Source organism: Talpa europaea, assembly GCF_964194135.1.
Source record: "Talpa europaea genome assembly, chromosome: 4".
In the NCBI taxonomy this organism is placed as follows: domain Eukaryota; kingdom Metazoa; phylum Chordata; class Mammalia; order Eulipotyphla; family Talpidae; genus Talpa; species Talpa europaea.
Window position 1 is genome coordinate 48,345,093 of NC_140070.1, and position 61,410 is coordinate 48,406,502.

At 38.1% G+C, this 61,410-nt stretch overlaps 1 protein-coding gene across 2 annotated transcripts; it reads left to right on the forward strand.

The window, feature by feature from the left end:
• Nucleotides 1-12,552: 12,552 nt before the first annotated feature.
• On the forward strand, nt 12,553-48,834 carry NCK1 (NCK adaptor protein 1; the record flags this gene model as incomplete). 2 transcript variants are annotated; one of them, XM_084232194.1, is made up of 3 exons in its annotated part: nt 12,553-12,778; nt 43,985-44,697; nt 48,640-48,834. In XM_084232194.1, the coding sequence occupies 3 exons, from the start codon at nt 12,553-12,555 to the stop codon at nt 48,832-48,834; spliced, it is 1,134 nt and encodes a 377-aa protein (XP_084088320.1). The 2 variants fall into 2 exon arrangements, with proteins under 2 accessions (XP_084088320.1, XP_084088321.1); XM_084232195.1 differs by lacking the exon at nt 12,553-12,778 and adding an exon at nt 15,643-15,676.
• Between the last annotated feature and the right edge of the window lie 12,576 nt (nt 48,835-61,410).

Below are 61,410 nucleotides of genomic sequence, written 5' to 3' on the forward strand. Positions count from 1 at the left end.
AGTGTTATTACAGCTTAGTCCTGAGTTTAATTCCCAGCCAGGGAGCTAACCCATATATGGTGAGGCGGATCTCTCTTGTCTCACCTGCTGCCCCATAGCACTGTACTGCGGTAGGTCTGCCTTTTCTGCTCTCCACTCTGTCTCTGGTGAATCCTCTCACCACGCCCCCCCCACCTCTGGCCTACACCCCAGTTCTTCTGTGCAAAGATAAATAAATATATCTTTAAAAAAACTCTTTGCTTTCATTGGTTTTCCCTGTTTCATAGATACTGTCTTCCTTTTCTTGTGTTACTTCGTTTTTGCTGAAGCATAACTGAGTAAGGGTACATTGGAATTAAATTTTGTTGAGTATGCATGTCTGCAAATCACTTTATTCTTGCATACCTTTTGGTAATTTTGTTACAGGGCAGGGAGAGGGGCTCCCCATACCCTGCAAACCTGCCTACTCTAAATAGGTTCTGCCATCTATCGCATCAACACAAAACATATGAGACTTTAATGAAAAGGAACTTTAATACAATTAGGAAAAAAGACAGGAAAGGCAAAGAATGTAATTTCTAAATCAAGCACCCAAAGTTACCTCGTCCCCAATCCGAGTGGGATTGGCCCAGAGCAAGGCCTGAAAGCCTGACACAAGCCTAAACCACCTTTCAGTGGGGACCCACAGAAAAGGGTCAGAAACAACCGGACAAGTTTGGGAGGAAAAGAGCAAAATCAAAATCAAGACAAAAACTGCCATTGTTACCCTCCCGATGGGTCTCTCACCCGCATCTGTTTCACCCAGTCCACGTGCCTCCTCCAGGTCTCCTGGCTCTCCATCCTTCTGCAGCTTCTTCTCTTTAGTGCCACCCTCCTTTGGGTGGGGCAGGGAACCTGGAACTTCCGCCTTTCCTGGGGACCACGCTGTTACAGTTTGACTGTAATATGGGAGTTACTGTTTAATGGGTATAGAGTTTCAATTTTACAAAGGTGAAAATTGTTCTAAAGATTATTCTAATGTTGTGAATGTACTTAAGTGCCATCAGCTTAACACTTAAAAAACGTTCAGTTGATAAATTTTGTTTATGCATAATTTATCTCAGGCTGCCATAATAAAGTATCTCAGACTGAGTGGCTTAACAGTGAATATGTGTTGTCTCAAAATTCCAGAGGCGAAAGTCTGAGATCAAGTTGGTCTGATAGGTTTCTTCTGAGGTTTCTTTCCGTAGCTTGTTATTTTGTCATTTGGTCTTTCCCCCTAAGAGTTTGTATACTTAATTGGCTGTTCTTAAAATGATAGGAGTCTTAATAGATTAGGCCATTACCCTAAGAACCTCATTTTATCTTAATTATCTCTTTAAAGTCCATTTTTCCAAATAAAGCCACATTCTGAGGTAATGGAGGTTAGGACTGCAGTCAGAGCATAAAGTGAAGGGGGTAAAGAGGAGGGCTGAAGGGATTTATGAATGGCAGTGAGGGAAATAAACCCATAATGTGTTTTTTTAACCACAGTTAAAAAGCATGTGTATATAATATGATTAAAGTATCAACCCACTCATGTTTAATTACTATAATACAGTAGGAGCTAGAACATTTGATTGTAGTAATATAGCTTTATAATCTTTATTATACTTTTTCATAGTTTGTAGTTCATACCATAATTGCTCCTAACTTAGCAGTATTTCAAGATTATTATATTGGTTTTACTTTAACAGTATCATAATGGCTTCTTTCGATTATATAAAATATATTCTTTAGATTGTAGTATGGCAATTCTTAATGTTATCTTGGATCAGCTTATTCTAATTCAGAGAGAGAATATAGAAAATTTTGTGATGCCCGACAGTGGATCCTACAGGGAATGCTGAGTGTGTGTGTGTGGTGGGGAGGGGGGGTCATTAATTTAATTAATTGCTTAACAAATAGGATTATAGTTATGATTTTTTTCCTACGGCAGTATTTTTGCTTGATATGCCTTTCTTTATTCTCATGTCTTATTAGGTCAGTGTTTTCCTAGTCTATATTAACTACTTAATACACATTTGTTGAATGAAAAGGTAAATGAGTTTTGGTATGCATTAGACATGCCTTGTTATTTTTACCTTCTCATATCTATGTTTTCAAAGTGGTATTTCCAAAAGTGGATAGGATAAGATTCATTTGACCTGTACCTTAAAAAAAAAAACACCTTGATTTAAGTACCTTTATTTCAGGCTAACCTGTAATTTTTAATTCCCCAGTGGTCGGATTCATATTCACTAGTTCTCTGTAGATTAACTATTTTAATATCATATTTCTTTTATTACTTTCATTTCCACAAATGAGATTGAATTTGTCTCTCCTTGTTTGAACTCTCAATGTTCTGAGATGAGTTCATTTTTCTATATGCTACTGAACTTCAGGTGCTTTTCTGCAGACTCATTCACTACTGTCTCAAAGCTTATTCCTACAGTTATATTGTACATAATGTGGTGCTGTTATAGAGCAACCCCGATATTAAACGGGTTCTTGGCTGTGGGTCCTCACCCGCGCGCTTTAAAGGGACTTATGAATACTGTACTACACACACACACAAAAGGTTAATAAAAGGTTTATTTACAAGAGAAAAGGAAATAAGGAAAATGTACAACTCAGGGAGAAAATAGGGAAATAAAGTCTTTAATGCGTCCTACCCGATCCCAGGACCTGGAAACCCAAAGTCACTCTCAGAGCTGGCGGAGAGCCAAAATGGGGGCCCCAAAGCCCACGTGTCTGCCTTTTATATCCACCTGGCTGCTTAACCCCACCCTCAGGTCCCAGCCACCTTCCCTTTGGTGGTGATGGGATTTGGAGTTTCCAGTGTCTTTGGCTTTGACCTGGGGTGGGGGTGGAGTCCACAAAGCCTATATGGAATTAGCTTTGGGACATCCTTTTCCCCCTAACAGTGCCACAGTGGATAGCCAATATATTTCCTCAAATTCAATTGTTCCTTTACACATATAGGCACCTTGTAATGATCTCCAAGCAAATAATTATGACAACTTTCTATTTTAAAATGCTTAGCATACAGTTTCTACAATAAAAATTTCGGTTTTGAAAAAAAAAAAGATTAAGTAACGATTAAACTTTGCAAGATAGTAGGGTTTAAAAAATAGAAAAAAATTATCTTGTGAATTGCCCTTTTTTTTTTTTTTTTACACTTATAGCATATTCAAGTTAGTTGTTTGAGGATTTCCCCCCTTCATTGTTTACTGAGCGATCTGTAACCCAGCCAAACTTCCGGAGTTAGTCACTTGGGTATTGTCTCTCTGCTGATTTTTATCAGAAACAGGAAATTGTTAAGTTATGTGTTAAAGTACAGCAGATTCTAAAATTGCATTTGTATTAGCTTGAAAGATTTCAGAATTTTTTTCTGTCACTAGCTGATTTCTTTTTTCCTCATACTTTAACAACTGACTTGTGAAAAACCAGTCATATTTATCTTGACTTGTATACATAGCAAACAGGGCCATTCGCTTGTCATAAACATTTTGATTGAGAAATGATTTGAGAAACTTAGTGTCATAAATATATAGGTATACATAATGAATTTGTAGAAGTGGGTTGGGCATGGTTTTAGGTATTTGGCCTGCTGTTATCCCAATATTTAAAGTTCTTTAAAATTTCTTGAATTGAACCTTTTAGGGACTATATGAGACCAAAACTGTTTTCATCATTGTAGGATGTTAATTTGTTTTCAATCTGTAACTTTCAGGGGCTACCTGAAACGCATGAAATGATATTTTACAAGACTTCAACATTTGAAAGATCTGTAAAACTCAGTAATATATATTGTGTGATGATCCAGAATCTTACATGAGTAAAAACAGGTCCACTTAAAGTGTTAAGACCAGTGAATGTTTTCTGTTGTATATTTATTTCATTTTACATACAGTAAGATCCACATTATTGGATGTGAATGAAATTTGACATATTAAATTATGGGATTACTACCACGATCTGTGTACACAGCATTTGCTTCAAATTCCCTTTGTAGTTACACACCCCCAACACCATTAACCTGTGAAAACTACTGATCTGTTCTCTATTCCTATACTTTTGACTTTTCCAGAATGTCCTATGTAACCTTTTGACTCTGGTTCATTTGAGATCACTGAATCATATGGTAAGTTTATGTTTAACTTTATAAGAAGCTGTCAAGTTGTTACATATATTTTGCATTCCTGAAAGCATTGTATGAGTTCTTGTTGCTGTTGGCCTGGCTAGCACCTAGTTCTGTCTCTTTCCCGCTCTTCCTCCCTCCCTCCCTTTTCTCCTTCCCTTCTCTTTATAAGCCATTTAATAGCTGTGATGACTAATGAGCTTGAGAATCTTTTCATGTGCTTATATGCCATCCAAGTATCTTTGGTAAAGTATCTTTTCAGATATTTTGTCCATTTTAAAATATTGTTTAAATATTAAATATTTTTGCCCCATGGCCTTGTTGGGCATAGCCTCAGGCATTGCTCCCCAGGCTGGAATCACTAACCAGTGAGTCTACCATCCTGGTCCCCACAACTTTGGATTCGAGACTCTTCTAGCCTCTAAACCTAAGCCTATTCGTCTAAGCCTCTAAACCTAAGCCTATTCGTCTAAACCTAAGCCTATTCTTTTGAAACTGTGGTGTCGACCTTAATTTTCTCTATATTGCCTTATTGCGGGGGTTGGGGAGGGTCCTTCTTCCCTTGTCTTACGATCTTTTGTTCTAAACTGAGTAACTATGGTTCTAGCCTGTAAAATCTAGAGCCAGCCATTTTCCTTCATTCCTTCTTGTCTCCTTCCAGCTTAAATTACTGTTTCCTGATGGGTGGCTGATTAAGTCCTAGGTTCATACCTATATTAATTTCCCTTAACCCACATTCTTAGTGTTTTGTTGTGAACATGCTTTCTCAATTTTTGCATTATGGATAGGATGAAAATTTTCTGGTATTTAAGTTTCTGCTTCCCTTTTGATGAATGCTTCCAACTTTAGGTGATTTCTCTTTTGTGTATTTTACTATAAGCATCCAAGAGAAACCAAGCCTCATTATCAACACTTTGCTTAGAAATGTCATTAGCCAAATACCAGTTTCATCCTTAGTACTAGAACTTGAACATAATTCAGCCATACTTTCTGCCATTTTATAACACGGATCACGTTTCCTGATGCTTCTAATAACATGTTCCTCATTTTATCTTTACCATCTATTTCAGTGGCCTTTTATCATCTATATTTCAACCTACATTCTGTTCATGACCACCAATTCTCTCAGAAAATAAAAACCTTTTTCAGCTCTCCTATTCACAACAATGTAGACTTTATAGCACACACTTCCAGACTCTTCCATCTTCTGCCTCATTCCCTAGTTCAAAAACCGCCTCCACATTTTTGGTTATTTGTTACAGTGGCACCCTTAGTTCTTATTACCAAACTTTCATCTTAGTGTGTTTAGGCTGCTAGAACAAAATGCTATGGGCTGGGTAACTTGTAAACAGCAGCAGTTTTTTTTTTGGTATTTTTTTTTTGGCTGTATCTTTTGATGAATGGACCTTTTTCTTATTATCTCAGGTCTTTATACCTGTTAATTTTCCTTATTCTGAATTCTGCTTTTGTAACAGGGAACCTCCCCCTTTCCTGGGGACACTTTGTCAGATTCTATTATTGATAGTATAGGGTTTCAGCTTTCTTTCAATTAGTGTAATTCTTTTCATCTATGTATCATTTAAAATGCAAAACTAATTATTTAGGAGACTCCACTTGTCAAGTTTTGTGTAATAACATAAAAGAATATCTATAATAATCTGAAGAGACATAAAGTACTTTTCCTTTTTTCAAATACTTACATGTGGGAGACAAAACTTTTTTCAACCAAAACAGTATATACAGTAAGTCTTCCCCAAATTTTGTCACTGGGTTCTTGGAAATTGCAAATTTAAGGGAAATGCCATATAAAGAAACCAATTTTAACATAGACTGGTTGATATAAACAGACTTAAATTCCTATTGTATATTTCTGGTTACAAATACATTATCAGACGTCTAAATAAAATTCCAGAACACTTCTAATATTGAAAAATCATATGTTAATTAATCCATTTATTTTTCCCTACCCTCCTCTTATTCCAGGTCAGGGTCCTAGGTGACTGGAGTTTATCTTGACAGCTCAGGGCACGAGGCATTAGGAACCAACTTGAACAAGATGTCCTGCATTTGCGGGGCACAGTCACAAATACACTCACTTAGACTGTGAAAATTGAGACATGCCAGTTAACTTAATGTGCACATCTTTGGGATGTAGGAAGAAACTGAAATACCTGGAGAAAATCCATAGAAATGGGGAGAATGTGCAAACCCTACACAGATAGTCACCCTTGCCAGGAATTTTTTTTAAATTACTATAATGAAATAGCAAAATGATGTTATTCAAGAACTGTGTTTTAATAAAGTGAATGCAGAAACAGATAAGGAATCCATCTATTTTCTGTTAAGTAAGACATTAAAAAGATGTGCTAAAATGTCACTCTTTTCATTAATGTTTTTGTTTGGAAAATATTGTTTTCATTACAATACATTAAAACATTTAATTGAATTAAAAATATGCCAACATTCCCCTGCCTTTAATTCTGAATTATCGGTAAATTAAATATATTCATTTAACTGACGAAAGCTCTTTGGGTCTTTTAAGTATTTAAAGGGATTTTGAGACCAAATAGTTTGAGAATCATTGATTTAGTAGGTAATTGTTTTGTTTTCCATGCATTATTAGCAATATACACACCTTTTCTGGATATTCTGTTTATTTGCTTGTTTGAGTTATAGATTATTTAGAGCTTTTTGAAACTTCAGTATAAAGATTCATAGATCTTTATCTCCACCTAAGATCAGGTATATATTTTGTGAAAACAAATACAAAGTAACCATCACAAGACTTAAATACAGAATTATATACAAGCAGAGGGGACAGGGGAGAGGGAGGGAAGAAAGTCAGAAGAAATGTTGACTTTGTGAGGAGACAAAACTACCAAGTTGAGGCAACTGGAACCTTTTCTGTTCTTTAAGAGGCAGCCTGGTAATCAAAAGTAGGTGAAGTCTGGAGAGGTAAAAAAGATTGCATTTGACTCCTTATTCCACTACTTATTTCCCAAGGTTCAAAAGCCATTCAACTAATTTGTATCTTTCATACATTGTAAAATAAGAATAGTAAACATTGTTGGCAATTCCTATCTTTTGTGAGAGTATGAAACCTCTGACCTTAAGCCTCTAGGTGTTCTCCAACTTAATCTGTTGTCCCTTTCCAGTATAATAAAATATGGTATAATTTTATGAAGATCTTTAGAATGGTAAATTCCATATTATTCTTAGAACATGCTGAAATGACGGAGTTCTTTAATTCCAGCTTGGTCCTATTCTTGTGATAACCAGATCAGAAAAGATAAGGAGTATGTGCAGCGTGTGTGTTTAGGTCCAGTTTAGGAATGAGATCAGATGTTGAAAAACAAATTGAAATCAGGAAATAAGCCCAGAAATAAAGGAAAGGTAGGATGTGAGTATGGTATAAATTGGAAGTGATGTCAATTCCAAGGTCCATGATGTTAAATGTAATCAGAGCAGGACAGGCAGTGGGAATCAAAATAGGTTGAATATTTATTTATACAAGCACTGGGTACAGTCAGAAGCGCGGGAGGGTGAGAGAAGTCACCAGAACCAGAGCGGTTTGCAGAGCAGGCAGAAGGACCGAAGTGCACTGCTGAGGGGAGCAGCGGGCGGCAGGAGAGGTCTGCGTGCCATGTGGGACCCTTCTCTGGTGGCCGGGGAGCAGCAGGGGATCGAACCAGTGCTGCAGAGGCTGCGGGCAGCTTCGCAACCCAGTGCTCAACTGCTGCGCCACTGGGGAGGCCCTAACAACTCTTGATATCAGGAATTGCACACTGGTTGGTAAGACTCCTGGATTCAATTACTGGGTACAAGGACAGAGACAAAAGGACAGGAATACAATTTCTGAAAACAAGAACCCTGAAATGCAAATATCGTAAGTGCAGTTGGAAACATGGTGTGAATGATTTCATAGGCGATAATAGAGTATTAATTGAAAATCTTTACAACCAAGCCTCCAGAATGTGTAGTGGAGTCACTTCATATTTAATTTTATATAACTTAAACTATACTTGAATGAAATGACTTTTAAAGTAGTGGAAATGTCTCTACCCATATTTCTACTCTGACTGCTCCAGAGTAAGCATGTGATGGAATACATTACTTTGTTTTCTCAGTTGGCCTCATTTGCTGTTCCTTTTGTAGTATAAGCCTGTCATATTGTTAGGGGGAAAAGGATGTCCCAAAGTTAATTCCATACAGGCTTTGTGGACTGCACCCCCACCCCAGGTCAAAGCCAAAGACACTGGAAACTCCAAATCCCATCACCACCAAAGGGAAGGTAGCTGAGACCTGAGGGTGGGGTTAAGCAGCCAGGTGGATATAAAAGGCAGACACGTGGGCTTTGGGGGGGGGTCCCCCATTTTGGCTCTCCGCCAGCTCGCAGCATCCGGCCAGCTCTGAGAGTGACTTTTGGGTTTCTAGGTCGGCGGATCGGGTAGGACGCATTAAAGACTTTATTTCCCTATTTTCTCCCTGAGTTGTACATTTTCCTTATTTCCTTTTCCCTTGTAAATAAACCTTTTATTAACCTTTTGTGTGTGCCTGTAGTGGAGTATTCATAAGTCCCTTTTAAGCACGCGGGTGAGGACCCACAGCCAGGAACCCGTTCAATATCGGGGCTGCTCTATAACAATTTCATTGTGTTTCTTTGTTTAGAGATGCATAATTTTCCCTGTATATTCTAAATTCAGGTTAGTTCTTTTGTCCTGATACTTAAGAAAGAAATGGCCATCAAATGAAAATTATGTTAATAGGTTTTTTGCTTTTATGTGCCAGGTTTAATTCTAGTTGTGATTCTACTACAACGCAGATTTCGTTTCATTTCTTTTTTCCCTTATACATTCCCCATGTTTCCTCATTTTGTGTTCTGGATGCCTGTTTCTTTCAGCTAGCCAGCTGGTTTTCTTTCTTTTTCTAGTAAATTAAAAAGATAAGTAACATGTACCTATTGTAAAATATTCAAGCCATCAATATCTATTTCTATATATATCTTTATATAGCTATATCTATATATCTTTTCTACTATATCTTTGTATAGCTTTATATCTGTCTGGAGAAGGAGAGTGAATATCTTACCAGTCTTACCACTCAGGTAAGTGAAGCTACCACTGTTCATAGTTTGATATATATCCTCCTAGAACTTTAATGCATATACAAACATGCAATAGGAATTTTTCTTTTTCTTTTTCTTTTTTTTCATAAAAGAACTAGGGTGTAGGCCAGAGGTGTGGGGTGGGGAATGAGAGGTTTCACCAGAGACAGAATGGGGAGCAGAATAGGTGGATTTACTGAAATACACCATTAAGCGAAGCAGTGGGCGAGACAGGAGAGGTCTGCTGTGTGGTGTGGGTTAGCTCCCTGGCCAGGGATCAAACTCAGGCCATAGAGGTGATAGCGCTGAGACTTAATCTGTAGGCCACCAGGGAGGCCCTGTAATAGGAATTTTTTCAATCATAATGTTATAAAATTGCATATTTTTCCTTAATTTTTTTGGACACTTTATAAATGCCAGTACTTACAACTTAGACATTCTTGATGTACATTTCATTCATAATTTTTTCACAATTAGCAGTGCTACAACAAACATGTCTTTGGGTACTTGAATAGTTTTTGTGATGTATGCAGATTGCTGTTTCAAAGAAAGGTGTATTTACTATTTTGACCACTGTTGCCAAGTTCTTAGAAATTTTTCCACCAAAAAAATACAATAACTGAATTAAAAAGACAAATGACAAAAAATTGCAATTTGTATCATAAATCGCAGATAATTTCCTAGTATATGAAGATTAAAGAAAATAAGGTTTAGACAGTGCACATAGTGTGTCCCCACCCCTTGTGTGTGCTTTTTTTGTTGTGAGGACATGAAAATTAGAATTTCTTATTTACAGATGCTTTTTCATATATATTCATAAAGAAATAATAGAAAGATAAACCAAAAAAAAAAAAAAAAGGTTATCTTGTGAGAGAGAAAAGGTGAATGTGGAAGCAGACATAGCTGAATGTAGTTTCTTTGATAGTTTTACTTTTAGAACCTTCTAAATGTTTTATGTAATTGTGAAAAAAATCAAGTGTGATAAAGTAAAAAGTGACCTTTTAGGAAATTAAAACAAATGGATTTAACTGTTGTGCAAGCATGCACAGGGCAGGTTCTCTATCGATTAGGGCAGATGGATAAAGGAGAGTCCTGGATCCCTCACTGGGTTTGTCAGGCTTTAATGCTCTTTTTGTGCCAGTTATTGTGGGGCAAGAATGCAGACAAGGAAGGCAGGGAGGTTGGGGAGCGGGGAGAACAGGGCGGGAGACTGGCAGGCCTTCCAGCCCCTGGTGAATCTGTATGTTTTATCTCTTTGGGCTCTCTCTGCTGTTCTCTCATGAACTCTTCCTCTCACAGCCGTCGCTTATCCTCTTGTAGCCTTCTCCACTGCAGCAGTTTTTGTGCGACCCCCTCCTTTTATAGCCTCTGCCTCTACCTCCACTTAGCATGCCCATACCATACTCAGGTGTGCACACTTAGCATGGCCATACCGTACTCCCAGTATCCACAGTCAAGCATGTGTACCCTGAGCCCACGCTCTCAAGGGCCTCCTGCATTAGCATAATCAAAGCTGCAGGTGATAGCCATAGAGGCCAGATGCATAAAAGCCTGACCAGTCTTCATTTACCCTGCAGCTGTATATTCAGTTGTCAAAACCATACAGAAGCTTATATTCTGCCTTTCCTACAGATTTGTCAGAGAGTTAATGAGACACATAGTTCTTTCTAGGTAATCCGTTTCTAAAAACAAATAGAGCTCACAAATCATCATGTTGGAAATAGTTGATCCAGCAGGCATTGATCATCACTGGCAGATAAAATTATTAAGTGGTTTCTCTGGAGAACTTAATGAGACATTTTTATACTACTAAATTCATCATTTACTCTTAATATCACAGAAAATGGGACAACCAGATCTACCAACTGTTCTTGCAACATTAACAAAAGAACAAAAATCGTTGCTAAGGTGAGGGTCAGGAGGTTTGGGAAAGAAAAGGTGAAACCTGTAGCTATAATAACTACCACTTTGCAGGAGATGAGAGCCATAAAGGGACACCATGGGGATGCAAATCAATCAACTCCATATCTGGGATGTACCAGATTCTTCACATAAATGGCATGGAAAGAGAACTATGTTATATACATTAGGGAGTCTTCAGACATTAAACAAAGTGTGAAGTACAGACTTAGTTTGGATCCTTGTTCAAGCCAACTGTAAAAAATTAAAAAAAAACACTCAGCAAAAATTGAACATTAGTGGTAGATGAAATAAAAGAATTGCTGCAGGTGTTCATTAAAGAAGCGCTTACATTTTTAAAAGTATAAGACTATCAGTTTATTAGTCTGTTTCTTTGTTTGATCATAATAGGGATAATAATGCCTTCCCAAAGAGGTACACATTCTAATTTCCAGATTGATGATTATGTTTCCTTACATAGTTAAAGAGACTTTTGCAGGTGTAGTTAGGATTTTGAGATAAGGAATCTCGAATTATTTTTATGGGCCCTGGCAAGAGGGAGACAGGTTAACCTTAGGAAAGGAGATGTGGTTGGTCATCAAACCCAAGGTCAGAGTGACAACATGGTCCAAGGGATGTCAGGAGCTTCGAGAAGCTAGTACCTAGTGCTGTCCATTTGTTCTAGTAACATTTGTTAATTACGGTATATTTTTCCCCATTGAATTACTTTTTTGTACTTTTGTCAAAATTCAATTTGGTAAATTTGTGTGGGCCTGTTTATGGGTTCCTAGTCTCTTCATCATTGATACACATTTCTAGTTATTTGCCACAATTACGCAGTCTTACTGTAGGTACATAATAATGTTTTCCCCTACTTTATTCTAACTTAAGAAATTGTTTTAACTATTCTAGTTATTTTGCCTTTCCATATGAATTATAGAATAATATTGTCTATATATAAAAATCCATTTTGCTGGAATTTAAATAAGAATTACATAACCTGTGTCAAATCTTCCATTGCATAAATGTTTATTTAGATCTTTTGATTTATTTCATTTGCATTATATAGTTTTCAACAACTTGTCCTCTTCATGTCTTGTACCTCTTTCACCTTTTCCAATTTATTTTGGAGCTGTGTAGTTTAACTTATTGAATAAATCCTACTGTGATAAAACTTTATCATTGTGTAGTGAACTTCTTTATTACAAGTAATGGTTTTGCTTTAATGTCCTTTGTGTAATATTAAGATAGGTGTAATAGTCTTGTTTTGAATATTATTTGCCGTGTGTTTTTTCATATTTTTACTTTGAACCTTACAGTTGTTTTAGGTTTTTAGGTATATCTCTTTGAAAAGCATGTAGACTAATACTGCTTAAATTTCATAAAAATTATTTTCTATGTCATCATTATAGTACTGAAGCTGCTGAAGATGGCAGAGGAAGTGGTGGTAGTAGCCAAATTTGATTATGTGGCCCAACAAGAACAAGAGCTGGACATCAAGAAGAATGAGAGATTATGGCTTCTGGATGATTCTAAGTCCTGGTGGCGAGTTCGAAATTCCATGAATAAAACAGGTTTTGTGCCATCTAACTATGTGGAAAGGAAAAACAGTGCTCGGAAAGCATCCATTGTAAAAAACCTAAAGGATACCTTAGGTAAGTTGTTTATGTATTAAAAAAAAAGTTGTCTTTTTTTTTTTTTTTTTATAGAGGCATGTTTTCTTTGTTTGTTTGTTTGTTTGTTTGTTTTTTGTTTATACATGCACTGGGTACAGTCAGAAGCGCGGGAGGGTGAGAGAATTCACCAGAGCGGGGAGCAGAACAGGCAGAAGGACCGAAGTACGCTGCTGAGGGGAGCAGCGGGCGGCAGGAGAGGTCTGCGCGCCATGCGGGACCCTCCTCCGGTGGCCGGGAAGCAGCCGGGGATCGAACCGGCGCCGCAGAGGCCGCGGGCAGCTTCGCAACCCAGCGCTCAACCGCTGCGCCACCGGGGAGGCCCTTTGTTTTTTGTTTTTAGTGGATGCTAAAGCATGCTTCTTTTTTAAGAATTTTGACAGCAGTTGGCAGAATTGACTAGGAAAGGCCAGGACTGGATTTTAGCCAGGCAAGGTAAGTTTGCACGTGTTCATAGCACATGTTCAAGTAAGGAGACCAGATAAGGTCATAAGTATTAGTGGCTAGTTTCTGTAAATCTAACTAGTGGATTTGGCTGGAGTTCAAAGGTCAAACCAGAGTATTACTAGAGATCAGAACTAATCTTTTTTACAGGGCTTCCTTGAGCAGTGAGTGCCCTTTGGAGTTTAAATTTATGAACTAATTTTGCATCTAATTGAGATAGGGATAAGTGAGTGATAAGCAGAATTGTCTTGCATTTAGGCAGTTTTTCATGTCACACTGCTGCATTTTAACATCTAGTGGTATATATTTTGAATTTTCCTTTAAAAAACAAACTATTTTATTATATTTGATAAAAATTTTGTGAGCCTCCCCGGTGGCACAGCGGTTGAGCGCTGGGTTGTGAAGCTGCCCTCTGCCTCTGCAGCACCGGTTTGATCCCCGGCCACTGGTTGAGGGTCCCACATGGCGCCCATACCTCTCCTGCTGTGCGCTGTTCCCCTCAGCGGTGTACTTCAGTCCTTCTACCTGTTCTGTTCCCCGCTCTGGCTCTGGTGAATTCTCTCACCTTCCTGTACCCGGTGCTTGTATAAATAAATAAATCTTTAAAAATAAATAAATAATTTGAATTGTGCCTCATACTGTATATTGACATCTATATTGACATACTATATATTGTTTCTCTTTTTTCCCCATTCTTTCTCTGAATGTAAAATATGTTTATTTTTATTGACCCTGTATTAGGACCAGAGATAGTGGATCCCACTTCATGGGGCCTGGCTTAGCTTATAGGAAGGAAATGTGCACAGATGACGACTGGCCTTTTTTTCTTTCTTTCTTTCTTTCTTTTTTTTTTTTTTTTAATTAAACTCTTCTAGTCGGCTGACAGGAAGGAATTGGGAGGGACCAAATTTAATTTTTGGTATTCAAGCAAAGTATGTTGCTGTTGCTCAATGGTTTTTGTATGTATGTTAGAGGAGAAAGAGAAAGTTAAATTTTCTCCTTGCATAATTTGGGAGCAGAGTGTAGAATGACTGACAAATGAATATTTTCAAGTAACTGCTGTATATTAGTTTTTATTATTCAACAGTATTGTTATTCTAAATAGTGTCTCATTTATAACAATAGAAGATGAATCTTTATGATTTTAACCATTGTAAAATAACAAAAACTAAAATATGGTATAATAACAAAGAAATAAATTATCAGAATATTGGTTTCTAAACTAAAAACATTTCCAGTATTATAAAGGTAATTTGATAAAAAGTTATTGATTTGAATATTTTCATCATGACATTTAACTGCTTTTCCTAAGGTTACCTTTTTTGAGATCTTAAGGTTTTACAAAAGGCTATTTTTAGTTTTTAAATGAAAAATTACTGAGAAAGAGATTTTCCTTGAATAGCTAAAGAGATAAGACTTAGAACTGGGAATACTTGTTAATTTTGTACATACTGGACATTTATTTAAAGCATGTTGATTAGAGATACTGGGGAAACTTAAGGTAACTTTCATAAGGAAAATCTCATGGTGATGAGGCAGAGACTGGATCAAGGCCACCTAGGTAGAGTTTTTTGTTTTTTTTTTTTTCCTTTTAAAAACAATATTGGTATCCTGGAAATAGAGCAAATATGACAGTAATTAACAAAAGATAGCAAAAATACTAATATAGAGCAGCAAAGCAAAAAACAAACCCATTTTATATAATTCTGCATATAAATTTTTAAAAGCCCAGTTAGATTCAATTATTATTTGTTAATAATCCAGGGAAACCTTCCATACTATTTTCTGTTATTGATACAGTTTTAGCAAGGCATTGTATCTGTTCAAAAAGTCCGTTAATTTTCTTATATTACAGTTATTGTCTCTTAAATTCCAGGGTACTTGGAAAAGGTCTGTTTTAAATTAGTGATCTGTAGTTAACCTGTATTAGATGTAAATTCAGCTTTTGCATAAAAAGCCTTCTTTCTGACCTTTTGGTAATTAGATATGCCATATAATTAATAGACTTATTTCACAGTCACTTTGCTAGTGGAGAAATTGTTTAAAAGTGAAGAAAAAAAGGCAGAAGCAAAGTGAAGAATGAATACATGTATGTATTTTTTTAACTATTTATAAAATACATATGCTTTAAAGCTTTTTCCAAAGTAAGTCTGAATAAGGTCATATTTTTGACCTTCAAGGTATACTTGTTTTACAGGTTCTCTTATAATTCAGTTCAGGGGCAAAAAGTTTTGGAAAGAGAGAAGCCTCAGAAAAAGTTTCTATTGCCTGGCTGTGAGCCAAGTCACATGGATAGGGTGTGGGGAGTTTCAGTGTTGCAGAACAGACCAGGAAGCTCACTGAGAATTATCCTGAGCTGTGTGAACAAACTGACAAAAGAAAACTCGGGATTTCTATTCAAAATGGATTGGTTAAACGCCTTTAAAGATTTTTTCAGTAAGTTAACCTATTAATTAAATCCAGCTTTCTTAGTTTTTGATTAGATTTTTTTCACTTTTGTGAATTTAAAGGAAAATTATATGGAGGAAACTTTCTGGGTGTGCATAGTCCAGTGCTTTATGTTGTTTTTGAAACAACATATATTATTAGTTGAATATTAGTTTGACTTGATAAATGAAATAGTTTTAAGATGCTTTAGTATCAGTATTTAAAAAACAAATAAGAAAAGGATCTAGATGGTTTTAGTTCTAATTCAGTAATTTTCAACTTAGCTAATTCTTTTGAAGTGAATAAAATAAATTGTAAACATTAAAAACTTTAGGGGAAGAAAAGGGTTAGATGAGGAAATTCCTTTATCCTCAACATTTGCGTTAACACAATGTTGTTTTAGTACTTTTCAGTTGTATTTTCAGGGAACCTCGCAGAAGATTAGGTTTAGTAAAAGCACTAGTAAAAGAATGTTTTTATTTAATCAATGTTGAATTGTTAGAAGTGGCTGTTTTGGTAAATGTGAGATTTGATATGGGATCTGAGAGCATTTCTTTACAAAGAAAATGAAAACATTGCAAGGAAAGAGCAAGTTCTTGGGATTGTTTTTTGAGTTCAAATCTTAGAACAATAATTTAACATATAAGAAATTAACCTCTGTATCTGCAGATGGTCTTTTTATGGGCTCATGATAAGTGAACTTAGTTTTATCTCTTTTAACATTTGTATAATGTTTCTAGAAAAATGAACATAGGAATTGTTGTAGATGTCTGTAATGCATAAGGAGCCTAAAGAAACAAAGAGTAACCTGTTGTGAGATTTCAGACAAGGAGGCAATATGGAATAGGAGCAAGCACTTTTTTGAAAAAGAATGCCATAATTATGATATTAAGACTGTTGCTTCTTTAGTTAACTTTGTTGGGGAATAACTAAATTCATTTAATAAGTTTAAATTTATTGAAGTTTTTTGGGGGGAGTTATTAAATTCTTAGTCTTTTTGTTTTTACTTTAAAGATCTTATTTATTCATTCATTAATCAACACTTTTATTGAGAGCCTCCTCTGAGCCTGGCAAAACTCATAGAATGAAAAACTAGATATTCTCACAGAATTTACATTCTGGTAGGGAGGTAGGTGATGGTTGTTATTATTATTATTAATCCAGTGGATTTCATAATCTAGGTTTGGTTATAGTGATGTTGACTGTGAATCAACTAGAAATGATTCAAAAAGTATATACTTTGTTATTGATAGAGGTTTGATAGAGTCAGCTCAATGGTAAAAAATATTTCCAATTGAATCTTTAAAAGCTTATCATTAATTTTATTTTTTTTTTTTAGAGGCATGTTTATTTATTTATTTGTTTGTTTGTTTGTTTATACAAGCACTGGGTACAGTCAGAAGCGCGGGAGGGTGAGAGAATTCACCAGAGCCAGAGCGGGGAGCAGAGCAGGCAGAAGGACCGAAGTACACTGCTGAGGGGAGCAGCGGGTGGCAGGAGAGGTCTGCACACCATGTGGGACCCTCCTCCGGTGGCCGGGGAGCAGCCGGGGATCGAACCGGCGCCGCAGAGGCCGCGGGCAGCTTTGCAACCCAGCGCTCAACCGCTGCGCCACTGGGGAGGCCCTTATCATTAATTTTAAATAGGAAGTCAAGATGTGAGATTTGTAACCATTCTATTCTTTTGCCCACTACCTGCAGTAACCCAAAACCTACTTTGCTCTGCAACTTGTCAGAATAGAGACAGGTTATTCTCCCACCTATTACCTGAATGGATTTAAAAAGTAGAGTAAAGTAATTTTGCTAATGTGGTAGCCAGAATGCTCTTGACAACAAAAAGGGCGCAATGTCTTAGATATGACAGAATAATCAGAAACAACTTATCTGATTACATGTTGATGAAAGGAATAGATAAAAGCACAAAAATTTAAATAAAAACTTAGAATGGAGAGCACCATATATTTGTATTTAAAATTCCTTAAGTCTGCTCCCACTTACAAGCCTTGTAGCTAAGGGTATATAAATAAACTTTCTTGATTTCCTATTATTTGTACAAAGTTAGGCAAGAATAGATGATGCTGGAAAGTCCCCACTAACTCTAAAAGTCTTGTAGTCCTGGTAAACAACTGATCAGTCAGCCTTACATGTGTCATAAGAGATCAGGGGAAAAAGCCGTAAGGAAGAATGATGTGAAGAAGTAGAACATAAAAACAGCATTATAGTTCATTAAAGAAATAGATGAATCAGTAATAACTTTCTTTGGCCTCATTCTTTTTACTATTTACTTGGTGACTTGAGGGAAAATGACATGCTTAAAATAAAGATAATAGTTCTGTAAGAATTACTAACTAGGTTCAAAAATATATTTGGAAGTTAAAAAGGAAGAAAAAGATGAATAGGAACAATGTAAAATTTCTACATTCAGTTTTTAAAAGGAATTTGAAACATTGCTGAGCTACTCTGGCAGCAGTTTACATGAGTAAAATACTTATTTAGTAAGAACTGCTGAGATAGGGCCTCCCTGGGGGCACAAGTGGTTAAGACGCAACCTGTGAAGCTATTGTCAGCCTCTGCAGCGTGAGTTCAATCCCTGGGCAGGGAGCTACCCACCATGGCGCAGCAGACCTCTCCTGACTCACCTGCTGCTCCCCTCAGCAGTGTATTTCTGTTCCCCATTCTATCTCTGGCGAATCCTCTCACCCCCGTCCCACACACACCTCTGGCCTGTACCCCAGTTCTTATATGCATAAATAAATAAATCTTTACAAAAAAACTGCTGAGATAATGTGGGAGCTAAAAAAAAATCTCAGTACAGTTTATGATGGCATTGATTCACATCTATGAGTACATTGTCTTCCTTAGGTGTTTGCTGGACAAGTAAACATGATTTAGTTCATTCACTTGTGATTAGGAATACTTTAACAGTGGTATTGAGGAACTTGGATCCTTCCAAATACTGGCATCCATTATATCAAGGATTTGGAAGCCAGGTTACATAAAGAATAGTTACAGGTTAAAAAAAATTTTTAAATAAAAAAAATAGTTTAGACAGGTAAAAGATTTTCTTTAGGAAGAGGAAAACCATCACATGAATATGGAATATTCACAAAACCTAACCAGATTCTGAAAAACTTTTGAGGAGTTAATAATAAAATGTTCTGGTTTAGAGACAGTGTTAGAAGAGGAAAGTAAGGCTGGTGGATAGGAATGAGGGGAAGATTGGAAGCTATTCTGGCATGCTGTTTTTTCCTTCTATAAAGGGTTAAGTAATTTTTTTTTTAAAGGTAAATGCCAGAAGCTCTGGGAGGTAGGAAAGTAATTTAGTACTTGCTATGTACTATGCATTGTGCAGAGTATTTTACATACAAACTTTTAAAAATCATATACAACACTTAGTGAAGTAGGGCACTTAGCATACACCACCACTTCATAACCAATGAAACTGGAATTTGGAGAGTAAATAACTTGACCAAGAACAAATTAATCAGTATGTAAGAGGACTAAAATGGAAATCTAGGGACACTTTTTAAAACTTTTCCTAGTAGACTCATTATGATTAAAGAACAGAGGGACTTCCTGGTGGCACAGGGATTAAAGACAGTGCTAGCAGGCTATCCACAGCCACTGCAGCACAGTTCAATCCCGGCCGGCCAGGGAGCAACCCCCATGGTGTAGCAGGCCTTTTATGCCTTGCCCGCTGCTCCCGTTAGCGGTGTATTTCAGTACATTGCCTTTTCTGCTTCCCACTCTCTCTGGTGAATCCTCTCACCCCTGCACCTCCTTACCAGTTCTTGTATACATAAATAAATAAATCTTTAAAAAAATAAAAAAGAGTAGAGACAGGATTAGAGTCAGGAACGCAATGGGTTTAGAGAGGTTTGATTCAAAAGCAACTGAGATTAGGGGGATGTGGTAAATATAACTGAATTTGAGAGAAGAGTTTTGAAAAGCTAAAATACATTGGTCTGAGGGAGTCTACTTGTGGAGTGATTGATCAATAATTGTTGCTGATTTAACATAATTGAAAAACTTAAGATATACTAATACTTTATATTTTAATACTTTTGTAAAATAATTTTGCATCTACTCTCTTTTTGATAATAGATCATTAGCAGGACCATGTTCTAGTAAAAATAAGGCAACAAACATGACCTTCCTAAGATTGGGATTTTTGATAAATAGTGATGGAAAACATAATAAGGGCCAGACACTGGGGATAGAGAAGTGATTAAAAGTATGTTTGCTCTCAAGGAAGCAGATATTGGCATATTTTATGGTAAAACTATTTACAAAGAATAGTTTTGGAGACTCAACCTCTGTGGTGAGGGAAATAAAAACAAAGTAAAACTATTTACAAAGGGATAGTTCTCCCAGGAACTCTGGGAGAGAGAGGAGGAAATCTTCAATGATTGAATGAATCTTGAGGAATGAGGATCATGAGTGTTTAAGGCAGAAAAGCATGTACAGAGGATCAGAACTGCAAAGAGCATGCCTTTTTTTTTTCTTTTTGGTGAGAATCTGTGTGTAACATTAGAGCAGGTATGGGATTGTGACTCATTACAAGACAGATCATAGAGGGTTTTGTATAGATGAATATTCTTTTTTTTAATGTGATAAAATATTTTTAAAATTTTAAAAAATTTATTCATTTATATATATTTTACATCATTTGTTCATTTTTAAACAATGTTCACCTGTGCACCATCACCCAGTCCCCTGTGGTTCTCCCTCCTTCCCTCTCTCCCTCCCTTAGATCCCTCTCCCTCACCCTCCCCTGCAGGATGTCTCTGGTTTAAAATTGTCTGTTTTTGTTGTGTTGGGTTGTGTTTTGTATTGTTTTTTTTTTCCCCCTGACATCTTTTATTTGGTTCCTCTATATTCCTGCTATAAGTGAAACCATCCGATATTTTTCTTTTTCCTTTTGACTATTTCACTGAACGTAATTCCTTCCAGCTCCATCCATGATGCTGCGAATGGCATGAGTTTATCTTTTTGGTTGTGGAGTGATATTCCATGTGTCTATATACCACATCTTGATTCAGTCATCTCTTTTTGGGCATTTGGGTTGTTGCCAGGTTCTACCTATTATAAATAGTGCTGCAGTAAACATAGGGGTACAGGTGTTCTTTTGAATCAGTGTTTTTGTGTCAAGATTTTTTCCCAGTCAGTGGGGTATCTCTGTGTTTTGGTTAATGTCTCTTTTGCTGTACAGAAGCTTTTCAGTTTGATGTAATCCCAGGTGTTTATCTTTTCCTTCACTTTCTTTGCTTTGGGTGATGGGTCTTTAAAGATATTACTGAGATGGGGCCTCCCGTGGTGGCACAGTGGTTGAGCACTGGGCTACAAAGCTGCCTGCAGCCTCTGCAGCACTGGTTCGATCCCTGGCCTCCGGCGAGGGTCCCACATGGCGCGACAGACCTCTCCTGCCGCGCCTGCTGCTCCCCTCAGCTGTGTATTTCGTCATTCTTCCTGTTCTGTTCCCCCACTCTGGCTCTGGTGAATTCTCTCACCTTCCCATGCTTCTGACTATACCCAGTGCTTGCATAAATAAATAAATAAATAAATAAATAAATAAATAAATAAATAAATAAATAATGTTACTGAGTTGTATGTCTTGTAGTGTTTCACCTATATTTTCTTCCATATATTTTAAGGTTTCAGGGCTTATGTTTAGATCTTTTACCCATTTTGAGTTGATTTTTGTGCATGGTGAGAGGTAGTGATCTAGTTTCATTCTTTGTGTGTGGCGGTCCAGTTTTCCCAGCACCATTTATTGAACAAACTGTCCTTGTTCCATTGTATATTCTTTGCTGTCCATATATATGTGGCTTTATTTCTGGGCTTTCTATTCCGTTCCATTGGGCTGTGTGTCTGTTTTTGTTCCAATACTGTACTGTTTTAATTATTATGGCTTTGTAGTGTAGTTTGAAGTTTGGAAGTCTAATACTTCCATTCTCTTTTGTTTTCTTCAGTAGGGCTTTGGCTATTTGCAGTTCTTTGTGGTTCCATATAAATTTCATCAGTATTTGTTTCATTTCTTTGAAGAATGTCATTGAGGTTTTTTTGAATAGTGGTGAATCTGTAAATTGCTTTTGGTAGGATAGCCATTTTAATAATGTTAATTCTTCCAGTCCTTGAGTAGGGGATGTCTTTCCATTTCTTTCCATTTCTGTATGAGAAGACGAATAGTCTTAGCTCGTGTGCTTTCCCTGAAATATTTCTGGTCTGTCCAAAAATTCTTCATTCTTGCATAGTATTTTTTTGAGAATTAAAAAAAAATCACATTAGAACTAGTCTTTCTTTCAAGGTCTATTTTCGTGTTTATATTTGCTTATATCAGTATTCCCTTTTACGAACTTATATTGAGCATCTGGTATGTATAGTTCTTAAACAGTATGCAAAAGATCACCTCTCTGGAAGCTTATGCTCTGTTACATAGGCATAAAAGAAAAATGCAAGAAAAGCTATAATACAAATAAGCTCAGAATACAAGGTGTTACAGGGTACTTAAAAAATGAGACCATTGTGGGGTGAAGTTGGGAAATGAAGGAGGTTGAGAAGCATGAAGTGGGAAAATGATGAAAATAATAAATGACACTTCTTGAATGGGTCTTTTTTATGAGAAGCAGAACTTTTAATAAGGCTTTGAGAAGGAACTAACAAACCAGGTGAAATAAGTTACAAATATGAAAACAGTCCCCTTTTTTGAGTCCTTTTTTGGGATGGGGGGAGTTCAGAAATCCCCTCCCTAATCTTTCACATCCCATTCTCTTTCCCTCCTCCCTCTTAACCTCAGAGCCTTTACAGCTTTTATTACTGTCCCTTAGTTTCACTTTTTACTTTGTCAAATCATTTGCTATGTAAATGTCCAAATTTGTGATTCTGAATTGCTTTACTACATATATCATATGTGAATATTTTCTCCCATACTGTAGAATGACTTTTTAATCTTATGTCAGTCCTTTCCTGTAAGTCACCCTTCCTACCCCCCATGTAAAAACTTTTTAACTTCAGGTAATCCTAATTGTTTATTTTTGTTTTTATTTCCCTTGCCATAGGGGTTGAATCTCCAAAACATCTTTATTGTTGATGTTGTGGAATATATCCATGTTTTCATGCATATATTTTATTCTTGCAGTTTTTAAATCTAAATTTTTAATCCATTTGGAATTTGTTTTTTGTGGGTAGAGAATAGAATAGAGAATGATCAACTTCATTCTTTTCTGTGTGGCCTTCCAGTTTTCCTAGCACCAGGTATTGAAGAGACGCTCCAGTCCCCATTGTGTGTAGTGTCTGTGTTATCTTAGATTAGGTATTAATTTGTACAATGATATATTTCCTGATTTTCAATTCTATTACATAGATCCATGTGTCTGTTTTTATGCCATTATCACACTGTTTTTAATGCTGTTGCTTTGTAGTAAATTCTGAAGTCAGTTAGCAATAAAACCCCCATTTCTCTCTTTTTTTTTTTTTCAGGATTGCTTTATTCGAGGCATTTTGTGATTCCATATAAATTTCATTATGTTTGTTCAGTTTCTTTGAAAAATATTGCTGGGATTTTGATGGGGATTGCATGAAACATATATTGATTTAGGATAATCATTTTGATTCTTTCCATCCATGAGCATGGAGTGTCTGTCCGTCTCCTTATGTCACTATTAAGTCCTTTAGTAATGTTTTGTGGTTCTCATTTTATATAGGGCCTTCACCTCCTTAGCTAGGTTAATGCTGGAGTATTTAATTCTTTATGAGGCCATTGTAAATGGAATTATTTTCTTGATTTCCTTATCTTCTCATTTATTATTTGTATATGAAAATGCTTTGTATGAATTTTTGTATGTTGATCATGACCTACCATTTTGCTGTATTCATCTTTGGTTTCTAATAGCTTTTTGGTGTAGTCTTTAGGATTTTCTATGTATGGTAGCATATACTTGTGAATAGTGATGGTTTCACTTATCTAATTTGAATTCCCTTTATTTCCTGTTTTTGTGGGATAGCTCTGATAGAGGAAAGAACCTCAGTATTAAGTAAAACAGACATGATGACAATAGGAAAGCTTTTTTTTTTTTTTTTTTTTTTTCCTTTCAAACCATTAAGCAGTAATATTGGTTGTTGGTTTGGGATACATGGCCTTTATTTTATTGTGGAAGGTTTTTCTCTTACCATCTTGTTTAGAGTTTTTATTATAAATGGGTGCTAAATCTTATTTCCTACTAACTTTGGACCTTATTTTTTGCCTTTTTTCAAGTTACTTTAGGTATTTAATATTAGATTGTTTATTTGATATTTTTCTTGGCTTTTTAGTGTTGGCCTTTGCTGCATACCTTAGATTCTGTAGTTTGCATCCTTATTTTAGTTCTTCTTAAGGTATATTTTAATTTATGCTTTGATTTCCTCTTTTTTATCCAATAGCTATTAAGCAATGTGTTGTCTGGTCTCCATGTATTTTATACTTGTTTTCATTCTTATTTTTTTACAGTTGAATTCTAACTTTATGACATTATAATCAGAGAGAATACGAGGTCTAGTTTCAATCCTTCTAGTTTTTTTTTTTTTGAAAAATAATGCCTCCAAATCTGAGCAGATGGCCCATTAATCTCTAATAACATTAACCATAACAGTATTTTAGTTCTGATAAATTATCTGGACAACTTTTAAGGATAATTTTTTTATTTTATTTTTTAAGATTTATTTATTTATTTATTCATTTATTTATTTATTTTTTAAAATAATACATTTTATTTTTACAAGTGATGTTGAACATTTTTTCATATGCCTGTTGGCCATTTGCATTTCTTCTTCAGAGAAGTTTCTTTTTAGCTCTTCTGCCCATTTTTTGACTGGATTATTTTCTTTGTTGTTGTTGAGTCTCATCAGCTCTTTGCAGATTTTTGTGATCAGTCCTTTATCATTAGTGTTGTGTGCAAAAATGTTCTCCCAGTTGGTGGGGTTTCTCTTTGTTTTTGTTATTGTCTCTTTTGCTGTGCAGAAGCTCTTTAATTTGATGTAGTCCCAGCTGTTTATCTTTGCCTTCACTATCACTGCTTTGGGTGATGTGTCTGTAAAGATGTCTTTGATGTGCAAATCACGTAGTGTTTTGCCTATATTTCCTTCTATATATTTTATGGTTTCAGGTCTTATGTCTAGTTCTTCAATCCATTTTGAGTTGATTTTTGTGTATGGTGTGAGGTAGTGGTCAAGCTTCATTCTTTTGCATGTAGCAACCCAGTTTTCCCAGCACCATTTACTGAACAAACTTTCTTTGCTCCAATGCATAGTCTTTGCTCCTTTGTCAAAGATTAGTTGACCATAAATCTGTGGGTTTGTTTCTGGATTTTCTATTTGATTCCATTGGTCTGTATGTCTGTTCTTGTTCCAATACCATGCAGTTTTGATGATTATGGCTTTGTAGTATAGTTTGAAGTCTGGGAGTGTGATACCTCCATTCCCTTCTTTTTTTTTCAGGAGAGCTTTGGCTATTCGGGGTTTTTTGTGATTCCATATGAATTTCATCAATAATTGTTCTATTTCTTTGAAGAATGACATTGAAATTTTGATTGGAATACATGGAATCTGTATATTGCTTTTGGTAGGATGGCCATTTTAATAGTGTTTATTCTTCCAATCCATGAGCAGGGGATGTCTTTCCATTTCTTTGTGTCTTCTTCTATTTCTTTTAACAGTGTTTTATAGTTTTCTTTGTATAGGTCCTTTACCTCTTTTGTTAGATTTATTCCCAAATATTTGATTTTTTTTGTTTCGATAATAAAAGGGATGGTTTTTTTGATTTCTTCTTCTTCAGATTTATTGTTTGTGTATAGGAAGGCTACTGACTTTTGCTTGTTGATTTTGTATCCTGCCACTTTACTGAACTGATTAATTAGTTGAATTAGTTTTTCTGTGGAGTTTTTGGGGTTCTCTACGTATATTATCATATCATCTGCAAATAGTGATAGTTTGACTTCTTCTTTTCCTATTTGGATTCCTTGTATGTCTTTCTCTTGTCTTATTGCTCTGGCTAGGACTTCCAGTATTATATTGAAAAGCAGTGGTGAGAGTGGACATCCTTGTCTTGTTCCAGATCTTAATGGAATTGCTTTCAGCTTTTCACCATTGAGAATGATACTGGCTCTTGGCTTGTCGTATATGGCCTTTATGATGTTGAGGTATGTTCCTTGTATCCCAAGAATTTCAAGGGCTTTTATCATAAATGGGTGTTGCACTTTGTCGAAAGCTTTCTCAGCATCTATTGATATTATCATATGGTTTTTATATTTCTTTTTGTTGATGTGTTGGATAATGTTGATTGATTTTCTGATGTTAAACCATCCTTGTGTCCCTGGAATGAATCCTACTTGGTCGTGGTGAATTATCTTATGGATACATTGTTGGATTCTGATGGCTAAAATTTTATTGAGGATTTTTGCATCGGTGTTCATTAGGGAGATTGGCCGGTAGTTTTCCTTTTTTGTGTTGTCCTTGTTCGGTTTTGGTATTAGTGTAATGTTGGCTTCATAGAACGTGTTTGGTATTGTCCCTTCCTTCTCAATTTTTTGGAAGAGTTTGTAAAGGATAGGCACTAATTCGTCTCTGAATGTTTGGTAGAATTCATTTGTAAATCCATCAGGTCCTGAGCTTTTGTTTTTGTGGAGGTTTTTGATTACCATTTCAATTTCGCTAATTGTAATTGGTCTGTTAGGTGTTCTATTTCTTCTTTATCTAGCTTTGGGTGATTGTAGAGTTGTAGGAATTTGTCCATCTCCTCTAGATTGTTGAACTTGTTTCCATATAACTGTTCATAGTAGTTACTGATTATTCTTTTGATTTCTGCTGTGTCTGTTGTGATTCCTCCTCTTTCATTTGTGATCCTGTTTATTTGTGCTTTCTCCCTTTTTTCCTTTGTGAGCCTGGCTAGGGGTTTGTCTATTTTATTGATTTTTTTCAAAGAACCAGCTCTTGGTTTCATTGATCTTTTGGATTGTATTTTTAGTTTCAATTTCATTTATTTCTGCTTTGGTTTTTATTATTTCTTTTCTTCTACTGGTTTTGGGGTTTTTTTTGTTGTTCTTTTTCTAGATCTTTGAGCTTCGAGATTAGGTTGTTTCTTTGAGTTCTTTCTTGTTTCTTGATGTGAGCTTCTATTGCTATATATTTTCCTCTTATTACTGCTTTTGCTGCATCCCATACATTTAGGATATTGGTGTCCTCCTTGTCATTAAATTCAAAGAATTTTTTAATTTCTTCTTTGATCTCCTCATTAGTCCAGTGGTCTTCTAGTAGTGTGGTTTTTAATCTCCATGAGGTAGGAAAGTTCCTTGCCTTCCTTTTATGGTTTATTTCTAGTTTGATGCCTTCATGGTCAGAAAAGATGGTTGGTATGATTTCAATCTTTGTGTATCTGTTGATGTTTGTCTTGTGCCCCAGTATGTGATCGATCCTGGAGAATGATCCGTGTGCACTTGAGAAAAAAGTGTACTCCGTTTTTTTGGGGTTTAGTGTTATATAGATGTCTGTTAAGCCCAAATGCTCTAGGTCCTTATTTAGAGCTTTAGTTTCTTTACTTATTTTTTGTCTTGTTGATCTATCCATTGGTGATAGTGGTGTGTTGAAGTCTCCCACTACGTATGTGTTTTCTCTGATGTCTGTTTTCAGAGAGGACAACAGTTGTCTGATATATTTTGGTGCTCCTTCGTTTGGTGAGTATGTGTTAATGAGTGTTATTTCTTCTTGAAGTATTGTCCCCTTGATCATAATGTAGTGACCATTGGGGTCTCTTTTTATTTTTTTGAGTTTGAAGTCTGTTTTATCTGATATAAGTATAGCTGTTCCTGCTTTCTTTTTTGGTCCATTTGCTTGTAGGATTGTTTTCCATCCTTTAACTTTGAGTCTATTTTTATCTTTTGTAGCTAAATGTGTTTCCTGGAGACAGCAAAAGGTTGGGTTTTGTTTCTTAATCCAAGCTGCAACTCTGTGTCTTTTTATTGAAGAGTTTAGTCCATTTACATTTAGAGTTAATGTTGATATGTTAGCATCTGTATTTGCCATTGTGTTTGTCTTTCCTTTGATTTTATTTATTCTTTTAATAACTTTTTTTTTTTTTTTTTGGCCTTCTTTCGTTGTTATTCGTCCATCTGAGGTTCTGGCTTTAGGATTCCTTGTAGTATTTTTTGAAGTGGAGGTTTAGTCGTAATGAAATTCCAGAGTTTCTGTTTGTCTGGGAAGGTCCTTATTCTTTCTTCATAGAGGAAGGAGAGCTTTGCGGGATAGAGTATTCTTGGTTGGCATCTGTTTTCTTGGAGTCTGTTGACTATGTCCCTCCACTCTCTCCTTGCCCGTAGTGTTTCTTCAGAGAAGTCCGATGTCAGCCTGATTGGTTTTCCTTTGAATGTTATCTGTTTCTTCCCTCTTGTCTGCTTCATTATTTTTTCCTTGTCCTGGATTCTTGGAAGCTTTACTATTATGTGTCTTGCTGTATTTTTCCTTTCGTCGTGGAAGTTTGGTGTTCTTCTTGCTTCTTGTATATCAATTTTCAGCTCCTTCTTCACATTTGGGAAGTTCTCTTCAATTATCTCCTGGAATATTTTTTCTGTTCCTACATCTCTCTCCTCTCCTTCTGGAATTCCTATAACTCTTATATTTTCTTTCCTCATGGAGTCAGATAGTTCCCGAAGTCTTTCTTCATTCTTTTTCCTTCGTACTTCTGTTTCCTTTTCTGTTTTGGTTCTTTTTATTTCTGTGTCTTCAAGAGTACTTATTCATTCTTCCATTTCATCTATTCTGCTTTCATTGCTTTTCCCAGAGTTCTTTAGTTCCTCCATTAATTCTTTGATCTCCTGCGTTTCTTTTGCTTCCCTCTTTACGGACTCAATTTCATTTTTCTGATTGTTGATTATTTTTCTCATATCATTGTTTTCCTTTATGACTTCTGTCAGTTTTTTAATCACAGCAATTTTTTTTTTAATTTTATTTAAAATTTTTTTTTTTATACAGGCATGTTTTATTTATTTATTTGTTTATTTTTTTTATACATGCACTGGGTACAGTCAGAAGCACGGGAGGGTGAGAGAATTCACCAGAGCCAGAGCTGGGAGCAGAGCAGGCAGAAGGACCGAAGTACACTGCTGAGGGGAGCAGTGGGCGGCAGGAGAGGTCTGCACGCCATGTGGGACCCCCTCCTCTGGTGGCCGGGGAGCAGCCGGGGATCGAACCATCGCTGTAGAGGCCGCGGGCAGCTTGGCAACCCAGCGCTCAACAGCTGCGCCACCAGGGAGGCCCCCACAGCAATTTTATATTCTCTTTCTGGAAGTCTCAGAAGTTCTTCCAAGTTACCGTTGTTGTAATCTGGAGGGTGGTTTTCTTTTTGTGGTGTGCTTTTTTCCTGATGAGTTGTTAGGTTGCGTGTGGTTCTTCTACTCCCTAATGTCTGTTTTCTAATTTGTCGTATGCATTGGGACACTGTGTTGCTCGGACTGGCCGCATCTTGGGTGAACTTCTCCGCTCCCCTCTGGCTCCTCCAGGAGCCATCTCTGGCTTCTGAGGGAGCTTTCTGCTGGTTTCAGGCAGTCTTGACTGAAGAAATGTCCCTGTTCTAAAATGGCGACGCGGGACTCAGTCCCTGCGCTTCCGGTCTCAGGCACACTCTTCTGCACGCCCCGTCTGCCCCGGCTGTGGGTGCCTTTTCCCTCTGTGGGCTCAGACTGCTGGTTGGATGGGGCTTGGTGTGTGCTAACTTCCCAGCTGGCCACTGTCTCCTCCGGGAGCCTTCTGCCCTTTTCAAGCAGTCTTAAGAAATTTCCCTGTTCTATGGGGTGTTAGTGACTTTTTTTTCCCTTGGTCACTAGGTGGCGCCAGAGATCTCTCCTATTGTCCTTGGGGGGGCTGTTTTTGCCCCCCCCCCCCCCCGTGGGACAGGGAACAGATCGGGAATGGTAGGGTAAACCTCAACGGCTTTGGGGTGCTGTGTCTGCCTTGTGCCCCACTGTCGTGGAGAACCCATGCCCTGAATTTCGTGCCCTGGGTCTCAGTTCCAAAGCCCTGAGGTCCAGGACGCGGGCTGTAGCCCAGTTCAGTGGCGCGGGAATGGCGCCTTTTGCATCCCGCTCCTGTGCCTGGGCGCCTGGTTCCTGCTTACTCAGTGAAGGACTTTCACCCCAGTGAGGGCCTCTGCGTGTATCCCGGCAAGCCTAGGTCGCAGGCACGGGGACCTGGGTAGCCGCGAGCCCGATCCTCGTTTGCTTTTCAAGCGCGCCAAGCGCGCTGCCGCTTTTCTGTGCAAGCTTACGGGCCGGCCGGGGGCTGTGTGCGGGTCTTCAGAGTCTCTTTGTTCTTCTCTAATGGCGCAGGGAGCCGTTCGCTCACCGCCGCGGTGAATCCTGCAGGGTTCTCCACAGCTCCCGTTCACGGGGTGTGGTGGCTGCAATAGTTCCTTTCCACTCACAGTCCCGCTTGCTGTGTAGTTTGTTCTTGTTGGTCGTTTTAGTTTGTTGTTTTCCTCCTCTCTGCTGGTCGGAGAGTGCGGACTCTGTGGGTGGGGGAGGGGAGCAGGGTTCTGCGCTTTCCTCCCTTCTGGTCCTCTTTTATGGCAACTTTCTTCTTCGGGTAGTTTGCTGGAGTCACCCGTTTATCTTCCGTGTCCCAGTTCTCACTGGGACCTGCCGCTTTTCCTCCCTATTAACTTTTTTTTAATGGGATATCTTACTCGCAGCATCTCCTCGCCGCCATGTTTTAAGGATCCAATCCTTGTAGTTTTATTGACAAATAAGTTGTGTCTAAAGTATGGTCTTTTCTTGACAATGTTACATGTGCACTTAAAAAAAAAACACATACGCAGCAGTTTTTGGCAAGGTGTTCTATAGATATCTGTTAGACTTATTTGGTCTACTCCTCATTTAAGGCTATTGTTTTCCTTATTATATATATATGTCTTGTTGATATTACCATTGATGTATAGTTGTTATTGTGTATCAGTATTATTATTGTGTTGTCAGTATCTCTCTTCTGCTATTGTTTTATGTATCTTGGTGCTCCATAAAGATTTATGAATGTTATTTTTTTCTTGTGGGTTTACACCTTTAATTGTAATATAGTGTCCATCTCTGTTCTTACTCTCTTTCTTAATTAGAAGTCTGTTTTATCAGATATAAGTATAGTTTTTTTTTTTTTTTTGTTCTTGTATACTTCTCTTGCAGCCTTTAATTCTAAGTCTGTGCTTTTTGCTAGTCTTTATTGGTAAGTTAGGTTTCTCAGAAACAGCAGAAGGTTAGACTTTGCTTTGAAGTCCATTCAGCCACCCTATATCTTTTGACAGGTGAATTACCTGCTCATTGCTATTTTGTTAGCATTTGTCTTTTTCATTTTTTGGATCTTACTGTTGTATTTGTTCAGTTTTCATTTCTGTCTTCTTGTTTGTTGCTTCTAATATATGATATGTTCTTTGTGTTACCCTTTGAATGGCTTGGCCTATGACTTATTCTGATGTTACTTTCCTCTCCCTTCTGCATGTTATTTAGGTGTCTGCCTATAAACCCCTTGCTCTGTTGTTTTATAATACCCCTTTAAAATTCTTTCAGGTATGACTTGGTGTTGCTAAATTCCTTTAGTTTTTACTTTTCAGCAAAACTCCATACTCTATTCTATTTTGAGAGCTGATCTTGCTGGGTGAAGGATTCCAGGGTATAGTCTATTTCTTTAAGTAGTTTAAATATCACCTTCCAGTTCCTTTATGTTCTGTAAAGTCTGATTGATATTTCCATATGTTGCCCTTTTTTCTCTTGAAGTTTTTAATATTCTGTCCTTGTGGTTGGTTTTAAGTAGCTTTAATATTATGTGTCCTGGTGTGTGTCTGTCTGGTATTGTTTGGAACTCCTTGGGCCTCTTGGATCACAATATTTGGTTCATTTTCCAAATTGAGATGATTTTCTGCAGTTATTTCTTTAAATAAAATTTCTATCCCTTTCTCTTTTTTTGCTTCTTTGGCACTCCTTTATTTCTCTTTAATTTGTGCCAGAGGGCTCTTACACAACTTTTTCTTTTTTCCTCTACATTGTTTTGTTTGTTTTCCAACATTGTGTTTCAGACTCATTAATTCTTTCATTGTTGATGCCTTCATTTGTATTTTTTAAATCAGCTGTGGTGTTTCCTAGTTATTTCTAATTGTAGATGCTTCATATTTTTATCCTTTTTTTTTTTTCTTAAAGATTTATGTATTTATACAAGAACCGGAGTACAGGCCAGATGTGTGGGAGGGTGAGAGGATTCACCATAGACAGAGCGGGGAACCAAACAGGTGGAGTCTCTGACATACACTCCTGAGGGGAGTAGTTGTCGAGACAGGAGAGGTCTGCCATGCCATGTGGGTATCTCCCTGGCCAGCCAGGATGAAACCCACACTTCAGAGGCTGCAGACAGCTTCACAGCCCTGAGCTCAACTGCCTGCGCTGCTAGGGAGGCCCTTTATCCTGCTTTTTTAATATCCTCTTTTTTTCTTAGTTCCATAAGCATTAGCAAAACTGTGACCCTAAATTCCTCTTCTGGCATGTTCTGTAGTTCTACTGGATTGGGGCTCCTCTCAGGATTTTTTTGTTGTTATTGTTACGGCATTTGTGGTGTTTGCGGTCTCATTTTAAATTTTTATGTGTTCTGATAGGGATAGACTTTCCAACTGTTGTCTCTGTAGATGTAGTACCAGCAAGGGGCCTAGTTAGTGCAAAAGAGGACCAAAGCAGTAGGGCACCAAAGGATCATTTGCAGTAATCATCAGAAATTCAAGATTCCTATTGTGCTGTGGCTAGCAGAGTGGTGTGGTGGGGATCCACAGTGATTCCCCTCCTCTAGACCAGCTCCGTAGCCTTAGTGTCTTTTATAGTGTTGAGTCTACTTCCACTCTAGACTCTTTTTAAGCATTAGATGCAGCTCTGGGCATGGATTGTAGTTGATAATGGGGTCACAGGCCAGGAGGTGTTTTCTTTTCTAGCACAAAGTCTTATCCTGGGGTGCTTGCTATTGTTATTAACAGGTGCTAGAATTCTGATTTGTTTAAGTGGTCCATTGCTTTGATTTTAGCACTTGTTCAGTGTTAATGGATTTGGTTGGGAAGTAGCAGTTATTTTGAATATCCTAGCCTAGTCTGAGTAGTAGGCTCTTCTTCGAAAAGACCTAGGTGCTCTGACCTATTTCTCCTTGATGACTCAGTCTCTGTGTATTCTTTATTGAGAACCTCAGGCTCAAATCAGTAATCCTTATTCTGTGCCCCCACCCCTGCAGCTCTCCAACAGTTCACCTTCCATCTAGGTGCCAACTTCTGTGCCCCCTTATCCCATGCAGTGCCAGTTCTCAGAAGTACCCAGTATTGGTGTGTATCCAAATCAACATCTAGAGAAGGTTTTGCACAGTAGTGCCCATTATCACTTATGAATGGATTTTACTTAAAGTTTTTCCTACTCCTCTTCACTGGGTATTTGTTCTTAGTATGTGCTGAGGTCATCCATTTTCCCTCAGAGGTTTTTTTTTTTTTTTTTTTTTTTTTTTTTGCTTTGTTTTGCTGTATAGTTGTGATTATCTGGAGTAGGTGAGCCTGGCATCTTTACTTTGCCACCATCTTCTATACAAGTTGTTTATGTCAGCAGTTATTCCTGCTGTTTTCCTGTTTTCTGTATGTCATTTTTTTTACCCCCTCAGTGCTGCTGCCTTTTGTAATTAAACATTTTTTTCAAATGTATCATTCTCATTTTTCTGTAAAATTTTACTTTTTCCTTAAATTAGCTGATCCTTATCTTTCTCACAATCAACTTTGAATCAGTACAATTTTAGCTCAGTAGTAGTAAAACTCAATACTATTTTACAGTTCCATCTTTATATACTCTGTGTCCATTAATCTAGATTTGAAATTGTTCTATACATTTGTATCTTAAATAGTATAGGGGAAAAAAACTTAGTAGTTCAAAATTTAATACTATTGGCTTTTGTATTTGCAAAGGTAGCTATTTTCCATTGTTCTAAACTATCTCATATAACTTCAAGTTAGTTAATGTCCTAAAGGGAGTCCTTAGCATTTCTTGTAATGTTCAGTGTGATAAACTTCAAATTTTTGATTATCTGGAAGTGTCTTAATTTCTTCTTCAGTGTTAAGAGCACTTTTGTTGGATATAGATTTCTAGATTGATATTTTTTCAGCATCACATTCACGGCTCCTTGTTGCTTCTTTACTTGTTGCTTCTTTACTTGTTGCTTATTTACTGACTTTTCTAAACTGTTTCTGGAAAACCTGGGTTTTTTGTGATCTGTGGCACCAACGTCTGTGTTCTGTTTCCTTCCTGGTCAACTAGAGTTTTAAGAGTTTACTTCAGCTCCTAGAACCAAAAAAAAAAGAAAAATTACTCTTCCAACACTTAGCCCCAGGCCTTTTACAACTCTGCCTTAGCCCCACTTTGTTTCTTCAGGGCCTGAAGATAGCCATAAGTGAGCACTTAGGGTCTGCTCAGACTTTCTCAGAGCATGCTTTCCCCCCACCCCTACACCCATGCTTTCTGTGTTGTCTTCTTGATGCTCTGGTGTACACAGAAGCTTTTGAAACAAAGCCCTTATTCTCCACCCTGGCCCCCCTCCCCCATCCTTTCTGATTCTTGTTTCCCAGGATTTTCAGCCTGTCTTTTCCTTGTCCCAGTTGTTCCTTGCCCCAGGGTATTGCAATAATTAAGTGATTTCAGCTAAAGACATCCTAATCCTGGGAGTGCTCCAAGTCTGCTAAAACTAAAGCAAGCCATTGCACCAGAGATTTTGAAACTCATAATCACAGTTCTTTGAAAATAAGGTTTGTATTGAGCACATGCACCTGTGATTGCTCTTGCTTGTGCTCTCTCACATTCAGTGTGCAGGTTATTGTCCCCACAGACTCCATTGATTTGAAATGTAAGAGATGGTGGGCAGGCAATTTAAAGTGCTATGTTACTGTCTTACTGCAAAGCTTTCTTCACCATGCCTTGCCCTAAGCTTTCTAAGTATTTTTTGCTAGATTGCAGTTTTTGAAAAGTTGATTCTGAGAATATTTATCACCTAATTACTTTCTTTTGGTGGAATGGAGTTTTGGTGTTCCCTACTCTGCCAGAAATCCCCTGACATGGGGATTTTTCAAGATGTTATTTTTAACTGGAAGTCAGAACTTGGGAAAGGAAGGAGTTTATTTATGGATATAGGAGAGGTTATTTTTGTTTGGCTATGTGTGTTATGGGTGAGGTAATACTGATATAACCTGTAGATGTCTGGTGACAATTGAAATTTTTGTACTTGAATTCCAAAATGAAATTACAGCTGCACGGAGACATTGGAACTTTCTATACCAGAGTTACAGAAAATGAAGTGTATGATTTTTCAGTTAAGTAGAGGGGGAAGTCCCAGTCTGACATCTTGAGAAACACTTTCAACTAAGGGATAATTCACTTACTAATTCACCTTGTTCTACTGGTATAGATATTGTTAAGCATTAGAGATACAAGATGAAAGTCCAGTTTTCTGACATCAGGAAGCTCACTGTCTTACTAAGGAAGATGGACAAGTAAACAAGTACAACGTAGTTTTATAACAAGGTTTCGAGAAGCCCAGACAGATGCCACATAGAATATTGAAACAGATCTGGAGGGGAAATGAAGACACAAAAAATTAAGAAAGGAGAAAATAATGGATAGAAAAATTCATGATCTTCATTTACTACATAGATTTTGAAAAGAATCTTCAAAAAGTACTTGATTTGACAGTAAGAAGATGGCACAGTTTTCATTGAATGGTTTTAATTGAGTAGTTTTGGTACAATGGTAGAGATAGAGGATTAGATTATAATGAGTTAGGAATAAATGAGTAGTGAAAAAGTTGAAGGAAAAAAGGAAGACATTTTAAAAGAATGGTGTAGTTTGAAAGTTGTAACAGTTTAAAATAACTATTTTAGAATGGGAGAGATCTGAGTATATGTTTAGATAATTTAAGGGCTAAGGGGAGGCTAACAAGATGGCATTAAGAACCCAGAAGAATCAAAGGTTGAAACTTAAGTGAAGAAAAAGCATGAGGTTAATGAGAATTTTGAGATAATAAGGTGTTTGAGAAATTTTACTGAGGAATGCCTCAATTTTCTTGGTAAAAGTAGGTCACAGATCTTGTGCTTAGAAATGAGCAGCAATGCACATGCCTGACTGAAGTTGTTGTAGCATACATTTGTGATGATAGTACATTTGGAGGTTTTCTCTTTTTTCCCCCAACAAATATAAAGCTTCTATTGTGTACTAAGCACTGTATGAGGTCCTAAGGATTAGATCCATGAAAAAAGTAAACAAAGCTTCATGACTCTATAGAACTTACGTGTGAATGGCCTGAGGGAGATTAAAAAAGTAAATTATTTTAATATAAACATAGGAGATAGAGTAACCTGGGTCTAGGAGCTAAGAAAGCAAATGGGATGATTATCCACATGTAGTTATAATTTTGTTGCATATTAAATTGTAATGTAAGTTATGGTTTTATTTCTATAAAGCTAACTGTAGTATGTAGGTTAATATCATAAGACAAGAAGAATATGGGATTGGTGGAGACGTTATGTACTTAAATTGTAGATGTGAGAAATAAATTGTATTTATGTTTAAGAGAAATTTTCTTTTTTTTTTTTTTTTTTTTTATAAATTTTATTGTTATATTCCCCATACAATTGCAGCCCCCCATTCTGACCCCAATCCCTCCCCTTCCGCCCCCGCCCCCCTAAAAGTGTCTCTGGTTCATAGTTTTTGTTGATTTTGATTTTCACTTTCTTATAGTTATTCATTTTCCTGGTCCCTTATTTAAGTTTTCTAGATTCCTGCTATGAGTGAGACCATCCGGTATTTTTCTTTTTCTTTTTGGCTTATTTCGCTGAGCATGATCCCTTCCAGCGCCATCCATGTTGCAGCAAATTGCATGTGTTTATCTTTTTTGAATGCTGAGTAATATTCCATGGTATATATGTACCACATCTTCTTGATCCAGTCATCTATTTTTGGGCATTTGGGTTGTTTCCAAAGCTTAGCTATTGTAAACAGTGCTGCTATAAACATAGGGGTGCAGGTGTTCTTTGGAATTGATGTTTCTGTGTCCTTTGGGTAAATACCTAGGAGTGGAATTGCTGGGTCATATGGAAGCTCTATGTTTAGTAGGTCCAGAAATCTCCACACAGCTTTCCACAGTGGTTGGACCAGTTTGCACTCCCACCAACAGTGCAGAAGAGTTCCTTTTTCTCCACACCCTCGCCAACATTTGTTGTTGCTAGTTTTTTTAATATGTGCCATTCTCACTGGTGTAAGATGGTATCTCATGGTAGTTTTGATTTGCATTTCCCTGATGACAAGTGATGTTGAACATTTTTTCATATGCCTGTTGGCCATTTGCATTTCCTCTTCAGAGAAGTTTCTTTTAAGCTCTTCTGCCCATTTTTTGACTGGATTATTTTCTTTGTTGTTGTTGAGACTCATCAGCTCTTTGCAGATTTTTGTGATCAGTCCTTTATCATTAGTGTTGGGTGCAAAAATGTTCTCCCAGTTGGTGGGGTTTCTCTTTGTTTTTGTTATTGTCTCTTTTGCTGTGCAAAAGCTCTTTAATTTGATATAGTCCCAGCTGTTTATCTTTGCCTTCACTATCACAGCTTTGGGTGATGTGTCTGTAAAGATGTCTTTGATGTGCAAATCACGTAGTGTTTCGCCTATATTTCCTTCTATATATTTTATGGTTTCAGGTCTTATGTCTAGTTCTTTAATCCATTTTGAGTTGATTTTTGTGTATGGTGTGAGGTGGTGGTCAAGCTTCATTCTTTTGCATGTAGCGACCCAGTTTTCCCAGCACCATTTATTGAACAAACTTTCTTTGCTCCAATGCATAGTCTTTGCTCCTTTGTCAAAGATTAGTTGACCATAAACCTGTGGGTTTATTTCTGGATTTTCTATTCGATTCCATTGGTCTGTATGTCTGTTCTTGTTCCAATACCATGCGGTTTTGATGATTATGGCTTTGTAGTATAGTTTGAAGTCTGGGAGTCTGATGCCTCCATTCCCTTCTTTTTTTTTCAGGAGAGCTTTGGCTATTCGGGGTTTTTTGTGATTCCATATGAATTTCATCAATAATTGTTCTATTTCTTTGAAGAATGACATTGAAATTTTGATTGGAATAGCATTGAATCTGTATATTGCTTTTGGAAGGATGGCCATTTTAATAATGTTTATTCTTCCAATCCATGAGCAGGGGATGTCTCTCCATTTCTTTGTGTCTTCTTCTATTTCTTTTAACAGTGTTTTATAGTTTTCTTTGTATAGGTCCTTTACCTCTTTTGTTAGATTTATTCCCAAATATTTGATTTTTTTTGTTTCAATAACAAAAGGGATGGTCTTTTTGATTTCTTCTTCTTCAGATTTATTGTTTGTGTATAGGAAGGCTACTGACTTTTGCGTGTTGATTTTGTATCCTGCCACTTTACTGAACTGATTGATGAGTTGAATTAGCTTTTCTGTGGAGTTTTTGGGGTTCTCTATGTATAATATCATATCGTCTGCAAATAGTGATAGTTTGACTTCTTCTTTTCCTATTTGGATTCCTTGGATGTCTTTCTCTTGTCTTATTGCCCTGGCTAGGACTTCCAGTATTATATTGAAAAGCAATGGTGAGAGTGGACATCCTTGTCTTGTTCCAGATCTTAATGGAATTGCTTTCAGCTTTTCACCATTGAGAATGATACTGGCTGTTGGCTTGTCATAGATGGCCTTTATGATGTTGAGGTATGTTCCTTGTATCCCAAGAATTTCAAGGGCTTTTATCATGAATGGGTGTTGCACTTTGTCGAAAGCTTTCTCAGCATCTATTGATATTATCATATGGTTTTTATATTTCTTTTTGTTGATGTGTTGGATAACGTTGATTGATTTTCGGATGTTAAACCATCCTTGTGCCCCTGGAATGAATCCAACTTGGTCGTGGTGAATTATCTTATGGATACATTGTTGGATTCTGATAGCTAAAATTTTATTGAGGATTTTTGCATCAGTGTTCATTAGGGAGATTGGCCTGTAGTTTTCCTTTTTTGTGTTGTCCTTGTTCGGTTTTGGTATTAGTGTAATGTTGGCTTCATAGAACGTGTTTGGTATTGTCCCTTCCTTCTCAATTTTTTGGAAGAGTTTGTGAAGGATAGGCACTAATTCGTCTCTGAATGTTTGGTAGAATTCATTTGTAAATCCATCAGGTCCTGGGCTTTTGTTTTTGGGGAGGTTTTTGATTACCATTTCAATTTCGCTAATTGTAATTGGTCTGTTTAGGTGTTCTATTTCTTCTTTATCTAGCTTTGGGTGATTGTAGAGTTGTAGGAATTTGTCCATCTCCTCTAGATTGTTAAACTTGTTTCCATATAACTGTTCATAGTAGTTACTGATTATTCTTTTGATTTCTGCTGTGTCCGTTGTGATTTCTCCTCTTTCATTGATGATCCTGTTTATTTGTGCTTTCTCCCTTTTTTCCTTTGTGAGCCTGGCTAGGGGTTTGTCTATTTTATTGATTTTTTCAAAGAACCAGCTCTTGGTTTCATTGATCTTTTGGATTGTTTTTTTAGTTTCAATTTCATTTATTTCTGCTTTGGTTTTTATTATTTCTTTTCTTCTACTGGTTTTGGGGTTTTTTTGTTGTTCTTTTTCTAGATCTTTCAGCTTCGAGATTAGGTTGTTTCTCTGCGTTCTTTCTTGTTTCTTGATGTGAGCTTCTATTGCTATATATTTTCCTCTTATTACTGCTTTTGCTGCATCCCATACATTTAGGATATTGGTGTCCTCCTTGTCGTTCAATTCAAAAAATTTTTTAATTTCTTCTTTGATCTCCTCATTAGTCCAATGGTCTTCCAGTAGTGTGGTTTTTAATCTCCATGAGGGAGGAAAGTTCCTTGCCTTCTTTTTATGGTTTATTTCTAGTTTGATGCCTTCATGGTCAGAAAAGATGGTTGATATGATTTCAATCTTGGTGTATCTGTTGATGTTTGTCTTGTGCCCCAGTATGTGATCGATCCTGGAGAATGATCCGTGTGCGCTTGAGAAAAATGTGTACTCCATTTTTTTGGGGTTTAGTGTTCTATAGATGTCTGTTAAGCCCAATTGCTCTAGGTCTTTATTTAGAGCTTTGGTTTCTTTACTTATTTTTTGTCTTGTTGATCTATCCATTGTTGATAGTGGTGTGTTGAAGTCTCCCACTACGTATGTGTTTTCTCTGATGTCTGTTTTCAGAGAGGACAACAGTTGTCTGATATATTTTGGTGCTCCTTCGTTTGGTGAGTATATGTTAATGAGTGTTATTTCTTCTTGAAGTATTGTCCCCTTGATCATAATGTAGTGACCATTGGGGTCTCTTTTTATCTTTTTGAGTTTGAAATCTGTTTTATCTGATATAAGTATAGCTGTTCCTGCTTTCTTTTTTGGTCCATTTGCTTGTAGGATTGTTTTCCATCCTTTAACTTTGAGCCTATTTTTATCTTTTGTAGCTAAATGTGTTTCCTGGAGACAGCAAAAGGTTGGGTTTTGTTTCTTAATCCAGGCTGCAACTCTGTGTCTTTTTATTGAAGAGTTTAGTCCATTTACATTTAGAGTTAATATTGATATGTTAACATCTGTATTTGCCATTGTGTTTGTCTTTCCTTTGATTTTATTTATTTATTCTTTTAATAACTTTTTTTTTTTTTTGGCCTTCTTTCATTGTTATTCGTCGCTCTGAGGTTCTGGCTTTAGGACTCCTTGTAGTATTTTTTGGAGTGGGGGTTTAGTTGCAATGAAATTCCGGAGTTTCTGTTTGTCTGGGAAGGTCCATATTCTTTCTTCAAAGAGGAAGGAGAGCTTTGCGGGATAGAGTATTCTTGGTTGGCATCTGTTTTCTTGGAGTCTGTTGACTATGTCCCTCCACTCTCTCCTTGCCCGTAGTGTTTCTTCGGAGAAGTCTGATGTCAGCCTGATTGGTTTTCCTTTGAATGTTATCTGTTTCTTCCCTCTTGCCAGCTTCATTATTTTTTCCTTGTCCTGGATTCTTGGGAGCTTTACTATTATGTGTCTTGCTGTATTTTTCCTTTCGTCGTGGAAGTTTGGTGTTCTTCTTGCTTCTTGTATATCAATTTTCAGCTCCTTCTTCACATTTGGGAAGTTCTCTTCAATTATCTCTTTGAATATTTTCTCTGTTCCTACATCTCTCTCCTCTCCTTCTGGTATTCCTATAACTCTTATATTTCCTTTCCTCATGGAGTCAGATAGTTCCCGAAGTCTTTCTTCGTTCTTTTTCCTTCGTACTTCTCTTTCCTTTTCTGTTTTGGTTCTTTTTATTTCTGTGTCTTCAAGATTACTTATTCGTTCTTCCATTTCATCTATTCTGCTTTCATTGCTTTTCCCAGAATTCTTTAGTTCTTCCATTAATTCTTTGATCTCCTGCATTTCTTTTACTTCCCTCTTTAGGGACTCAATTTCTTTCTTCTGACCATTGTTTTCCCTCTCTAGGGACTCAATTGCATTCTTCTGATCGTTGATTATTTTTCCCTTATCATTGTTTTCCTTTATGACTTCTGTCAGTTTTTTAATCACGGCAATTTTAAATTCTCTTTCTGGAAGGCTCAGAAATTCTTCCAAGTTATTGTCGTTGCAATCTGGGGGCTGGCTTTCTTTTTGTGGTGTGCTTTTTCTCTGGAGAGTTGCTAGGTTGCGTGTGGTTCTTCTCCTCCCTACTGTCTGTTTTCTAATTTGCCGTATGCGTTGGGACACTGTGTTGTTGGGACTTGCCGGCATCTTGGGTGGGCTTCTCTGTTCCCCTCTGGTTCTTCCAGGAGTCATCTGTCAGTTTCAAGCAGCCTTTACTGGAGAAAGGTCCCTGTTCTAAAATGCCGATGTGGGGACACACTCCCCTGTGCGCCTGGTCTGCCCCGGTGGTGGGTTCCTGCTTCCCTCTGGGCTTGGACTGCAGGCCAGAGGGGGTCTGGCGTGGGCGAACTTCCCCCGCTCACCTCTGGCTCCTGAGGAAGCCTTCTGCAGGTAGTCTTTACTGAAGAAATGTCCCTGTTCTAAAATGGTGATGTGGGACACACTCCCTGCGCTTCTGGTCTCAGGCACACTATTCTGCGCGCCTGGTCTGCCCCGGCTGTGGGTGCTCGCTCTCCCTGTGGGCTCAGACTACTTGTTCAGAAGGGGCCCGGTGTGGGCTAACTCCCCAGCTGGCCACTAGCTCCTTCAGTAGCCTGTGCTGGGGTCAAGTCGCTAGGTGGCACCAGAGATCTCTCCTAGAGCCCTTGGGGAGCTGATTTTCCACCCCGTGGGACAGGGAGCAGAGCGGGGATGGTAGGGTACACCTCAACAGCTTTGGGGTGCTGTGTCTGCCTTGTGCCCCACCGTCGTGGGGAACCCACGCCCCTAATTTCGTGCCCCGGGTCTCAGTTCCAAAGCCCTCAGTTCCAGGACGCGGGCTGTAGCCCAGATCAGTGGCGCGGGAATGGCGCCTTTTGAATCCCGCTCCCCTGCCTGGGCGCCTTGTTCCTGCTCACTCAGGGAGGGCCTCGCCCGGGTCTCAGTTCCAAAGCCCTCAGTTCCAGGACGTGGGCTGTAGCCCAGATCAGTGGCGTGGGAATGGCGCCTTTTGAATCCCGCTCCCCTGCCTGGGCGCCTTGTTCCTGCTCACTCAGGGAGGGCCTCGCCCGGGTCTCAGTTCCAAAGCCCTCAGTTCCAGGACGCGGGCTGTAGCCCAGATCAGTGGCGTGGGAATGGCGCCTTTTGAATCCCGCTCCCCTGCCTGGGCGCCTTGTTCCTGCTCACTCAGGGAGGGCCTCGCCCGGGTCTCAGTTCCAAAGCCCTCAGTTCCAGGACGCGGGCTGTAGCCCAGATCAGTGGCGCGGGAATGGCGCCTTTTGAATCCCGCTCCCCTGCCTGGGCGCCTTGTTCCTGCTCACTCAGGGAGGGCCTCGCCCGGGTCTCAGTTCCAAAGCCCTCAGTTCCAGGACGCGGGCTGTAGCCCAGATCAGTGGCGCGGGAATGGCGCCTTTTGAATCCCGCTCCCCTGCCTGGGCGCCTTGTTCCTGCTCACTCAGGGAGGGCCTCGCCCGGGTCTCAGTTCCAAAGCCCTCAGTTCCAGGACGCGGGCTGTAGCCCAGATCAGTGGCGCGGGAATGGCGCCTTTTGAATCCCGCTCCCCTGCCTGGGCGCCTTGTTCCTGCTCACTCAGGGAGGGCCTCGCCCGGGTCTCAGTTCCAAAGCCCTCAGTTCCAGGACGCGGGCTGTAGCCCAGATCAGTGGCGCGGGAATGGCGCCTTTTGAATCCCGCTCCCCTGCCTGGGCGCCTTGTTCCTGCTCACTCAGGGAGGGCCTCGCCCGGGTCTCAGTTCCAAAGCCCTCAGTTCCAGGACGCGGGCTGTAGCCCAGATCAGTGGCGCGGGAATGGCGCCTTTTGAATCCCGCTCCCCTGCCTGGGCACCTTGTTCCTGCTCACTCAGGGAGGGCCTCCGCCGTCTCCCCGCAAGCCTAGGTCGCAGGCACAGGGGCCTGGGCAGCTGCAATCCGAGCGCCGCTTTCGCGCAAGCTTACCGGGCGGCCGGGGCTGTGTGCTGGTGCTGGTCTCCTCCTGGGGGCGTGGCTCTCTTTTTAATGGCGTGTGGAGCTCACCTCCGCGGCGGATCCTGCAGGGTTCGCCTCAGCTCCCGTTCACGGGGTGTGGTGGCTGAAATAGTTCCTTTCCACTCACAGTCCCGCTTGCTGCATCCGTTTTTCTTGTTGGGCGTTTTGGTTTGTTGTTTCCCTGGTCTCTGCCGGTCGGTCGGAGAGTGCCGCCTCTGTGGGCGGGGGAGGGGAGCAGGGTTCTGCGCTTCCCTCCCTTCTCGTCCTCTTTTATGGCAACTTTCTTCTTCGGGCAGTTTGCTGGAGTCGTCCGTTTATCTTCTGTGTCCCAGTTCTCACTGGGACCTGCCGCTTTTCCTCCCTATTAACTTTTTTTAATGGGAGATCTTACTCGCAGCGTCTCCTCGCCGCCATGTTGCTCCGCCCCTTCCGAGAAATTTTCATTTACATTAATCTTATAATTGTTTAATGCAATTATTTTGGGGCCTTTGACATGAAAAGAGAAGGTAAATTATGTACCACATAAAAGTTAGTTACCTAAATTTTCTAAGTTATCTGGTTTCTGTTTGTCTTCTAAGATCAGTTATCATTTAAAGCCTTAAGAGAAGTACAGAGTTGAAGATTATTTTTTAATGAGTGCATTCGGTTTTGTGGGTTATCTTTGTTTTATATTCTCTGCTCATTGCCCCTTTTTATTTAAATAGGTATTGGAAAAGTGAAAAGAAAACCTAGTGTGCCAGATTCTGCATCTCCTGCTGATGATTGCTTTGTTGACCCAGGGGAACGTCTCTATGACCTCAACATGCCTGCTTATGTGAAATTTAACTACATGGCAGAGAGAGAGGATGAATTATCATTGATAAAAGGGACGAAGGTGATCGTCATGGAGAAATGCAGTGATGGGTGGTGGCGGGGTAGCTACAATGGACAAGTTGGATGGTTCCCTTCAAATTATGTGACTGAGGAAGGAGACAGTCCTTTGGGTGACCATGTGGGTTCGCTGTCAGAGAAATTAGCAGCTGTTGTCAATAACCTCAATACTGGGCAAGTACTGCATGTGGTCCAGGCTCTCTATCCATTCAGCTCGTCCAATGATGAAGAACTTAATTTTGAGAAAGGAGATATAATGGATGTTATTGAAAAACCTGAAAATGACCCTGAGTGGTGGAAATGTCGGAAGATCAACGGAATGATTGGTCTGGTGCCAAAAAACTATGTTACCATTATGCAGAATAATCCATTAACTGCAGTTTTGGAACCATCACCCCCACAGTGTGATTACATCAGGCCTTCACTCACTGGAAAGTTTGCTGGCAATCCATGGTATTATGGAAAAGTCACCAGACATCAAGCAGAAATGGCATTAAATGAAAGAGGGCATGAAGGTGATTTCCTCATTCGTGATAGTGAATCTTCGGTAAGTTGGTTTTTCAAAGGTAAATGGTAGAACTCTGGGCATTAAAAAATAAATAGAAGGGCCTCCCCGGTGGCTCAGCGATGGAGAGCGCTGGGTTGCGAAGGTGCCCGCAGCCTCTGCAGCGCTGGTTTGATCTCCGGCCGCCGGGCAAGGGTCCCATATGGCACGCAGACCTCTCCTGCCACCCGCTGCTCCCCTCAGCAGTGTACTTCAGTCTGCCTGCTCTCCTTCCCACTCTGACTCTGGTGAATTCTCTCACCCTCCCACGCTTCTGACTGTACCCAGTGCTTGTATAAATAAATAAATAAAATCTTTTTTTAAAAAAAATAAATAAATAAAAGATTGGAGCTGTTTATTGGTTTCCCTGAAATGAACCAGGTTAGTAAGCTAGGATATAGGTATAAATATCCTGAAGCTAAAGTAAGTGCGCTTTCAGACTACATTTATTTTGAATAAAATAAAGTCCTAGCCGTGATTCCACACTGGATCATTGGGCCTTGTCTAGTTCTGTTAGTTTTGTAATAAACTGGGAAAAATGAACCGTGACCTCTTCGTTGAGAATATTACAATGCCGATAACTAAACCGGAAAAACATTTCTTAAATTGTATATTAAATGCACTCTATGTAATAATGGAAATCCCTAAATTAAAAAAAATTGATATTTAAGTTTCTTCATAGTTATGTAGGTTGCTGGAATACACTTTTATTCATCTCAAAAACCTTTTTTTTTAATATTAATTTTTTATGCTTTCTTAGATTGTTATTAATTTTGGGACAATATTTGATTTCTTCCCTAAAGTGTAGTCCCCATAGTATTCCCACTACCATAGCACCTGTGTTCCATCACCACATGCTCTTTCCTCCCCTGTTTTGAAATCCCTTTCCTGCCCTTCCCCTGCTGTATACCTCAGATCTATAATCAGCTTGCAAGTTTTGTCTTTTTCTGATCCTTTATTTGATTTCTCTGTATTCCGTGTACAAGTGAAACCATCAGATATACATCTTTTTTCCTTCTGACTTATTTTGCTTAGCATAATCCCTTTCATCTCCATCCATGTTGCCACATATGGCATGAGTTTACCTTTTTTAATCACTGAATAAGTATTCCATTGTTGACATGTACCACATCTTCTTGATCCAGTCATCTGTTTCGGGACATTTAGGTTGTTTCCATATTTTGACTATTGTAAATAGTGCTGCAGTAAACATAGAAGTGCAGGTTTCCTTTTGGAATAGTGTTCAAAACCCTATTTTAATACCTGCTATATTTGAGATAACATTTATAATAAAAGACAAGTTCTTTTCCACTAGTAATAAAACTATAAAACCATAAAAAAAGTGGATAAGAAAATAGTTACTTGTGATCTTTGGGTATTAGAATTTGTCTAGGATACTAGAATTTGATCATACTCATTTCCCTTAAAAATGGCCTCAATTTTCTTGGTAAAAGTAGGTCACAATAAGGTGGCACAGGGGTTAAAGTCTCATCACTATCAAGCTATTGCTAGCCACCGTAGGATGAGTTCGATCCCTGGCCAGGGAGCTAACCCACATGATGCAGCAGACCTCTCCTGTCTCACCGGCTGCTGCCCTCAGCAGTGTATTTCAGTAGATCCACTTGTTCTGCTCCTCACTCTCTCATGAATCCTCTCACCCCCTGCACCTCTGGCCTATACCCCAGAGGTGTATGCGTAAATAAATCTTTAAAAATGGCCTTTATTTTCCCTTCATAAAAGATGTCATTACCTTTTCACTTTTAAAATCATGATTAGTATAGGCTTTATTTGCGTGCATGTGGTTGTACAAAAGGTTGAAAGAAAATAAGAAGTAAACCTAGCTGTGTGAATGTGTTTGTATGTGTATACGAAGAGAAGGAGGGAGAAAAGGAGAGGGAAAGAATGAGATTGTGAAATTCAGGGATTCAGACCTGTATTAAATTAGAGCAGTGGTTAGTAGTAGGGAGGAATGGTGAAATTTGTTTTTGTTAGATACCTGATCTGGTCCTGCTTCTAGGATAAGCAGTAGGCAAAAGCGGGATTAGGAAGGCAGTGAGCTTGGAGTAGGTAGTAAAGTGATTGTAAGTATGGGATGTTTCCAAGAAGCCCAGTGTTTGAAAACTGGGCAGTAGTATATAAAAAAAGAGCTTTGGGATTGATAACTACTGTTCAAAAGAGTATTAGATTTTTTGGGCCTCCCTGGTGGCGCAGACAGTTGAGCACTGCACTGTGAAGCTGTCTGCAGCCTCTGCAGCATGGGTTCGATTCCGGCCGGCTGGCGAGAATCCCACAGGGTGCCTAGACCTCTCCTGGCTCGCCCGCTGCTCCCTTCAGCAGCATATTTCAGTCAGTCAGCCTGTTCTGTTCCCTGCTTTGTCTCTGGTGAATCCTCTCTCCCTCCCACGCGTCTGGCCTGTACCCCTATTCTTGTATAAATAAATCCTTAAAAAAAAAAGTATTAGATTTAAAAAAAAAAAACCCAATTAAGAAAGTAGCTTGATTGTAAAATATTGTGTATTTTTTTAGTGGATATTTGAGCATAGATGTTAGCTAAAATATGCCATTATTTTTTGCAGTATAATTTTTAAAGTAGAGGTCTCAAACAAGCATTTTATCTGACCTGTACAGTGTTTTTAAACATTTGAATTTATCATCAGTAGTTAAATATTTGAAAGTATATTATAAAAATCCATACATCAGGGGCCTCACCTGGTGGTGCAGGTGGTTGAGCGCAGTGCTGTGAAGCTATCCGCAGCCTCTGCAGCGCTGGTTTCATCCCGGCCAGCCGGCGAGGGTCCCACATGGCGCAGCAGACCTCTCCTGTCTCGCCTGCTGCTCCCCTCAGCAGTGTATTTCATCAGTCTGCCTGTTCTGTTTCCCACTCTGTCTCTGGTGAATCCTCTCTCCCTCTGGTGCATCTGGCCTGTACCCCAGTTCTTGTATAAATAAATCTTAAAAAAAATTGTTTAAAAAAAAATCCATACATCAGGGCCTTCCCTGGTGGTGCAGGGGTTAAGATGCAACCTATGAAACTGCCCTCAGCCACTGCAGCTCGAGTTTGATCCCCGCCCAGGGAGCTACCCACCATGGTGCAGCAGACCTCTCCTATCTGGCCCACCAATCCCCTCAGCAGTATATATCAGTCGTCCGCCTTTTCTGTTCCCCACTCTGTCTCTGATGAATCCTCTCACCCCTCCCCCACACACCTCTGGCCTGTACCCCAGCTCTTGTATACATGAATTAATAAATCTTTAAAAAAAAAATCCATACACCAGACATCCCTTTGTAAAATTGAAAGGTGTGTCAACATTGAGCTTATGTTTCTGCCCAGCAGAGTCAAAACTAAGTGGTCATATATCGTTATTCCCTCTGTCCATTCACCCAGTCACTGGTTTATATTTCTTTGTTGCATCTTGTAGACATTTGAGTTTATGACTTCTCATTAGAGTTTACATTAATTCTCATTTTTGTAATCTTGAGCTTTGAGAATTCAGAGTATTATCTCAACTAATCTGCAGTACAGCTGTTGTCTACTAATTAAAAGGGGTATATGTCTTGGATTTTTCTTATGTTTCTTATTTCTTATTTTTCTTATGTTTCTCCAGTAGTCTGACTGGAAGAGAAATGGTCTTTTGTTTCAGACATAAATGAAAGGATTTGCTATGGATGTTTATAAAGCATATTAATTAAGAGACTTTGGAGTCTGCTTTAGTTTGAATCTGCTCTCATTAACCAGCTAGATGATTATGCAATTTAACTTCTTTCCGTCTCAATTTTCTCATCTGTAAAATGAGTTTGTTTTGAGTAGTAAAAGAGAATGCCTGTGACTAAATGCTTTAGCATAGTGCCTTGTGTGGTCAAATTTTAGCTGTTATTGAGTTTAATATAAAAATGCTAATAGCTGTCTTTCAAAATGTTTGCCATAACTTTTTTTTTCTCTTTCAGCCAAATGATTTCTCAGTATCACTAAAAGCACAAGGGAAGAACAAGCATTTTAAAGTCCAACTAAAAGAGACTGTCTACTGCATTGGGCAGCGTAAATTCAGCACCATGGAAGAACTTGTAGAACATTACAAAAAAGCACCAATTTTTACAAGTGAACAAGGAGAAAAACTGTATCTTATCAAGCATTTATCATGATACTGCTAACCAGAAATGACTGCTACACAGCTGTAATTTGTCATGTAATTGAAGACTGAGAAAATGTCAGTCCAGTCGTGCTTGATTGGAAATTGCTGTTTCTGACTCTATATGAGAATTGACCATATAAAACATAAGTATTTTTATTGTAATTAATCCTATACATGTATACTACATATGCAAATCATCTGCATAGAGCAATTCTTTATCCTTCCTTAGTCTTCTGTTCTTTGGTTTTCTTTGCTTTTAATATTAAGGGGTTTTTTATTTTGAAAAAAAATGATGTAGATCAAAAGTCTTTATAAGTAAGAATTTCCTTACTGCCTTTTCTTTATTTTCTTGTGAGGGCACAGTGTTATTTCTACATTGATTTCTCATAATATAAAATTACTATATCAATATATGGCACATACTAAAATAAATTTCTTGGAAAGTGTGAATCTTTTCTGTGACTAAATAGCAATAATAAATGGAAAATTAGAAATTATTTTTAGGTATTGTATTTGTTATAAGCCATTGTAAATATTGTGTCTGCCATTATTTTAAAAAATTAAATGTAAAGCTAAACAAATGGGAAATAGATTAGAAGACATATCTTGTACAATTTTAATGAACAACTATTGTAAACCTTTAAATTTCTAAGAATTTTGGGTGCTTCTTGTCTGGTTATTGGAAACAACAAAGCAGTCAATGAGATATTAGCTTTTTCAAACTCAATGAATGTTCTAGTGTTAGTCCTCCAACCCCTTTTTGCCAAAGCATCATGTACTAGGATATGTAATATCTGTGTCAGTGTGAAGAAAGCTATGGCCAAATTTGGGGGAAAATTGAAAGTAATAAGATTCTTTGTTTTCCCCCAACCCTAATAATTACCAAGTAGGGTATTTCTACTATTTTTGAGTTTTGTTGACTGGGACACTAAAGTTAATGCATAATTGATGTATAACTGCTCATAGTTAGAGAACATAATTTAAAAATTTTTATTTTTGCAGGTGCTTCTATTATGTTTTTGTTTACCAAGCACAAGTTTAGATGTGTCGATAAAGGCTGCTATGGAGTATTGAGTCTACTTCTGTAGGTCACAGAAGGAAACCAGTAATATTTTACAGTCACAGCTTTCTCCCATTATTAATTCTGGAGATTTAAAGTAGCCTTCATTTTTTTAATTGAAAATACTAGAATAACGTAGCTTATCAAACAGTAGGAAGTCATGATATTTTCAAAAATTTCAATACAATTCTTCGTAATTGCATGAGTTTTCCATACTTTAATGTCACAGGCTATATTTAATACGTCGGGATTACTGATGTTAAAATTGAAGTTTTCCAATTCATGAGATTTTTGTTTGATGGTTTTCTTTGTTATATTTCAGATTTTTTTAATTCTTACAATCACTGAAAGACTTATGTTGCCACTGGGTGGCAGCCCTGGCTTCTCCCACTGAACAACAGGAGTCAGCAAATATAATTTAGATATTGGTGTACAGGTTTTCATCTTTATTACATCTGCTTTTAAAGCCTTCTAGTTCATATTTCATTTTCTTTCTCAGTTCCCCTTTGTTTATTGAGTTGACTATTAGTAGGTAAGTTTAATGGAAATAAAAGTTTAATATACTTACCATTTTTTGGTTGTAAAAATCACTTGACTATAAACTGAAAAAAATAGGCTTAAGTGGTTATAAATGTCTAGGTAGTAAACATCTCTTTATTTTTTACAAACATTTGATGGTTTTTCTTACTGGTATCCATCTCTATGGTTGTTTTTTTCAGTCTTTAAAAAATGAATATTTAAGAAAGACTAATACAAACCATTAGCTATTTATAGCAAACCTCACTGAGCTGATAAGGATTTTGAGACTGGGGCTAGGAATACATAGTGCTGGAAACAGAATACATATTTCTTTGCTATAATGAGGTTTTATAATAACGAGTCCCAAATTGCTCATGTGTGTGCCAATAATATCGATTTTATGCTCTTATTATGGGATGGAAATGTCACTGGGAGCTGCTTAATTTTGTACTTCAACATTTTATCAAGTTTTTAGTTTTTAATCCTTACCAGTGAATTTTTATGAACATGAATTTTACTTGAAGGAATTTATTTATTTATTTTTTTTTTAGCTCTTCCAGAGCAAAATCTGATTTAATACCAACCAGGGCAAGGTACACCAGATTCACTGCTAGAATTATTAAACTGAGACTTTAAGTAACATGAGATTATTTTAAAATAACATTACAAAAATTATGCTAAGTTACTGAACATTTATTAAGCGTATTATCCATTAATCATACTAAGAATTTACTAATACGCATGTATTAAGATACCCATAGATTTCAATAATCTCATACCATCAATGGTATGTTATTCCTGACATTCAGCAAATATTTTATAATGTCTGAGTTACAAGGCACATGTGAGCATCATTTAGACCCACAAACAGGTGTGCCATCTGAAGACTTTCTGGCACGTTCTGCTCATCACCTTTAACTCATGTTGTCTTAATTGGTTACTATATTCTCACCTACTGACTTGGCTATCTCCACAAATTGTTACTACACATTACTGCATTTCTTGATCTCATTTTTTTTTACTACTTTCTAGATTACAGCATTTTATTTTATATATTTTATATATATATTTTAATATTTTATATAATTCTTACATCATTTTTCATTTTTGCACAATGTATGCATTTTCATTTTGGTTATATTCCCCATACATTGCAACTCCCCTTATTTTGACACTAATCCTTCCTCTCCCTGTCCCCTACCCCCCACCCCCACCCCCGTAGTATGTCTCTGGTTTATAGTTGCTTGTTGATTTTGATTTTTACTTTGTATTAATTAGTCTTTTTCCTGGTCCCTTATTTAGGTTTTCTAAATTCCTGCTATGAGCGAGACCATCCAGTATTTTTCTTTTTCTTTCTGACTTATTTCACTGAGCATGATCCCTTCTAGCTCCATCCATGTTGCTGCAAACTCCATGTGTTTAACTTTTTTGATTGCTGAATAATATTCCATGGTGTATATGTACCACATCTTCTTGATCCAGTCATCTACTTTTGGGCATTTGGGTTGTTTCCATAGCTTAGCTATTGTAAATAGTGCTGCTATAAACATAGGGGTGCAGGTGCCCTTTGGAATTAATGTTTCTGTGTCATAGGAGTGGAATTGCTGGATCATATGGAAGCTCTATGTTTAGTAGGTCAAGAAATCTCCACACAGCTCTCCATAGTGGTTGGACCAGTTTGCACTCCCACCAGCAGGAGAGATCCTTTTTCGCCACAACCTCACCAACATTTGTTGTTGCTAGTTTTTTAAATATGTGCCATTCTCACTGGTGTAAGATGGTATCTCATTGTAGTTTTGATATGCATTTCCCTGATGACAAGTGATGTTGAACATTTTTTCATATGCCTGTTGACCATTTGCATTTCCTCTTTGGTGAAGTTTCTTTTTAGCTCTTCTGCCCATTTTTTGACTGGATTATTTCCTTTGTTTTTGTTGAGTCTCATCAGCTCTTTGTAGATTTTTGTGATCAGTCCTTTATCATTAGCGTTGTGTGCAAAAATTTTCTCCCAGTTGGTGGGGTTTCTCTTTGTTTTGGTTATTGTCTCTTTTGCTGTGCAGAAGCTCTTTGATGTAGTCCCAGCTGTTTATCTTTGCCTTCACTATCACTGCTTTGGGTGATGTGTCTGTAAAGATGTCTTTGGGGTGCATGTCATGTAGTGTTTCGCCTCTATTTCCTTCTATATATTTTATGGTTTCAGGTCTTATGTCTAGTTCTTTAATCCATTTTGAGTTGGTTTTTACGCATGGTGTGAGATAGTAGTCAAGCTTGAAGCAATTTCTTTTGAGAACCAGAGCAATCTTAGAAAACATCTATATGGCAAAAAAAAAAAAAAAAAAAAAAGAAAGAAAAAAGAAAACATCTCTATGGCTAGCTAATAGGAAAACTAGTATTTCCTATTTCCAGCCAGGTGCATTCTGTTTCATGACACATTGCTTTCTGTGTACTTGTTTTTAGACTGAGAGAGTAAGTAGTCCTGGCAGGAGCATTGTTACAGAAATTCTCTTCCATATCTGAGGAGATACTTAGCCATCTCTACAAATAATGTCTCCAAAATCTTTCAGAAGTTTGTATAAGCCCAGTAGTGAAAATCTATTGCTCCTGTATCTGTCATTTGATCATATATCCTTAAAGTTTAGGCAAATGTGTATTTTCATACTTATACATCTAACATATGCTTTTATACACACACATCATATGTATACATAGCAACACAAGCACCTGGCACTATTAAAGATGGTGTTCACAGACATATCACTAAGCAAGATTAGAAGGGTAAGTGCAATCTGTTGCCACTGCTTGAAGAATCAAAAGGCCTCGGAGGTGAGCAAATTGGTTTTTTAGATTAAGATCATCCTTATGAATCAATGATAGGTAAATTATGTCCAACTTTAATGCTCTAATTCTCTCTAAACCAGAAATTTTAAAGAAGTAGGGCCACCACTCATTGAGCTTTAGGGGAAAAGGCACTTCTTCCCTCCAGGCAAACCCAGCCTTATCCCCTTGTTAAGAAGTTTGAATTTCATTTCCTGCACCCCTCCCATCTCAGCCTGGTGCCCTTCTCAGGGTACAGCCAAACAGGAATACTGCTCAACATACAGTGCTTAAAAGTAATTGTTAACCTTTAAAAATTGGGGGATTTCACCTAAAATTCAAAATTCCGGTTTCTTGTAGGAAAAGAACTTGGCAATACTGGAGTTAAATTGCTGCAAATGGTACAAAAAGAACAAAACAACAACTAAAAAAGTTTCCCCAACCTTTATCCCCCTAATTCTTATCTCTAAATGCAGTTACTGTAGCATAGGGAGCTTTTGATCTGGATCTGGAACCTTTTTTTTTTTTAAATAAATTTTTTTTTCCAAAGATTGATTGATTTATTTATACAAGCACTGGGTACAGTTAGAAGCGCGGGAGGGTGAAAGGATTCACCAGAGCCAGAGCAGGGAGCAGAGCAGGCAGGAGGACCGAAGTACACTGCTGAGGGGAGCAGCGGGCGGCAGGAGAGGTCTGCGCACCATGTGGGACCCTCCTCTGGTGGCCGGGGAGCAGCCGGGGATCAAATCGGTGCCTCAGAGGCCGCAGAGGCTGCGGGCAGCTTCGCAACCCAGCGCTCAACCGCTGCGCCACCGGGGAGGCCTTGATCTGGAAACTTCTTGGAAACACTTCAGATTCAATTCCTAATCAATAATGAATGTAGTATTACAGCATGCTTTAACTTTTCCATTTTAATATACCACAAAATGGGGCGGGAGGTTTCCTTTATAATCTTATATAGCCCTTTGTTTCCAAGTGGCTTCACAACTGTAGTCATGTCTTAAAGGACATTTGATACAGGATAGATGACCTAATTTTCTAAACAATGCAATAGACTTTTAAAAATGCTTCATGATTGCTTCTGAGGAAAACCATTATTTGGTTCTATTGCAAGGCAAGGTAGGAATCTCCTGATAAGCTGGTTCTTTTGGTCTAGCAGGTTTATGTGACTCAACTCTTCTTCTAAACATTTACAGACCAGCATACTGTGCATACTCCACACCTTAATTTTTTGCTGTTACCTGACCTAAACTAAGTGACTGCAGAACCAAAATATATTTTCTAGTTTTCTAACAAGATGTTTGCTGAGACTTGTTTTAATAATTAGAACCTAAATTGGACTTGGTGGGGTTTTGAAGAGCAAGAGGAGTTTCATTGGTCACATTCGCAAAGGTGATTCTTTTAAACCAAAGTGTCTTTAAGAATTTTATTTGCTGGCCAGAACAATTTCATGATCTCAGATATTTCAGAGTTGGCTTAATGCCTGCAATAGCTTACCTACTGGATTGGCTGATCTTTAAATTTCCTCTCAACTTATACTTTCTAAGCTATTTTCAAGCTTGAGAGAAAGCTGGTCTCAGTATATTGGAGTAATGTTGAAAATTTAGAGCTACAAAAGACCAAAAACAGTAATCAGTTTCCTTTTTTCCATTTTTTATTGTACCTCATGGAATGACATGCAGGAAAAGACTTTTGAAATACACACCCAAGATATTAATTGTTCTAAATAAATCTTGGCTCAGATAATTCATTTCTTAAACTATGGAGAAAATTTGCAAATAGCCTCAGGTCAATTCCTGAATAAATGGAAGCGTATTTTTAAGGTAAACACTGAATGGTTATTAGATTGATATTTTGGGTCCCCGTTGGAGGAAATTAGTAACCCCTGAATAAGCATGTCATTTCTAGGAGCAAGTAATACCAAACTTTCACTTCCAGACTAGAAGAGGATATTACTGAAAGTGAATATTGATTTCATCAGAGTATATTATAATTAGTGTCAAAAGTTTTTTAACTCATCTATGTATGATTGTGTCAATGTTTAAGTAGCTTTTGGAAATATTTATCTGTCATCCAAGCTACTCCTTAAGATATTTGCTCAGTGCCAGATTATTCTATCTAGAAATTTAATATTGAAGGAAATGGTCAAAGCTGTCCAAAAGATGTTGTAAGACATGTCTAGTATGTAATAATGGAGAAGTGCTCTGAATAAAAAATAGAGCAGAGGGCTGGAGAGAATGGGTATGTTAATTTATATGGGATGATATATTGTATGTTTCACTTAATAGAATCCTATGATTAGGATTAAACCAGTGGCTGAAAATACAGCAACCAAGCTCATTTGAAAAATTATGTTAAGATCTGAATTATTACAAGAGCTTTGTTTCTGATTTTCAAATTTTAAAATAAAATGCCATTTTACTTAAATATGGGACTTTTAACCACAAAGGGCTAGCCTTTTTTTTTTAAGAGGAATTTTTGGAGAATGTCACAGAAAAAAATCAGCTATAGCTTCACAAAGACAATATTATAGACTTAAGGATTTTTTTTTTTTTTTAGACTTAAGGATTTTAATGGATCATACCCTAAGGAAAGAATTGAAGTTAAGGGAGATTAAATCCCTGAAGTTCTGCCAAACAGTTGGTGGCCAAACAATAAACTAGGAAGGAATTGAAAAACTAAGTATGTTCAGAGGAGGTGAAAAGGGATGCATGAACTCTGAAAACTACGGTTTAAAGTTGTGTGGAAATGACTCAGTGGGAGAAAGAAATATCTAAGACAAGGGGAATACAATGTAGAAATACTCTGTTGCTTCCAGAGAAATAAAAAATCTGCATAAGTTCAGGGCAGGGGCTTCTTGACTTGGGTCTATGCCCAGGTATAGCTAACTATCAAGGATTGGTGAACAACTTCTTCCCCCACAGCATAACTAAATGAGTCTTGTTCTTTCTCCCATCTTGGCTTTTCATTTTTAGCCTCAGCTTATAAACCCTATTTCCATCCCTGGGGTCATCCTCCAAGTTGGAATGCTGAATTCTGAATGAAATTTTTTTTTTAATTTTTTAAAAAAGATTTACTTATGCATACAAGAACTGGGGTACAGGCCAGAGGTGTGGGAGGTGAGAGGATTCACCAGATACAGAGCGGGGTTATCCGAACAGCTAGATACACAAGTACACTGCTGAGGGGGAGCAGCAGGTCAGTCAGGAGCCATCTGCTGTGCCATGTGGGCTGCGGACAGCTTCACAGCACTGCGCTTAACCCCTTGCGCCACCAGGGAGGGCCCTGAATGAATCTCTCTTACCTAAATCTAAGTGGATACATCTTTGGAATTCCATATTGAGGTCTGTCTATTCTCTAAATCTTTGCTAATCTGTGTCAGTCACTCCTCTGTGCCCCATCAGACAGCCTTTTGTGCTAACTGGAAGGCAGTAAAGTTAGTGAAAAGACTTAAGGGTTAGGGAGTCCTAGTGAGACAGGGCAAGCTAGGATTATTAGGCAGTTTTAGGGACAGTGCAGGAGGGGACCTCTGAAGAATTTAGGGAGGCTTCAGAGATAAGGACAACCAAAGAAATATAACCAATTCCATTAGGAAAAACAAACATGCCAGGACCAAGGACAACATTGTTAACGCTGGTCCTGGTTTCCTTCAGGTGGTAAAGGGAGGCGGAGATTGGAGAAATGGAGAGTGGTTTAATTTATGGTCACATTAGAAGGGCAGCTGTTTAACTTCAATGCAGGGATGCCCATCCAGAAGACTGGGCCATAAATTTAAAGATGCAACAAATGGGAAAATAGAAAGCTGTTAGATAAGAAATGTGAAGATCCTGCACTTAGTAGCAAATTAAGTGAGACAGCCGAGAACTAACCAATCACAAAGAGACTGGGGCAGCTTTAGAATAATGAGGGAAAAAAGGTATATATTCCCTAAGACACGACTCCACTTTGGCTTCCTTGCCCCTCCCAGGCCTGGTTCCCTGGCCTGGGAGTCCCACTTTATTTCTGCTCTTTTTCTCCTCAATAAACTTTTTCTTCTAAACAAACCTGCCTCTTCTCGCTTGCTTGCCTGAGCGTCTGCGAAGTTCCTGCTGCGGCTTCGTGAGACACCAACCCGTGGGGGTCTAGCGGCTGGGGCTCAGCGCTGCCCTGCAGCCTGGGATCCGTTCCTGGCTGGGAGACTAGGCCTGACAATTCCGGTATCACTAGGTTGGAATTTTTATCTCTACCCCTGACTAGCTCTGTGAAGTACGTTAAATCAGTTTCTCTAAACCCCATATTCCTCATCTGAAACTGGGAAATCAAGTCTTTCTTTGCATATCTGTTGTATAAAATTATGGAAAGCCTTTGGACAGTTTTTGGTGCATAGTGAGATACCCAGTACACTTTGATTTTTATTGTTAGCTTTTAACATGTAGGAACTATAAGGAAAAGTAGATTTTAGGAGAGAGGAATCAGAAAACCAGGCCTGCGAGAGCAAAGGTAAGATTGGGGACAGATGTTGAGAGCAAACTGGATACAAATGCAAAGTCAAGGGAAGCCAGGATCAAACACCAGGGGAAGAGTGAGAGATTATGCATAGACAGCTGATCATTAGAGGTCAGAGCACAGATGAGGTGGTCACTGACTATATATATATATATATATATATATATATATATACACACACATATATATATATACACACACATATATATATATATATATACACACACACACACATATATATATATATATATTCAAAAGAGCAGGGTTATTACAAAAAAGGAAAGGAAAGGATACCTGCACAGACACAAGCAAGCAGGAGAGCTGTGTATCAAGTATTCTTGACCATGGTGTAGTAAAAAGGTAGCCAGATTATGTTTAATGTGCCCTGAGTGTACCATCCTATTTAGTCATCCTAAAAGTCCTATGGATTAGGTACTACTATAATTTACAGATGAAGATATTAAAATAGATTATTTAAAAGACACAACTAGTAAATAGTAGAGTGTAGATGCCAACCCAGAGCCAATGCTTTTAATTATTATCTAGTAGGTAGCTTCACTTTGAAGCCTTTTGTTGCTGATCAAGGCCAAACCGAAAGATGGGCAGCCAACAAAGCCAAAGTAAATAACTCTAATGCAGTTATTAACATTATTAGCAAACAATAAAGCATTTGAAGAACTGCTGTTAACCTCTGCATTCTCTATTATGCAAGGCATTGTAAAGGCTTGTAGAGATGCTTTCTTCCCCTTCACATCACATTTTCCTCATACCTCAAGCTGCACTATCTAGCTTCTGAGTCAAGCTAACCACTGAAACTCCTCTTAATGAGATAACAAATAACCCCTCTGGTGTTGGACTCAGGGGATGCTTTTCAATGATTAATTCAGTGACTCTACATTCTACACTTGGTGATTGATCATCTGTCATTTTCATAATTTCCTTTCAGGGGCATCTCCAACCCATTTTTAATTCCAATTTCTTCCTATTTTTTCTTGTGCTGGTCCTTAAATGTGGATCTTTTCCAAAAGTATATCCACATGTCTTTAATCTACATACTCAAATATTCTCACCTACTTCCCGGTTCCAGCTACCACTGAAATGCTGAAGTTAAGGGAGTGGTTCCATACCCTTGACCACCATAAACTTGAGAGAAAGATCATTAACATATTGAAAATTACTCCTGCTTACATAAGCATCTAAAATTCAATTGTTTTGGGCCTCCCCGGTGGCGCAGTGGTTGAGCGCTGGGCTGCGAAGCTGCCCGTAGCCTCTGCAATACCGGTTCGATCCCCAGCCACCAGCGAGGGTCCCACATGGCGCGCAGACCTCTCCTGCCGCCCGCTGCTCCCCTCAGCAGTGTACTTCGGTCCTTCTGCCTGCTCTGCTCCCCGCTCTGGCTCTGGTGAATTCTCTCAACCTCCCACACTTCTGACTGTGCCCAGTGCTTGTATAAATAAATAAATAAATAAATCTTTAAAAAAAATAAAAAAAAAAAAAAATAAATAAAATTCAATTGTTTTAAGCTGAACACATGCAACTTGCCTGCTTTATTCCCACTCCACTTTCTTCTTATGTATTATTTCGGTAGAGGTGCTGCCATCCTCCAGTTATTCAAACCTACAACCTCAAAGTCATGTTTACCTCCTTCCCAATCCTCTCAATGTCTAGGAGCAGTCAGTTCTACTTTCTTCATCTTTTGAAATTTTTTTTTAGTTACTTCTCTCCACAGATCTAGGAAAACCTAGCGGAAGCTAATAAGGGCCACTTAGGTGATCAGCATCACTTCCTCCTGCCTTCCACTGTTTTCTCCACCTTAGTCATTAACTTTTTAAAGTCTAAATGCAGGAAATCATGTGAACAGATTTGAGCTTTTAACCCTTCCTTTGGCCTTTATTACTGTCAGGATAAACTGTAAGCTCTTCAACAAGGCATGCAGATTTCTCTGGAATTCTATTGAGCCAGAGAAACCTTGCTCACCTCTTGCACCAAACTTCTTGTGTTTTCCTAAACATACCATGCCTTGCTAACTTTTCTCAACCTTTAATTTCAGTCCTGAAGTTACTTCTTCCAGGAAGCAGCCTCTGATATCCGACTGAGTTAAATAATTCTCCTAGTGCCCCTATATTCTTGTGAATATTTCTGTCACTTCATTTTCAATATTGATTTATGATTCCCATGTCTATCTTCTCCACTAGTTGGGAAATTGTTGGTTGAGGGAGGAACTATTCTTCTTTTTTTAACTGAGGTGAGGTCTAACATTGGTTTACAACATTGTATGTGATTGAGAGACATAGGCTTACACCCGCTTAGATGCATGTCCTCACACTACGCCCACTACCAAGGCACCCATAGTTCTCCACCATAGTTCGTTATGCTCCCCTCCCTAGTCTATTCCCCATCCCCATCTCGTAGCCTCAATTCCACAGTGAGTTTTCCAGGGTTTGTTACTGGTTTGGCTTATCCAATGATGTGTTTTGTTTCTCTATGGTCCACATAAAAGTAAAACCATCTGGTGTTTCTTTCTTCTTCTGCCTTATTTTGCTAAGCATTATTGCCCCCAATGGGTAAGAACTAGTGAATCCCAGGGCCTAACACACAGTAGAGCCTTAGTGACCCTTGCTGAATGAATAAATTTTCCAAGGTTACGTTGCAAATGTAACCCACTTAAACCCCATGCACTCTAAAGCCCATGTTCTTTCTACTAGTGCATTTGTGCACATAGTGTTTGGAGTCCTTAAAAAGCTGTTTAGGGAATCAACCCCTATCATAAGGTCTTTATTCAAATTTTTAAAATCTTTAAAATTCTTTAATAATACAGTCCCATGATTCAGTAATCAAACAGTATCAAACAGTATAAAAAGATATATAGCACCCAAAACAATTGAAAGCAAATGGTCTGAAAGAGATATTTATATAAGCATGTTCCTAGCAGCATTTATCACCATAGCTAATATGTGGAAACAACCCAATTGTCCATCAACCGATGAATGAATAAGCAAAATGTGGTATACAATGGAATGTTATTAAGGCTTAAAAAGAAAGGGAATTCTGTAATATGCTACAACTTCGGTGAACCTTGCGGGCATTATGCTAAGTGAAATAAGCCAGTCATAGAAAGTGAGATACTTAGAGTAGTTGAAATCATAACACAGTATAATGGTGGTTACCAGGGACTGGGAGGAGGGGAGAATGGACGTTACCGTTTAATGGGTATTTAATTTCAGGGTTGCAAGATGAAGTTAAGATGGATGGATGTTGGTGATGGCTATGCAGTCTGAATGTACATAATACCACTAAACTGGATATTTTTAAATGGTTAAGATGGTAAACTTTATGCTGAGTATTTCACTGCAATAAAAAAAATTTAAAAGCCCAACATCAACAAAAGATACACCATAAATAGCCTTATTCCAATCTTTCCCTGTTATCTTCTTAATTCCCACTCCTTCTGTCCCAAGCTAACCAATCTTGTTAGTTTCTGTGTCTCGTTCCAGGTCTTTTGCAAATGCAAGCAATTATGAAGCTACAGATTATTTGTCACATCCTGACCTTTAAAAAAAGGTATTAAGATTTATTAATTTCTCTACGTTTTCTGAAGTCAATATGTATTGGTAAAAAGCCAATTAGTATCCAGCTTGAATGCACTCACAAGATGGAGATATCGAAAAGGATAATTATTTGATGACATTGTAAAATAATCTTGCTCAC